Source organism: Vulpes vulpes, chromosome 4 (genome assembly GCF_048418805.1).
Source record: "Vulpes vulpes isolate BD-2025 chromosome 4, VulVul3, whole genome shotgun sequence".
NCBI lineage: Eukaryota > Metazoa > Chordata > Mammalia > Carnivora > Canidae > Vulpes > Vulpes vulpes.
The window spans coordinates 25246623-25318711 of record NC_132783.1 but is presented as its reverse complement, the minus strand read 5'-3'; the positions used below and the strand labels follow the sequence as shown (position 1 = coordinate 25318711).

Here is a 72089-nt window from a genome sequence, read left to right as displayed (position 1 = left end):
GCAGCATATTAATAGGGAAAAGTACAGAACGTAGGCTATTCACGTCAGTTCCACAGTTCTCTAAAGTGAAGCCATTGTAGATGTCACTGAGAGAAGAGGAAGAGCCAAAAACAGGAGGAAGAGAAGGCGTAAAAAATATGAAGCAAGTAAGTAGCAAGTAATGTTGTGAGGTACAAATGCTCTGACTCATTTGTTCTAGTTCCTCCCACAGGAAACATTTTTCAATATTATTAAATGTGCAATTTGTTGGATAAATATCTTCAGGTATTTTGAACCATCATGAACTCTCGTGCCCACTGCCTGGCCTCATGTTAGCTCTCAGGTACCACATCCTCAATTCAGTGAAGCTAAAGTTGTATTTCAAACAATATAATATAGCAGTGGCTTCTTACCTGGTGCCTGCATTGTGTTGTTGAGGATGGGAGGGAACTCAGTAGTGACCATTACTGTGTGCTAGATATGTGTTGAGAGTTTAACTTTTCTATCACTTGATTCCTAATGAGTAATAGAATCACATTAGGGACAGATAAAATGCTAGAAATGCAGAAAATGGGATCCAAAACCTTATTTCTCTGAATTCACAATCTACAGTCTTTCCACTTTACAAGCTACATGGATATGTCTGAAGGATAAAAGTATATTTGCACTTTGCTCAGTTTGGCTGTGATTCTGCAAAAAATCGGGAGAGATGCTTGGTCTATTGGACAGAACTAATTTAGCATTTTATTTGTATGTATTATTTGTGAATTTATCAAAATAACACAAGCAGAGAGTTTGAAATATTCAAATATGCCCAGAGTACATAACAAAACGTATGTTTCTGCTCCTCTTGCATCACCCAGATGCAACCATTATCTACTTTTTAAACTATTATTCTGACTTTTACACACATCTGTATTTTTAAATAAATGCGAAAACAAGTAATGTTTGATTCACCAGTTTGTGATATTATGGTTTGACTTCCTACTTTCATAAATGAGGATTTGATTGTTTGAATAATCTACCTCATTGTTGCTATGCTCCATCCTCCAGTATATTTAGTCAACATTTTTATTAAATCAAAATAGGTTTATATTATTATGTGTGTGCTCCTGCTGTTCATATCTGGGCACTATTTATATGCTGTGCTTATTTTTCATTCTTATGTTTTCTCCTAAAGTTAATAATGAGGCAATTCATTTTCATTTGCTTGATTCTCTTTGTATCTATTGCTAAAGTCCCCCACACTTCCCAGTAAAGCCTTTGTACAATTGTCATCAAGGCCAAACACATGAGGTAATCTGTCAGTTTCATTTTTTTCTTCAAAACATCTCTCCTAAAAATAACCATATATATATTTTTTCTCTCTCTGAGTCCTGCTACATGACTGGCATTCTGGAACTTCTTCTTTTTTTAAACGAAAATTTATTTATTCATGAGAGACACAGATATAGACAGGGGCAGAGACACAGGCAGAGGGAGAAGCAGGCTCCCTGCAGGGAGCCCAACGTGGGACTTGGTCCCCGGGATCACACCCTGAGCCAAAGGCAGATGCTCAACCACTGAGCCATCCAGGGATGATCCCTCTGCAACACTTTTTATTAGCATAATAGAATTCTTTAGCTTTTTTCTGTTGCTGATTTTTTTCTCATGTCTTGCTTTTTCTTAATTTACTCACTTGTTATGGGAAAGAATAGCTTCCAGTACTTTCATTAAATTAAAAGCATTGTATAAAAAAATAAAAATAAAAAATAAATAAATAAATTAATTAATTAAAAGCATGGTGATTAAGTCTTACTGAATTGATCTATTATGCCGGATAAATAGTTGGCGCCCTGGAATCTCATTTGCTTACTATTTTGGAGATTGTCTTGAACTTGTTTCTTGATGAATCTCTAGTTTTCTTGATCTTGTGGTTGCCTTTGATTTGCTTGTACTGCTTAGAGGCCTCTTCCAGTCACTCCCTGTGAAAGAATGTAGTAAAAGCAAAATTTTGAAACTTTGTATGTCTGAAAATACATTATGCTTCTTACATAGTTGGTTGATAGTTTGGCTGAGTAAAAAATTCTAGATTGGAAATAATTTTCATTCAGAAAATTGGAGGTATGTTTCATCGACATTTCCCTTCCAGTGTTGCTATTGAAATAGCCAAAGTTATTTCAAGTCATCTTTTGCAAATAAGGCAATATCTTTTCTAAGATAGTTAGATCTTTTCCAATATACTTACAGCCACTGTGTACCCATACAACCATTCTGTTTTCACTTTATGTGTGGTATTCAATAAATTACATGAGCTACTTAGCACTGCATTATTAAATGGGCTTTATTTTAGCTAACTTTGCCCAACTGTTGTCTGATTCCTTGAGCATGTTTAAAGTGGGCCAGGCTAAGCTGTGATGTTTGGTAGTCTATTCATATTAAATGCATTTTTGACTTACAATATCTTCAGCATATGATGGGTGTATAGGGATGTAATCCCATGGTAAGTCAAAGAGCTCTGCATTCATATAAGATAACTTGGCTTTAGCCTTGTTATAATACAAACTCTCTCAAATGTGCCTGCTGTCTCTTCCCACTCCACATGCACATATCCTCTGTTAAACTCTCTTCAGTGGCTAAAACTCCACACCTTTTCCAGAGTTGGGAGAGTAGCAGTAATCTAGAGATTTCATTGTTCTCAAACTTGTTTAATTCTCTTCTTTATTTTAACAGCTCCTGTTATCCCGCGTTCCAAATGTGCCTAGTAGGCTGATTACTGAGGCTTTGAAGAGTCTAGAGTCTATGTCCATTTGCTCTTAGCTTTCCTGCTTTGGGCTTCAATAATACCCACCGTCTGTCTGCTTCCCAGCTCACAAGGTTTTGTCACTATGTTTCCTCCTCTGGTTTTCCCAGCTTTGGGACTTACAACTTGAAAACATTTGATTTACCATTTTGTTTGTGGGTTTTGGGAAGCAAAATTATATATATCCCAGAACTAAAAAATGATTTTCAATCTCAAAAGCTCTTAGAATCAAAAGAAGTGAATGTTAAGGTATAAAAACATAAAAAGAAAGGCATGAGTTGACTTACCTAATAATAATAATGAGGACAAAAAAAGCTGCTAAGTATATGGTGTTATGGATCAAGTGCACTTTCCATGCTTTATCTCATTTCAACCTCAGAACATCTATTACAGATAAATACTATTAATAGCTCATTTGCAAAAAAGGAAGCTGAAACACAGAGTGTTCAGCTAATTTGCCCTACTTCACAGATCTAGTATAAGGTGGAGCTCAAAATGAAACTCAAAATTCTGGTTCCAGGCTTTTAGCTATTTACCCCTTTGTCATATGTCCTCACCACATTATTATACTGAAAGGACAGAGTTGATTCACTTGGGTCATGATGAACCCTAAATATTTGGATTCTGTAGTTGCTGTGATAAAAGCCAAAATGATTTTGATTCTGATTAAAAATGGAGTCAGTGTAATTTATTACTTACTGATGTCAAAGGGGAGTAGATCATTGCATATTAGGAAGACCAACCTCTATAGTAAATATAGTTACTTAATGCTTCTTAATTTTATAGTATAGTGTAGTGTAGAAAACTGTACCTATGCATTATCAGTAAATTGAAGTATTATCAGTTCTCTGTCAGTTACCTGTGATAGCTATACAGTATTTGGTTTAAAAAGGATCTATTAGAAGAAGAAGAAGAAGAAGAAGAAGAAGAAGAAGAAGAAGAAGAAGAAGAAGAAAAAGAAGAAGTGGAAGAAGAAGAAGAGAAAGAAGAAGAAGAGGAAGAAGAAGAAGAAGAAGAAGAAGAAGAAGAAGAAGAAGAAGAAGAAGAAGAAGAAGAAGAAACAGTAATAATGTTATGCATTATTTTAAGTGCAGCCAAGGTATATGCATTATAAGCCTAGTTAGATATAAACTGCATTTATTAAGATGTGTATGACATTGATTAATAAAATTAATCTACCAGAATAGTTACACCTGTAACCTACAATATTCTGGAAGATTTATTCTCTTCAATGAATTTGTTGGAGCATATACAGTCATTCAGTATTATCCATGATGCTTTGTGCTACAAGCAATTGAAAACCACAATCAAATTTGAAATAAACTGATTCATCATCTCAAATAAAGAAATCAAAGGAAAGATGGTTCCATCTGGTTAGTTCAGCTCAGTATATGTCTGAGCACCCAGACTCTATTTACCCTATCCTGCCGTTCTGTGTGGCATCTTTGCAGATTTGCATGTATCCTGAGGGATCGTGAGGGATCCTGAGGGATCATGAAGTCCAGGTCTTACCAATATATGAAGATGCCCAGGAGTGTATGAGGGGCTATCTATTTCTATTTCTCTTAAGGATTAGAGAATTATCCCATAAAACGCTAGCCCAAAATTGGTTCCCATGGTCACAATGGAGGCACATGACCTTTCCTGACATAAAAATTGATTAAGGTGCTATAAACTACCATGGCCAATTGGAAATATGATGGATATCTAAAAATATGATGGATAAAAGGAGCAATGGATATGCGATTTGCATTGCCTTTTTAAAAATTGAAGTATAACTAACATATAATGTTATAGTGTTTTCAGGTGTACAGTATATTGATTCAACAATTCTGTTACTTAAGGGTTAAGACCATGATAGTATGGTCACCATCTTCCCCGTACAATGTTGTTACAGTATTATTGACTATATTCCTTATGCTGTACTGTTTATCTCTATATTTAGTTATTTTATAACTGGGAGCCTGTACCTTATAATCATTTTTATCTAGTTCACCCATCCTCACCCACCTCCCCTCCAACAACCACCAGTTTGTTTTTTATATATATGTCTGTTTAAAAAAATCTGTTTTAGTTTTCTTCTCTCTTTGTTTCTTTATTTGTTCATTTGTTTCATTTTTAAGGTTCACATATAAGTGAAATTGTATGTTATTTGTCCTTTTCTGATTTATTTCACTTGACATAATACCTTCTAGGTATATCATGTTGTTTTGTTTTTGTGAATCACAAAATCTTTTACAGCTGAAATAATATCTAAATATAAAATTTTTATTATACACACACACACACATACACACACCACATCTTCTTTATCCATTCATATATCAATAGACACTTGAGTTGCTTCCATATTTTTGCTATTGTAAATAATAGTGCAAAGACATAGAGGTCTATATATATTTTTTCAAATTAATGGGTTTTTTTGTTTGGGTAAATACCTAGAAGTAGGATTGCTGGAACATATGGTATTTCTATTTTTAATTTTTGAGGAGGCTTCATACTGTTTTTCACAGTGGATGCACCAATTTACATTCCCACCAACAACGTATGAGGGTTCCTTTTTCTGCCCATCTTCACCAACATTTGTCATTTCTTGTCTCAATTCAGGCCATGCTGACAATGTCAGGTAATAACTTGTTGTGCTTTTGATTTGCATTTCCTTGATGGTAGTGATGTAGAGTACCTTTTCTTGTGTCTGTTGGTGAATTGCCTTTTAAACATTTAATGAAATAAATTCATACAATGAAAATTTTTTAGAATTACTTAAAGTTTCACAAAAAAAATCCTTGTGAAAATATGAGTCATTGTTGATTATATTAAGAAAACTTAAAAAAAATTGTATATTTTTTTTGGAGTTCAGTTTGCCAACATATAGTGTAACACTCAGTGCTCATCCTGCCAAGTCCTCCTCTCAGTGCCTGTCACCCAGTCTCCCCATCCCCACATCCCCCCACCCACCTTCCCCTTCCACTACCTCTTGTTCATTTCCCAGAGTTAGGAGTCTCTCATGTGTTGTCACCCTCTCGGATTTTTTCCACTCATTTTCTCTCCTTTCCCCTTTATTCGCTTTCACTATTTCTTATATTCTCCACATGAGTGAGACCATATAATGATTGTCCTCCAACTGACTTACTTCACTCAGATAATACCCTCCAGTTCCATCCATATCGAAGCAAATGGTGGCTATTTGTCATTTCTAATGGCTGAGGAATATTCCGTAATATATATGGACCACATCTTCTTTATCCATTCATCTTTTGATGGACACCAAGGCTCATTCCACAGTTTGGCTATTGTGGACATTGCTGCTATAAACATTGGAGTGCAGGTGTCCCAGCGTTTCATTCATCTGAATCTTTGGGGTAAATCCCCAGCAGTGCAATTGCTGGGTCGTAGGGCAGGTCTATTTTTAACTCTTTGAGGAACCTCCACACAGTTTTCCAGAGTGGCTGCACCAGGTCACATCCCCACCAACAGTGCAGGAGGGTTCCCCTTTCTCCACATCCTCTCCAACATTTGTTGTTTCCTGCCTTGTTAATTTTCCCCATTCTCACTGGTGTGAGGTGGGATCTCATTGTGTTTTGGATTTGTATTTCCCTGATGGCCAGGGGGGCGGATCATTTTCTCACGTGCTTTTTGGCCATGTCTATGTTTTCCTTTGTGAGATTTCTGTTCATGGCTTTTGCCCATTTCATGATTGGATTGTTTGTTTCTTTGGTGTTGAGTTTAAGAAGTTATTTATAGATCTTGGAAACTAGCCCTTTATCTGATACGTCATTTGCAAATATCTTCTCCCATTCTGTAGATTGTCTTTTAGTTTTGTTGACTGTATCCTTTGCTGTGCAAAAGCTCCTTATCTTGATGAAGTCCCAATAGTTTATTTCTGCTATTGTTTGTTTTGCCTTCTTGGATGTATCTTGCAAGAAGTTACTGTGGCAGAGTTCAAAAAGGGTGTTGCCTATGTTCTCCTCTAGGATTTTGATGGAATCTTCTCTCACATTTAGATCTTTCATCCATTTTGAGTTTATCTTTGTGAATGGTGCAAGAGAATGGTCCAGTTTTATTCTTCTGCACATGGGTGTCCAATTTTCCCAGCACCATTTATTGAAGAGACTGTCGTTTCCCAGGGCACAATCTTTTCTGCTTTGTCGAATATTAGTTGGCCATAAAGTTGAGGGTCCACTTCTGGATTCTCTATTCTGTTCCATTGATCTTTGTGTCTGTTTTTTGTGCCAATACTGTCTTGATCACAGCTTTGTAGTACAACCTGAAATCTGGCATTATGATGTCCCCAGCTCTCGTTTTCTTCAATATTCCCCTGGCTATTTGGGGTCTTTTCTGATTCCATGCAAATCCTAAGATTATTTGTTCCAACTCTCTGAAGAAAATCCATGGTATTTTGATAAGGATTGCATTAAATGTGTAATTTGCCATGGGTAGAAAACTTTTAATTTGATTGTATTATTTTGAAAATCCTTATGATCATAGCATCCATTTTCACATTTAAAGAGAAATACAAGCACTTTTGTACATTAGAAATATATCAAGAAATTGGTGATTAACTATTATGTAACATGCCTTCTCTCTTGGCTCAGATGTCTCTATTCGATACAAATGTAACCTTCAGAGTGGGATGTTTTAAATGTATAGTTTTTCTGGAGTTACTTTCTGTGCCTTCAATCAGAATTATTTAGTTTCTTACAGAAATTTAAGCTGTATTTGGAAACATATTAATACATGTATCCTTTTTCATTTCTTTCTTCTTTTTTTTTCATTTCTTTCTTCTTTTAGTGTAGTTCACTCAGGCTTATGTATCAGTTGAGTGAATAATATTCACTGATGGACATAAATTATTTCATAAGCACTTTATGAAAAATTGCTTAATACAATAGTGCCTTTAGATTTACACGCTCGGCTTTTTATCTGATTTCTTATGTCTTTCTAAATAGATCATTAGATGAATGAAGCTATTATATGGACTTACAAAAGAAGCATGGGTTTAGAACTTAAGGACTTCTGCTAAAATTGCTAGTATTACAGAAAAGTAAGTTAGTAGTGAGGTCTTCTTAAAAGTGATCCTACTAAGTGATCTTATGTACCACTCTTACCTTTTAACAGAATCTTTTATGCTATAATGTTGACCATTTTTGTTGTTGAAATTTTAATGGAGTAAACCAAGTAAGGCTAAATCATATTAATTATCTTAGATCTATATTAATTTACTAAAGTCCTGTGGTTTTGTTTTCACTTATTTCTTTTTGAATGACTGGCTACTATAAACATTTGGAAGAGAAAATATCTAGGATAAAAAATTTCCTTCCAGTAGTTTTCTTCTTTGATTTTTCATTTGTTCTTTTCTTGTTTGAAAAAAAAAATTGCTTAAAGTAACTCTTTTTTAAGATAGGTTTGGTTTGTTTATTTGCCTATTTATTTATTTATTTATTTATGAGAGAGATAGAGAGAATTCAATCTGGGGTAGAGACAGAAAGAAAGAGAGAATCCCCAAGCAGCTCCCTCTGATCGCACAGTCCCACCCAGGGCTTGATCCCAGGAGCCTTAGGTCGTGACCTGAGCCAAAACCAAGAGTCAGACGTTTCACTGAATAAACCACACAGATATCCCTTAAGGTAACTATTATGGATGGTGATGCAGCAAAAAGCAAATACTCGTTGCTCTCATTTCTTCCAATATGTTGCTTTTGTGATATGACCCTATTTACATTTTTATTTACTGTGTGCACAACACTTTTTCTCACTAGACTCTTACAGAGTAATCCTGGATTATGACAATGTAAGCAGTCTTCCCTTCTACTAAAATAATGTTATTAATTATTGAGTCTGAGAGAAGAGATGAATCAAATCCTGAGTCTAAGTATTGCTTTTTAATTACCTCCCAAAGGCTCTGCTTGTGTCTCTTCAAAGACAAAACCAATCTTCAATAAAATTTTACTCTTTGTATAAACAATTACTGAAGTAATAGGGACATTAAAGACTATCATTTACATGTAGAAATTCAGTAAATAGGGCTAAACATTAAAGGAAACATTACTAGATATAAGACAGTCTCAGATTAATACTTGAATGTTTTCATTGTTTCCTTACTTCCCTTCTCCACAACCTCCTTCTTTGTCATTTCTGATCCTATTAGATCTGCTGATACTGCAGAATGGTGAAGAAAACAGGAATGGCCTTCAAGGGGCTTTCATTCCAATTGCATTCCAATTGCCTAAAAAAAATCACTTGAGAATGGTGATGTCTCAGTGATAGGGTCCTGGAATAATTGGTCACTTACTGAGAGACATATTTAGAATATGTTTAATGTGAGAGTTAATATTAAAATAAATTTCAGATTTTTAAAAAATATTAAATACTGAAGTGTGATATCATAAATATCTTAGAAAAAAGTGAATATTTGAATTTTGGATTTCATGATGAAGAATCACCTTAGCTTAAAAATAATAGAAGATTCACGCCAGAACAGATGGACAGATTTGAATACATAAATATGTATTAAACCTATTTTGTATCAAAACATGGATATTTTAATATACACTTGTGTAGAGGACTGAACATATTTAAATCAAAATATTTTAGTAGATATTTTGTTTATATATGATATAAACAATTAAATATATATATATGCATATATATATATAATATCCCTATCCATTTCTATATTTCACATAACTACAATGGCCATGGCTTACCTATATAATAAAAAATTTTTTAAAAAATTCAGTCCTTTTTGAAAGTGTTGTTGATGGCTAAGAATGAGGTCAGGCTACAGTATTTGATAACTAAGCCAAATTAAAATTTTATTTCATATTTTAAGTAGCATATACACAAAAAACAAATTCAACAAATATTGAATCAATAAAAGTAATATTAATTTTCATTTTTTAAATGAACGTAATGGGTTTTAAGACCTATTTTATCCTCCATATTAAAATTTTAAAAATATATAAAGCTAAGTGTAACATTATCAAATCTACTATCTAATCATATTCCATTAGTTCATGTCCTTTTCTTCACTTGATGCGTTGGATGGGAAACACTCAGAAAAAAATATCACTCTAAGTATTCATAATTCCTATATTTAACCAAGCTTATTTATGCATGCGTATATATATATAGTATGTATGTATGTGTCTGCTTCAAGATGTTTTAGAGGGGACGCAGGTTTCCTCCCTTTCCTGTCACAGAAGCACACACCTAACAAAAAGGAAGGAGGATGAGGGACTCATTTATGGAAAGTTCTGCATCATACATAAAAATAACTCATATTAAGTTTTTGGCATGTGAGTCCAGAATAATAATGCTGGATTGTTATATAATCAAAAATGTTAACTTTATGGATGAGCGAGTTATGATGCCAAGGCCCATATATGCATATATTCTTAAAAAGAGTAGAACTACAAAATTTATATTTTGAAATATAAAACTTATAATAGAAAACTTATAAAATCTAAACTAAGTTTAATATATTAAAATTTCATTTTATTGGCATTGTTGTCTAACTGAATTTTCCAATGTGCAAGTGTTATAGAATAGCAAAGTTTAATCAATATTATCTAAAATTCATGTGCAGCTTTTACTGATATTTTGGCAAATAAAGCACTGGATAACATCAAGAAAGTATTAAAGTTTTATGCTTTTGTTCTCGAAAATTAGCAAAAGAATAAAAAAAATCTATAAAAGTTGAATCAGTTGAATATTCTCATCAGTCAATACCTACTCACATGGAAATGTGACTGTAGAATAAGAAGAGAATATTAAAAAATTGCTACCTCTAAATTACTTAGGTATAAAAGGAATTACTATTGCTCATTGCATTCATATAAGTGTCCCCAAATATAGGTACCTCAGAAAAGTTTCGAGGCCTGTGATACAACATCATGGAATACTTCTAATTTTTAAATGCAGATCTACCGTTAAATGTGAAAAATATATATAACATATGATTTGTACTGTGTTGACAATTTACTATTGTTTAAAGTGTTTACTTTTGGGGCGCCTGGGTGGTGTAGCCAGTTAAGCATCCTGCTCTTGGTCTTGGCTCAGTTTGTGATCTCATGGTCCTGAGATCCAGCCCCCATCACTTCATGTTCAGGTAGGGGTGTGCTTGAAACTCTCTCGCTCTCCCTCTGGCCCTCCTGCTCATGCTCGCTCTCTCTCTACAACAAATAAATAAGTCTTAGGAAAAATGTTTACTTCTATGAACACACGGAGTTGATGGATGCCTCCCTCCGTGACAGCTTGCCAGCCCGGATCTGCCGAATGGGAAGACGTGGTTGGCCCATCCATACATGCACTTCCACATCGCATAATTCTTTGTTTACTTGATATTTCTACACTGCTGACTTTACAGTGGTATTTCCATTATTAAATGGTAGCTTGGGAACCCATACCGCAAATGAGTGTGCACTGTTTGCAAGGTTGCGATTCTGAGTGTTTAGAGTACATGCACGCACACTTCTAGTCAGAGTTGGTCGTAGAACAAGGGTTCTGAAACTTCAGTTTGCATGACAATCTCATGGGTCTTGAAAATTCCTGGGCCCTACGACCTCAGTTTCTGAACTCCCTGGAGTGTGTTTAAGATTTGCTCTTCTAGGGGATCCCTGGGTGGCTCAGCGGTTTGGCACCTGCCTTTGGCCCAGGGTGCAATCCTGGAGTCCTGGGATTGAGTCCCGGGTCAGGCTCCCGGCATGGAGCCTGCTTATCCCTCTGCCTGTGTCTCTGCCTCTCTCTCTCTCTCTCTCTCTCTGCCTATAAAAAAAAATCTAAAAAAAAAGATTTGCTCATCTAACAATATTCTAGCTGATGCTGGTGCTGTTAGTTTTGTGGTCCACATTTTGAGAACCAGTGATTTACAGGGGAAAATATTGGGCAGTAACTGGAGGGTCGCAAAGTCTGTTTGATCCATATTGTTTGTTATCTCAGGAGGATTTTTAAAAATTCACATTTAAAAATCATTTATTCTTATAGGACATTGAAAAAATATGGTTGCTCTTTTTTGCTTATTGATAGATCAATTCGGAAGTGGGATGACAACTAGACCAGCGTTTTGCACACTGGAAAATGATTTTCTTTCCATATAGTCATTCCCTTGGCAAGTATTTATTCATCAGAATATCATTAAAATTGTCGTTGGAGTCTCTGGTGGATTAAAACAACCTGACTTAATTTCACACGCATGCACGCACACATTTTATACAGGAAATAAATACTTTGACGTGCCTAGGTTGGAGAAAAATTGTGAAATATTGCCTGTGTGCCTGGCTTTTGAATTGCTGTGAATTTCTGGTCAGTTTTCAATGACATGACTCACATAGTATCTTGGTAAACGTTAAGTGCCTAAGACAAATGACCTCTCTCCAGTGAAGCTCCTGAAAGATGATGAAGATTACAACTTCTCATGATTGAAATGGATTGAAAATTATTGCCTTCCACTGAGAAAAAATCCCAAGCTATTCTTTCTGATCTGTGCACATTCTATGAAAAAAAAAAATGGCAAGAACAGGGATGAATTTTTTTCCTTCAGTGTGCACCAAATTTAGAAATTGGACATTTTCAAATTTTAAAAATTTCTAAATCTGTAGTACCTTTTGAAATATTAACGGGTATTAAGTCTTGAAACAAGATAGTTTCAATGTATGTATTGTTAGCTCTTGAAGATTAAGTGATAGACTTGACGACCTTTGCACTTTTCCTCTAGGCTTTATTATATGATATTGAGAAAAATTAAAATCAGTATCTAAGAATTAAACATTATACATTTATAGAAGTATATTTGAGGCAACAAATGCCTATTAAAATATTACCTTATGTTCTGTTCACAACTAGAAAGTCATAAGAGTGTTGGAGTAAATCTTTCACTTTATGGATTTGTAAACTCTAAATAGAACTAGGCATAAGGTATTAAATGATGCTGAGCAAAGCACTAGGGAAAAGTCAATTAAATGAAGTGGAGAAATAATCCAAGTTACAAGGTAGACCTGCTCCATAGCTATATTCTCTCATTTATTATAATGAGGCCAAGTGGATGATATCAAACAGCTAAAAGAATACATACAACAACATAAAATGTTCTAATAACAGTAAATATAATTTTTGAGTACTTTTGAATACTTTGATAACCTTTGAGACCGATTTTTAACTTTAAAATGGAAATTAAAGTTTGTGAGACATAAAACAAAATTTTAATGTGGCATGTATGTAAAAAAGCTATAAAATGAATAACGACTCGGATTTAACTTTCATGCTTTTAAAATAACATAGGAATAGAAAAATAACAGCAAACAAAAGTTAAATGGAGAGACCAGGTCATTAATATCTACACTTCGTGCCACCTCTTCTCTCCACCAAATATCTTGGTTTTTTCTTTAGGGAAATTTAAATCCAAAGTCTACAAGCCATCAAAGTTATAAGGCCAGGTAAACAAAGGTAGCATGCCCTGGGGTCTTGACTTTTTTATGTTAATAGATCTTATTTTGATGTAGATAATAGATTGTTTTTAAATTTAGCTATCTAAGGATTCGGATGTATTTTGAGTAAGTGTAACTACTTATCTCACAGTTTTAAACAGGTATAAGAATTTTAAATGCGGCTATATTGAGAGGGCATGGACTCCTGTGAGTGACCCCATAAAACATCTGTTAGGAATCCTCTTGTAGGGTCCATGGCAGGTCTTATCTTGAAGCTAAGGAAAAACAAAACAAAACACAACTCAAATTCTTGATTTTGTTAACAACAGGTTAACATTCTGTTAACATCCCAACTAACATAAAATAATTCCTTGAGTAAAAATAGAATAGAATTGACTTCCCTTTTCTCAAATCAGGCAGCCCTAGCAGTGAATTTAAACCATGGTAGTCAGACTGTCCTTAAACACACAACTGTTAATATGCCGTGAAAGCCATTGCATCCTGGATCATTTCCAATGCTCTGTAACAAATTACCTGGAACTTAGGGGTATAAAACAATACAGATGTATTATGTTGCATTTCTAGAAGAAAAAGTCTGAAATGGTTTTGTAAGGTTAAAATCAAGGACTGTGTTTTATCCGGATGCTGTAGGGAACATTCCGTCCCTTGCCTTTTCCTGGTTCCGGAGGCTGCCTTCCATCCTTGGTGTGTGCACCTGCCGCCCTGTCCTCAGCCGTGTAGCCACATCCTCCTTCACTCTGACCTTCCTGCTTCCCTCTTACACTGGTTCTTCTGGTCATATTGGGTTTCCTGGAAAATCCGGGACAATCTTCCCATCTCAGAATCCTTAACCCAATCACTTCTGCAGAAGCCTGTTTGCATGGCGATATGATATGTTCCAAGGGTTACAATGTGGGCATCTTTCAGGGGCCAATATTTCTCTTACCTGAGACAGGAGCACAGTTTTTATGTAATAATAATGTGTAGTTTCTGTGGAGTGTCAAATGGTGTTCCCCCTGAAGGTATACCCACGTCAAATTTCTGGAAACAGGACACGTCCGTCACCTTATTTGGAAGAAAGGATCTTTGCAGATGTTAGGTCAAAGATCTTGAGAAGAAGCTGCTTACACCCTCCCCTGTCCTGGAATTGTGCCTGCAAACTACTATTCACATGTCGGCAGCCCTTTTGGGGATGCAGTCTGATGAGAGTGAGGTGTTCTTGAGACAATGAAGATGTTGTTGAGAGCAAATAACTAAACCAAGTTAAGTCCTCTGTATAAACTTTTTTTTTAATATGCACAGAGCCTGATGTGGGGCTCGATCTCACAACCCTGAGATCATGACCTGACATGAAATCAAGAGTCTAATGCTTCATGGACTGAGCCACCCAGGAGCCCCTAAACTGTTAAGGTCCAGTGTGTGGGTGGGTGTGGGAATCTCCTTGTCTTGGGGCCACTTAGGATAAGCCTCATATTCCCTTGTTTATTAAAACAGCCACCTGCCAATCTGGAATCCTCTGCTGCTTTCTCTGGGCTCTCCAAGCCCCCTGTGTGTGGGGGCCACATTCAGATTTCACCTGGGGAGCCCTCAAGGTTGCAAACCAACAATACAGCCCGTCACAGGAAAATGACATAGTCCCTAAATGTGAAAATGCCTGAAAGGCATATTTCGAGTTCTAGAAATTTTTCAAAGATTAAAAATAACTTTAATAATCATAGTATTCATATGCTGTACATTTATAATCTTAAAGATTTTCATATTTTTAAGAAAGATCTTATTTATTTATTCATGAGAGACCCAGACAGACAGGCAGAGACACAGGCAGAGGGAGAAGCAGGCTCCATGTAGGGTGCCCAATGTGGGACTCGATCCCAGGACCCTGGTGTCATGCCCTGAGCCAAAGGCAGATGCTGAACCCCTGAGCCACCTAGGTGCCCAGATTTTAGTATGTTAAGACACATCTTTAAAGACTGTGTAGAGGTGTCGCCTGGCTGGCACAGCTGGTTAAACATCCAAGTCTTGCTTTAGGCTCAAGTCGTGATCTCAGGGTCTTGAGATCAAGCCTCACATTGGGCTCTGTACTAAGTGTATAGTCTGCTTGAGATTCTCTGTCTCCTGCTCATTCTCTCTCTAAAATAAATAAATCATAAAAAACTGTATAGAAATATCATACCTAGAGATATACCCAAGAGGGGTTTCTTGTTTGTGATAACTGAAAGATAAATACATAGCTCTGCTATGAACTCTTGTTTCAGGAGTTGAGTAAAATTTTACAGAATTGAAAATGATGAATTAAGCAAAACAAACCTATAAATCCCTTTCCTTCATACTGGTGGACTAAAAATGGTTTGTAAGAAAAAGAAAAGATTATATATAACATTGTTACTCTGGGTACCAAATATAAACTTGTAAATAAATTCACAATATGATGAGTCTTTAAGAGGATAGTTGATAGAGTGAGTCATTCTTTATTGGTGCCATTATTTATGTTTTTCATTTCCTACAAGTTTTCTTGGCGAGAGCTAGATGGAAAAATAAATTTCAAATATTACAACACCTGCACTTCAGTAAAATTTTCTAAGAAGAAACTTTATGCTAACAACTGTACTAAATATTCTAGGAATACAAATTGCAGATGATCTTTCTTAGTTTTTGAGATTAATAGAACTTTGTGGGCTCTTTTTTGTTATTTTTTATTTTTTCATTTGAATGCACATATCATTTTTTACCTAAGCCTGAATAATGTCTACTTGTTACAACCTGGGATAGTCATATAGTGTAAAGAAGTGCATGAACCATAGGCAAAATGTTTAAAACAGGATGGCCTGTCATTATCAGAGGAGTTAGTGTCATAGAACTATTATCTAAACTACTTCTGATATTCATGCCATGGTTTAGAATGATCTTGTGTTTGGTTTGATTCCTTTGTTTTTATTTATTTTTTTAAAAAACTTTAATTTTCAATGTATTGGAGAAAAAGCAAGTCTGTTGCCACAAACCATGAAGGTACATGGCTCTATCTCTCAACATGAGATCCTGTGCAAGTCTGTGTGCGTGTGTGTGCATGTAATTGATTCATAGCATTTGCAAAATACTCTGGGTCTTAGGATCATTCAAATGACATACATTTACAATATAGACTCCATTTGAGGTTGGTTGCTTTTTGTCTGTCATTAGTACCAGAATCTCAAAATTGTGCATGGCAACAGTGTATTTGCCTTAGTGACTGTACGTATCAATGACATCTATAACCTGTTTATTAGTAACATTCCTGTCTGTACTTAAAACATTTTTAAAATACAGATTAAATTTTACTATTTGAAACTATATGGGGATCTAAAATTTCCTGATGACATATTTATAATGCAGTATGCTAATTCAATCATATTCTGTAAATCATATTTTTATTGACTGTAAGACATACTGATTTTAAATAGCTTTTTTTAATAATAAAAATATTTTTTATGGGTGTTCAATTTGCCAACATACAGCATAACACCCAGTGCTCATCACCTCAAGTGCCCCCCTCAGTGCCCATCACCCATTCACCCCCACCCCCGGCCCTCCTCCCCTTCCACCACCCCTAGTTCATTTCCCAGAGTTAGGAGTCTTTATGTTCTATCTCCCTTTCTGATATTTCCTACCCATTTCTTCTCCTTTGCCTTCTACTCTCTTTCACTATTATTTATATTCCCCAAAAGAATGAGGACATATAATTTTTGTCCTTCTCTGATTGACTTATTTCACTCAGCATAATACCCTTCAGTTCCATCCATGTTGAAGCAAATGGTGGGTATTTGTCATTTATAATGGCTAATATTCCTTTGTATACATAGACCACATCTTCTTTATCCATTCGTTTTTCAATGGACACCGAGGCTCCATCCACAGTTTGGCTATTGTGGACATTGCTGCTAGAAACATCGGGGTGCAGGTGTCCCGGCGTTTCACTGCATCTGCATCTTTGGGGTAAATCCCCAGCAGTGCAATTGCTGGGTCGTAGGGCAGATCAATTTTTAACTCTTTGAGGGACCTCCACAGAGTTTTCCAGAGTGGCTCCCCGTTCACATTCCCACCAACAGTGTAAGAGGGTTCCCCTTTCTCTGCATCCTCTCCAACATTTGTGGTTTCCTGCCTTGTTAATTTTCCCCATTCTCACTGGTGTGAGGTGGTATCTCATTGTGGTTTTGATTTGTATTTCCCTGATGGCAAGTGATGCAGAGCATTGTCTCATGTCCATGTTGGCCATGTCCATGTCTTCCTCTGTGAGATTTCTCTTCATGTCTTTTGCCCATTTCATGATTGGATTGTTTGTTTCTACGGTGTTGAGTTTAATAAGTTCTTTATAGATCTTGGAAACTAGCCCTTTATCTGATACGTCATTTGCAAATATCTTCTCCCATTCTGTAGGTTGTCTTTTAGTTTTGTTGACTGTATCCTTTGCTGTGCAAAAGCTCCTTATCTTGATGAAGTCCCAATAGTTCATTTTTGCTTTTGTTTCTTTTGCCTTTGTGGATGTATCTTGCAAGAAGTTACTGTGGCCGACTTCAAAAAGGGTGTTGCCTGTGTTCTCCTCTAGGATTTTGATTAAAATTCCCCTGGCTATTCGGCTTTTCTGACTCCACACAAATCTTAAAATAATTTGTTCTAACTCTCTGAAGAAAGTCTGTGGTATTTTGATAGGGATTGCATTAAACGTGTAAATTGCCCTGCATAGCATTGATATTTTCACAATACTAATTCTGCCAATCCATGAGCATGGAATAGTTTTCCATCTCTTTGTGTCTTCCTCAATTTCTTTCAGAAGTGTTCTATAGTTTTTAGGGTATAGATCCTTTACCTCTTTGGTTAGGTTTCTTCCTAGATATCTTATGCTTTTGGGTGCAATTGTAAATGGGTTTGACTCCTTAATTTCTCTTTCTTCAGTCTCATTGTTAGTGTATAGAAATGCCACTGACTTCTGGGCACTGATTTTGTATCCTGCCACACTGCCAAATTGTTGTATGAGTGCAAGCAATCTTGGGGTGGAGGCTTTGGGGTTTTCTATGTAGAGTATCATGTCATCGGTGAGGAGGGAGAGTTTGACTTCTTTTTTGCCAATTTGAATGCCGTTAATGTCTATTTCTTGTCTGATTGCTGAGGCGAGGACATCCAGTACTATGTTGAATAGCAGTGGTGAGAGTGGACATCCCTGTCTTGTTCCTGATCTTAGGGGAAAGGCTCCCAGTGCTTCCCCATTGAGAATGATATTTGCTGTGGGCTTTTCGTAGATGTCTTTTAAGATGTTGAGGAATGTTCCCTCTATCCCGACACTCTGAAGAGATTTGATCAGGAATGGGTGCTCTATTTTGTGAAATGCTTTCTCTGAGTCTATTGAGAGGATCGTATGGTTCTTGTTTTTTCACTTGCTGATATGATGAATCACATTGATTGTTTTATGAGTGTTGAACCACCCTTGAATCCCGGGAATAAATCCTACTTGATCATGGTGAATAATCCTCTTAATGTACTGTTCTATCCTATTGGTTAGTATCTTGTTGAGAATTTTTGCATCCATGTTCATCAGGGATATTGGTCTATAATTCTCCTTTTTGTTTGGGGTCTTTTTCTGATTTTGGAATTAAGGTGATGCTGGCCTCATAGAACGAATTTGGAAGTACTCCATCTCTTTCTATCTTTCCAAACAGCTTTAGTAGAATAGGTATGGTTTCTTTTTTAAACGTTTGATAGAATTTCCCAGGGAAGCCATCTGGCCCTGGACTCTTGTTTCTTGGGATGTTTTGATGACTGCATCAATTTCCTCCCGGTTATTGGCCTGTACAGATTTGCTATTTCTTCCTGTCCAGTTCTGGTAGTTTATGGCTTTCCATGCAGGGATCCCAATGTGGGACTCGATCTTGGGTCTCCACGATCAGGCCCTGGCCAAAGGCAGATGCTAAACTGCTGAGCCACACAGGGTGCCCTATTCATTTGTTTCTAATAGTGATTAAGAAAAAATCATTTTAAGATACATTGAGTACCACGTGCCAATTCAAAGTTACTATTGATGTTTTTTTGTTTTATTTTTTTTACATTTCCAACTGATCTAGATACTGAAAAAGGAATCTGACAATATTCAGTTACCTGGCAAATAAAATACATATACATAAAATTTACATAAAATATATATTACAAATAGAGACAGTCATATATATCAAAGGAAAGGCTAATTATCTAACTTTCTAAAAGTGAATTCCACATCATCAATTTGCCCAATGCAGTAACATCTTGTGGAGGCCTGTAAATGCAGCAAAAAGAAGTTTATTAAGTAATGGTGTCATTTCTGCATCTAGAGAACAATATGCTATCGGTGATCTAATTATGATTAATATTAAATTTAAACTAGAATATTAAAATTAAGCTAGAACTTTCGTGTTATAAGACAGGGAACTACAAACAAACCTTAAAAGAATTTCCAAAACCCTGGTCCAGAATGAGAAAAAAGAACAGGCACCTGAGAGGTTCAAAGAATTTACTGAATCATCATGTGTACCTAAATTCCACTTAAATGACAGGAGAGCAGAAAATAAGTTCCATTAGCAACATATGAAAAATTTTTAGAAATGTCTCAAAGATTAGAAATCAGGGTTGAAATGATAGATAACCACTGCAGAAGAAATCTCAACTCATAACAGACACAAGAAAAATGTTACAAAGAACCTGCTTCCCAAGGAAACCCCAGAGAAACTTCACACTTGGAATGAACTGGCACACAAAACCCCTCTGGGCCTTTGGCCAATCACCAGGGAGGGCAGAACTGGGGCTGCATAGCTTGCTGTCCCCAGGAGAAACACCCAGAACTGCTGTCTTTTACGTAGTTGAGGATTTGTTCTGGGAGTTGACTGCTGAGGATAAAGAGAAGCAAAGCATGGCCTGAATTTTTTAATCTTGGTGGTGCCCCTTGGTAGCAAGGGGAGGAAAGGACCAGGACAGTAAGCTCCACTAAGGAGTGAGATTCAATAAGGGAGAGAACACAGAACAAAGCCTTCTCTCCCTTGGCATTATCACCACACTCCACACTCCTGTGAAGGAGGAGACAGAGGAGGGGGAAGAGGTTACGTGAGTGGGAGAAGGGAGAGGGGAGGAAGAGGAACTTATAGTGTGTGTGTGTGTGTGTGTGTGTGTGTGTACACAAGCAGAATCCTTGTGAAAAGTTGTAAAAATATGAATCAGACTGTTAACAGTTATCATTTGGAGGTGGGGAGAAAAAGTAGCCTATATTCAATACAGTTTTAGGGTTTTTTGTTTTGGTTTTTACAATGAACAGAATCGTTGTAATTTTTAAAACAATATATATTAGAAAATTCCAGGAAGAGACAGACATGATGATCATAGTCATCATTTCTGGGCAAGAAAGGGTTGATGCAAAAGTTCAAAGCACTGAAGCAAATCTAACCATCAGCTACAGTTAATTAAAGGATGTTCCTGTAACAGTTAAAGCATCCTTGGAAGTGTTTTAATTCCAAACCTCCAGAAACTATAAAGTTATTTGTAATTAAGAACATAATTAACTTCTATACAAATGTTACTTTTTTATGCAACAAAAATAAACAAAAAACAACACACTCGGCAAAAGAGAAGACTCTTTCTAAATTAACTCAAAGTGGTAATTTCCAGGGTTTGGAAACCACTTACTAAGAGTTACCCAAAGCAACAAAGGATTCACCTAATGAAAATTTCAGAAGACAATCATAAATCTTAATACTTACCTGATCAATACCCAAGAAATTTAATTGAAATGTCTTTCCAGAATATTAATCATTAGTTTCATGATGGCCTTCATAGCAGCAAGAAAAGATAATAAGTTTTAATTTTAAAACATGGTAACATTAACTTAAACTGCAATCATAAGACAGACACAGCATGCCTATTTAGGGGCTCCATAACAAAAGAAAATTTTAACGTACCCGTTAAAATCTCAACTTAGAGTAATAAGAGCATTATAGCCACCAAGGACCAACCACATGTTTTGTCTGTTTGCCAAGATATGGTAAGAAGAGAAATGTCATTACAGGTATTTCTCCAATCTATTTATTTAATAGAAATCTCTAGGTACCTTTCTAAATATAATTCCTACAACTGCCCCAAATCCCCCCCTTCATTCACTACCACAATAGTTTTCAGAAATATCCCTAAACTTCTCTAATTTAATCACATAACTCTTCATTATATTGTTCTCCTTCAAAATTTCCCATTGTCAGAACCTGCCAGATTCCTAATCCCTGGAGCTCTTTTGAGCCCTTGGGGCAATATTCCTCACCTGTAGACTCACCTCCAGGCCTAATTCTGTGCCCTTTGGCAAGGATTTAAAGGGTGTTGACCCAGGGATCCCTGGGTGGCTCCGTGGTCTGGCACCTGCCTTTGGCCCAGGGCACGATCCTAGAGTCCCAGGATCGAGTTCCGCTTCAGGCTCCTGGCATGGAGCCTGCTTCTCCCTCTGCCTGTGTCTCTGCCTCTCTCTCTTTCTCTCTCTGTCTTGCTCTCTTTCTCTCTCTGTGTCTAAAATAAATAAATAAATAAATAAATAAATAAATAAATAAATAAATCTTAAAAAAAATAAAGGGTATTGACCCAACATCCTGGGAACTCAGCAACTCCCCATTGCCATTAGCCTGGCTCTGCCCTGGTATTCCAGCTTTGGGGACTACTTTCGTATTCTCATCCTGACCCCCTCCTAAACTCTGCCTGGAGTCTGGGGTCCTGCTTATGGTTCCTGTTATGGGCTCCAGGTGATTTTGTTGAAAATGCTTGAGCTGGGGGCACCCAAGGTGGCTCAGTCAGTTGAACATCAGACTCTTGGTTTGCACTCAGGTTACAATCGCAGGGTCGTGAGATTAGGTTCTCCTGTCAAGCTCTGTGCTCAGCAGAGTCAGCCTGACCCCCTCCCCCGTTCTGCTCCTCCCCCTGCTTAATCTCTCTCTCTCAAATAAATAACACCTTCTTAAAAAAGGCCTTAGCTGGGACGCCTGGGTGGTCAGTGGTTGAGCATTTGCCTTTGGCTCAGGGCGTGATCCCGGAGTTCCAGGATCGAGTTCCACATCCGGCTCCCTGCAAGGAGCCTGCTTCTCCCTCTGCCTGTGTCTCTGCCTCTCTCTCTGTGTCTCTCACGAATAAATATATAAAATCTTTAAGAAAAAAAAATAAAAATGCCTTAGCTGAAAGAAGGCTGTTCAACATGATCTTTCAAAAAGCAAATATTCTTTTATTAAAAAGTTATTTATTTTAGAGGGAGAGAGAGACAGCGAGCATGAGTGGGAGTCAGAAGTAGAGGGCAGAAGGAGAGAGCATCTTCAAGCAGCCTCCCCACTGAGCTAGCAGCACCACAGGAGGGGGTGCCAATCTCAAGACCCTGAGATCATGACTTGAGCCAATACCAAGAGTCCCATGCTTTATGGAATGAGCCGCCCAGGCACCCGAAAAGCAAATATTCTTCAACCAGTGGTTTTCATTGTGTTGGTAATCAGAATACAACATAGAACAAATGGTTTTATGTTATCCATCTCTTGCATTATATCATCCATCATTCTGAATTTTTTGTTTTTTAGTCTATTTTAAAAGATTTGATTTATTTATTCACGATAGACATTGAGAGGCAGAGACACAGGCAGAGGGAGAAGCAGGTTCCATGCAGGGAGCCTGACGTGGGACTCGATCCCAGGATTTCAGGATTGCACCCTGGGCCAAAGGCAGGTGCGCTAAACTGCTGAGCCACCCAGGGATCCCCTGTTTTTTAGTCTTAATTCATTTTGCTTTATTTATATATCATTTTCAGCTAATTACTTTTTACTGTAAGCAGTTTGGAATATCAAAAAGCTGCAGTGGGGCAGCCCCAGTGGCGCAGTGGTTTGGCGCCTCCTGCAGCCTGGGGTGTGATCCTGGAGACCCGGGATCCAGTCCCACATCAGGCTTCCTGCATGGAGCCTGCTTCTCCCTCTGCCTGTGTCTCTGCCTTTCTCTCTCTCTCTCTCTCTCTCTCTCTCTCTGAGTAAATAAATAAATCTTAAAAAAAAAAAAACAAAAAGCTGCAGTAGTCTAAATGTCCAACAAGAGAAGTTGCAATAAATTAAATGCCTAAAAAATGGTTTTAAAAAGTATCAAATATAATTTTTTTGGGGGGGGCATACACTTGCATTATTTTATTTTGCTTTTCCAGTCTGAAGCTACTATCAGGGGCATTTAGTTATACAAATCACACAAAAAATAAAAGACCAAGACACCCAGAGTGAGATGCATGGCAGAGATGAACTGGTAGCGGGGGCTGGCAGGGGCCGGGCTGGGAGCCAGGGGCCTGCGGTTTCCCGATGGGGCTCTAGGTGGAGGGCGACGCCCAGCTTCATCCCACCCCGAGAACCGAGGAGTCCGGTCGGACAGGGAGCACCCATCACACTGGGGGTTCTGGCTGAGGCGGCGAGGGAGCTCAGCACCACCAGATGGGGAGAGAGGCCTAGGCACACAGGAAGGAGGGGGCCAGCGAGAGCCTCCTGGGGAGGTAGGGGCAGGTTCTGGATTCAGGGGAGCATCCTGCCCCCTCCCCCCAACTAGCAGACAAGGAGAGCACCGACTCCTAGAGATGCTGCTTCAAGATTCCCCCACAGGACCCCTTGAAAATCATTCACGGCTACCACAAGGCTTGCCTAGGTGCTTCCAGCAATAATGCTTCATATAAAAAAAAAAAAAGATACTGATTTGGTCATTTTCTGATTCCAGTCAGGCCAGGATGAAGGGAGAGAGAACAGGGCCCCAGGCCAGAGCGGGATGTGCGGAGGGTGAGCCTGCTTGGTGCACAGGAGCAAGCAGCAGGCGCACACTGGTTGCACCGCCTCCTTCCCGCGGCCTTCCCCAGACACAGGGAAAGTGCATGGGGCGGGGGGCGGGGGGCGATGGCCCAGTTCATGGGAAGTCGGGGGTAGAGGCTCTCACACGGGGACGTACTGGACGCTGACAGCCACGGTGGGCGTGCAACCCACCGCCTCCACCAAGAACGCCAGCTGCTATTTTGACATCGAGTGGTGTGATGGGCGGATCACACTGCGCGTGTCCGTGCAAGTGTGTGACAGCCAGGAAGAACGGCAGCTGGCTGCCTTGGTGGAGACAGCAGGGGACTCGGAGCTTTTCTTCATGAAGCTCATCAACCGTCCCATCTTCGTGTTCCGTGGAGAGCATGGCTTGCACCCTGGGCCAAAGGCAGGTGCGCCGTCACGGGCACCCCAGATGCCAACCGATCCAGCTACGATGTCTTCCAGCTGGAGTTCAATGATGGTGCCTACAACATCAAAGACTCCACAGGCAAGTGACTCGTCGGTCACCACCGGCAGCGACACCCCCGTGGACTTCTTCTTCAAATTCTGTGACTACAACAACGTAGCCATCAAGGTTAGCGGCGCTACCTGAAGGGGGACCATGCAGGGGTCCTGAAGGCCTGCGCTGAGGCCATCGAGCCAGCCAGCTCTGAGAGTACTAGCCCGCTGCCCAGCGACCCATCCCCTAATAACTCTCTTCTCCAGGCGGGCTGTGGCCTGGTGGTGAGCCCCTTGCCCTTCAAACTGGAAACCCAGCAAAACTGGTGCCCCTACCCATTGGCCCACGCCTGGCCCTCAGAGGGATCTCAGATCCTTCTGTCCTCTCTTCTCTGCTGTGGGCGAGGCTGGCACCCCTTTCTTCTGACCTCAGACGACTCTGAGCCTTATTTTCCCAAAATGGCCAAGAAGAGTGGGGGGCTGGTGGCCTGGCGGGTGTGTAACTGGAATCTCCTGCCCCCTCCGACAGCTTTAAATGTAATTTTAGAGGAAAAAATATGTATGTATGTCATGTATATCATTGTGCTACATATGTATCATTGTGCTATATACATACATATATATCTCAATAAATATAGACACATATATCAGTGTGCTCCCAAAAGAAAAAGATATCAAACAGGTTAGCAGACCTTGTTTATTTGTTTTTATTGAAGTTCGATTTGCCGACATACAGTATAACACCCAGTGCTCATCCCATCACGTGCCCTCCTCAGTGCCCGTCACCCAGTTACCCCAGCCTCCTCCCCGCCTCCCCTTCCACAACCCTTTGTTCATTTCCCAGAGTTAGGAGTCTCTCATGGTTTGTCTCCCTCTCTAAATTTTCCCAGTCAGGTCCCATCCTTTCCCTTATAATCCCTTTCATCATTTCTGATATTCCTCCTATGAGTGAAACCATATAATGGTTTTCCTCCTCCGATTGACTTACTTCACTCAGCATAATACCCTCCAGTGTTATCCACATCGAAGCAAATGGTGGGTATTTGTCCTTTCTGATGGCGGAGCAATATTCCCTATATATATATACATCTTCTTTATCCATTCATCTGTCGAAGGACACCATGGCTCCTTCCACAGTTTGGCTACTGTGGATATTCCTGCTATCAACATTGGGGTGCAGGTGTCCCAGCATTTCACTGCATCTGTATTTTTGGGATAAATACCCAGTAGTGCAATTGCTGGGTCATAGGGTAGCTCTATTTTTAACTTTTTGAGGAACCTCCACACTGTTTTCCAGAGTGGCTGTACCAGCTTGCATTCCCACCAACAGTGTAAGAGGATTCCCCTTTCGGGGATGTCTGGGTGGGTCAGTGGTTGAGCGTCTGCTTTTGGCTCAGGGCATGATCCTGACGTCCTGGGATGAGTCCCATATCAGGCTCCCTGCATGGAGCCTATTTCTCCCTCTGCTTACATCTCTGCCTCTTTCTGTGTCTCCCATGAACAAAGAAATAAAATTTTTAAAAAAGAGAGGATTCCCCTTTTTCCACATCCGCTCCAACATTTGTTTTTTCCTGCCTTGTTAATTTTCACCATTCTCACTGGTGTGAGGTGGTATCTCATTGTGCTTTTGATTTGTATTTCCCTGATGGCAAATGATGGGTAGCATTTTCTCATGTGCTTTTTGGCCATGTGTATGTCTTCTTTGGTGAAATTTCTGTTCATGTCTTCTACCCATTTCATGATTGGATTTTTTGTTTCTTGGGTGTTGAGTTTAATAAGTTATTCATAGATCTTAGATACTAGTCCTTTATCTGATATGTCATTTGCAAATAGCAGAGCCTATTTCTAAGTAGAAGGAGTTGTACATATTTTACCATGTTCTTCTGCTAGTCCATATGTTATAATTTTTCTAGAATTAACGTGTTATTTTCGCAGTAAAAAAATAATAAGTAATAAACAGACCTTGATAAATAAATAAACTTGATGCCAAGCAGTGGTACCACTTAGTGACTAAACAGCACAGGCGTTGGGCGGGCTAGGGTTCAATGTCTCTTTCTATGATTAATTGGCTGTGTAACTGCAAACAGCTTCATCGCTCAAACCACCAGTTTCTTCATTTGCAAGATGGAGAAAATAACAGTGCTTATCTCATAGACTGATTTTAAGGAATAAGGTGCTTGGCACATGATGAGCATTTGTGAATGGTAGTCGCTATTATTATTATTTTTATTTTTATTATTATTATTTTTATTAATTATTATGATGTAAAGCTTGAAAGCCTGTGGTTAAAATATTCATTTTATTTTCAAATTTATTTCAACCCAACTGTCAAATAAAGTTGCTCTGACAATGCTGCTTTTTACTAAATTTCATTTGGCCAAGTTGATCTCAGCCAAAATATAATTCAATTCCACTGACTGCCTCCCAGAGCTCTGAATTGCTTTGGATTTCTGCTGCCACGCACTGTTCGCTTGTTAACATACTAATGCATCACTCTGGGATCACTCTGATCCCAACCACTTGTCTGAACTATATCTCAAGTGACCAGCCATCTGCTTTGTCTGCAACTGAAGAGTTTCCCAGATCATGGGGCTTTCAGAGCTAAAACTAAGAAGAGTTCTGAGCAAAACATAGCTTTTGGTCACCCTAATTATACCCATCATGTTCTCCAAATCCACATTCTTTACTTACAATTTCCTACCAATAATATTTATTGGGTCCATCCCCCAATCTCTAGTCTCACCTCAAGACTCTCAATAGACAGAACCAGCCATAACCCAAATATGGCTTCAACAGCATATCCAATAGACTCCCATAATCTGAACTCAGTTTGTCCTCTCATCTTCAAATATCCTTCAAACGAACCTGCCTCCTATTTTTCAGTCCAATTGGTATACTTCCTCTCAAAAACACTGGACTCATTCCTGCCTTAGTACAACTGCAAAGATGCCACCTGGCCTCTCTTACAACGCTTCATCATCATCATCTGAGGCACAGGTCATTTTTATCCTTCTCCATCTCTAATCTACTAAATGCATGTAGGTTCCAGGAGTTTTTCTATATAAAGTGTCTTAATTTTATGGGTCACTTATAATCCATTTCAGTATTTTTTGTCACTTAATTCATATGATCAGTGAAATTCTAATATGTGTTGATATCATCTTCCCAAATATAATTTCCTCAAGGCAACAAACAAGAATTACCATGTGTTGCCCACAGCATTAGCTGTACTCATTACAGTTGCTCAACATTTGACAAATAATGAATAGTAAAAAAAAAAAAAGCATATTAAGATGCTTGTGTCTATAGAAGAAAAACACTTATTAATAAAAGTTTACTAAAATAAATAAGTAAATAATAAATAAATAAATAAAAGTTTACTGATATTTTCCTTTATTTGACTTTGGTAATAGGCTATTACAATAAGCCAGGTCACAGATAGTGATGACTTGGGAATATTATGACAGGGGAATAGTGGAGATGGGGAGAAGTAATCAGTATGATCTGAAGAGAAAGCAGATGCTATTTCCTGACAGAATGTACATGCAGTATGAGAGTAAAAGGTTTAAGGATGAGTCCAGGGTACTACGGTTTTCCCTCAAGCATTCACAGATGTTACTCTATTTAATGATAATTCTTGGGATGCCTGGGTGGCTCAGCAGTGGTTGAGTGTCTGTCTTTAGCTTAGGGCATGATCCTGGAGTCCTGGGATTGACTCCTGCATTGGGCTCCCTGCATGGAGCCGGTTTCTCCCTCTGCCTATGTCTCTGTGTGTCTCTCATGAATAAGTAAGTAAAATCTTTAAAAAAAATTGAAAGGAAAATTTCCTATTGAAAAATAATAATAATTCTTCTTAATGTTCAAAATAAAACACTAACTACAGATTTTTGCTTTGAATCAATATCTTCTCTGTATATTTCAACATATTTTCACGTGTTCCTTCACTCATGTGCCAAAGAATATTAATCAACTCATTTTTAAAAAAACATTTTATTTATTTATTTGAGATAGAAAGAACAAGATAGAACAAGCATGAGCTGGGGGTCAGCAGAGGGAGAAGGAGAAGCAGATTCCCTGTTGAGCAGAGAACTCATGTGTTGTTTGATGCCAGGACCTTGGGATCTTGACCTGAGTCGAAGGCAGAAGCTTAACCAAATGAGCCACCCGGATAACCCAAATTCAGCCATTTTTAAAGTTAACTACTATTCTTCAACAAATCTACACAGAGTCATTTATAATTCCCAACCAAAAAATAAATCATTTTAGTAACAAACTACTTGCAAAGCTCTTCCTTTGGACTGATAATCTATTCTAGTAAGTAAAGTACAGGAGAATGTTGATCTGTTTCTCTGAATGACACACAAAAATCATGGTGGCTTACAGTTTTATTAGATTCATCATTTTGGTAGTAACATCTCATAGAGAATTCAGATTTACAGGCAAATTTGCACATACAAGAGCTTCTCTGAATGTCCTAGTTGTTAGGGTTTTTTAAACAAACTTAGGAAATGAAGATTAAACAAGCCCAGAAAAATGTAGTAAGTAACCTGGCTGGAATGATTCAACAGGAAAACTGGAGATAGTGCCTTATGGTAGAGCTGCTACAGAGTATTCTCTTGAGGCGGGTGCTCTGCCAAAATCCTAATGCACCACAATGACCGTTTCTGAATTCATAAAGTATGGAAGGGTCGCCATATAGTGTTATATCCAACTATCATGAAGTTTGAAAGATTACCTGTATGCATATAGTCTTTAAAAAATACTATCATCGATGTCATTACCTCTTTCCATACTAGTAACCTACTCTTACCTCGCTAGAGTGTCTTAGCTGATTGGGAAGTTCCAACACAGTACATAGTGATGGAATCAGCCCCTATGCCAGAATAAAAACTCAGGTCTAGAGAGGAATAAGGAGAAAGACTGGACGATTGGCTTTAGAACTAGACTAGGAACTGACACTACTCTCCTACTTTCTGCCTATGTAGATATCCTTCCTTATCCCATGGGCCTCAATTTCCTCATCCATAAAGCAGAAAATAGAAAACTTATTTATGCCTTGGATCGTACTGCTATTTTCCAATAAGTGGCTAAGAACACATAAAAGAAACAACAATACCTCACATCGATAAAGCACTTGGCAATTGTCTAAAAATATCACGTACTTTATCAGGTTTTCACCTTCTGAGAGATGGATGAAAAAGTCAAGTGCATTTCCAAGTACACTGGGTGGAGAGACTCTGCCTTGGAATCAGATAGACCTGACTTGGGATTCTGGTATACAACTTATTAGCAATGTATCCTCAGGAAAGGTTATCTTAACTTCATTTATTACCTTATCTACAAAATAGGATCAATAGCACCTACCTAAAAGAGTAATTCTGGATTAAAAAATTCAAAAAATATCAGGAAGGGAGACAGAACATAAAGACTCCTAACTCTGGGAAACGAACTAGGGGTGGTGGAAGGGGAGGAGGGCGGGGGGTGGGGGGAAATGGGTGACGGGCACTGAGGGGGACACTTGACGGGATGAGCACTGGGTGTTTTTCTGTATGTTGGTAAATTGAACACCAATAAAAATTAATTTATTAAAAAAATTTCAAAAAAATCTGGGTCCATCTCCCAGAAGAACACCTCCAAGCTGTGCACATTTTACCAATGGGAGAGTTGAGACTAAGTGATGATAAACAATTGTAAAGCTCACACTTAGCAAATCCTAGAGCCAGCCTATAACTAGAACCATGAGAAGAACAGGCGTAGTGAACTCAGGAGTGAAATAGAATGAGTTAATCTATATATAGCTTTCAATTTTCCTGGATAAAACATTTCTTAAAGGAGGCTAAAACAACCCAATGCGTTTGACAGCTAAATGGAATTTGTCCTCATATATTTCTTTTATTTCTTATGCTTACTTTTCAATGACTCACAAAACAATTTCCTTTCTTTGGCCAGACACCTATTATTAACTATGCTACCTCAATGTTATGTGCAGGAAGAAAACTTATATTCTGTTATGTACATCTGATATTAATATACTCATGAAATAGCCACTTATATGTCATATACAAAGTAAGAACACTTAATTAGGAGACAAGATTGTTCTTCTGGCTTTGGCTTTCCCATTTGGGCCCTTTCACCTTGGGCGAGTCTCATCATCTTTGAAACTCTTTCACTTAATCTGTAAAATGGTGTAGGTAGACTTTGTAATCTCATCCCTTTCAGAACTAGATTCAATCACAGGTGAAATAACATCTTTCCCAAGAGCTTTAATGACGTTAAAGAGAAATGCATATACAGGATGATGTGATCATTGCTGCCCCTCTCAGACCTCACCCTTTGAAAAGGATAGTTGGTATGGAATTAAGAAACACACTTAAGTGGGATATGACAGTGAAAAACTGGAATACACAATCTTGGAAGATTGGGGGAGGGGACTTCTCTGAAATTACACAGGATAATGTAAGCCACCATTTGATAAGCTTTTACCAATGGAACTGCTTCTGTATTGTGGCAATAGCTAGGACCAAATAAACTCACAATGCCTTCCAGTCTAATTCTTTCTGATTCCATCACTATCACAAAACATTTACTCCTGGATATCTAGATGTATCTACTTTTCAAACTTCCTATCTCCTTCCAACATCCAGCATCACTCACAAATCTCCAATTTCTCTGACAACTTGCCCACTGTCCCTTTTCAAGTACCATACCCCACTAAGATTTCATGTTCTCATGCATTTGAGGTTCAGTTCTGCTATTTCAAAACAGCAAATGTAACTATCTCTTGTTTTGTAAGGAAATATAGTCCCCACTGTGCACAAGTAAATATAACTCTAGAAAAGGCCATGCGTGATTTGGTATTTCAGCTGCACCTGTCTGTGACTTAACTTGGTTTCTCTTTACTTGCTGGGAGACTGTTGTCCACATGTGGATGCTGTTAAAAAAAAAAAAACAAAACATGACTATGAAATTGGCAAAGGCATAATTTAGTGTATTGAAATGGTAGTAGATAGCGTCAGATTATCCAGCCAAATTGACTAATGACTAATCAATACAATAGGAAATAATCTTCAAAATTCCTAAAGTTACAAACTGAAACTATACCAGTATGGACGAAAAAAGTTTGAACTCCCGCTCAATTATCAATAGAAGTAGGAGACAAGTGATAAAGGTGGAGAAAATAAAATATAATGAAGTAGGAAGTAAGAATTCCATATGTAATATCCTTTCACTTAATTCTTCCTTACAAAGATCCTAATTCAATCTCAACCTGTATATTAACATCAGTTCTACAGAGTTCAAAATATAAAGCTGAAAAATATCAGGAAAAAATTATTTCCACAGTAAAATTCACAAAATATATCCTTAATACTCCTCTAACAAAACAAAAAATCTTTAAAATGAACACTGGGTGTTTTCTGTATGTTGGCAAATTGAACACCAATGAAAAATAAATTTATTATTAAAACCTAAAAAAAGACCTGACTGTAACAGAGCATTGCATTCCTATTTATTTACTCCCATCCCAGGAGGGGGCACTGTACCAAGTTGTGATCTAGCCCAGAGTGGTGTGTGTGTATGAGGTGTGTACTGTATCAGGCTTGACCAAATGACTTGTACTGACACATGAAATGTGACTGGAAGCAAAGTGAATCATGTCCAAGAGAATGCTTTAAGAGTCGTCATGTTTGGGGGACTGTTCTTTCCCTTCTGCCAGAAAAATGCATGTCTCTTGTAAGTGTTGTTCCCTTACACATCAAGTGGAAACAAATGCTGGAAAGAGTCACAGGCTCCTGTACCCCACACTTGCATGGACAAGAGCTAAATCTTTGTTGCTTGAAACCGCTAAGACTTTAAGGTTATTTGTTTGAGCAGTCTTCTTGGCAAAAGTTGACTGATACAATGACTTAAGCAAAATAATACTTTTTAAATTATTCCCTTGGTAAAAATGAAGCATCTTTTAATCAAGGAAATTTATGTGAAGCAGAAAAATGACAGGTGTATTCAAAAGAGTGAACTGTGCAAAATAAGTTAATTTCATATTTACGGCACACTCATCGGGTCCTATTAAAAAGTGAAGTTTCAAACAAATGTAAATGTTTCTTTTCTTTTCTTTTCTTTTAAAAAAGATTTATTTATTTATTTGTGAGAGAGAAAACAATGGAGGGGAAGAGGGAGAGCAAGAAGGAGAGAAGCAGATTCCCTGCTGAGTGTGGAATCCTACTCAGGGCTGGATCCCACAATCCATGAGATCATGACCCGAGGTGAAATCAGGAGTCAAATGCTTCACCAACTGAGCCATCCAGGTGACACTAATATGGTCTCTGATGGTTTCTAATCACAGCTAATAATCAGCCACACAGCAAGGAAACATTTTAATAGGATTCCTAGGAATGGGATACTATATTAGACAAAAAAACTAAGTCCATAAATAAAAAACAACAACCACAAATCACTAACATATATGCTATGTTTCTCTGAGGGGCTCAGGCAAAGACAGTAATCTTTAAAGTATCTTACAAAAAAAAAATCTGACATGGAAAAAAAGTCAACAGAAAAGACAAGAAGAATAAAAAGAAAAATCTGTTACACAGAAAACATGTGATCTGATCCTAGGAAACAGGTACTCTTCACAGGAAAAAAAGGTATACCTCAACTATTTTACTTAGATAAATTACCAATCTCGACAGGCCAAGAAACTTTAGAATAAGATTATGTCACAGAGAACAGAGTGGCTATTTTATAGACAAGCAATTAGAGAGCATATTGTGTTCCCAGAGCATTTTTGCTCTATTTTACATCAGAAGTTTTTTAACTGACCTCCACTTAACTCATTCCCAGATTTACCTGACACGGCATCAAGTCAGCTGAATGACGTCCAAAGCAAAGTCTTCTCAGTTGGCAGCCTGCTCTCTGCTTTACGGGCACACCTCTGTCCTCAGCCCTTGACTAGCATGCTTGTGTCGCGAGAGTCCCTTGTGTGTGTTCCCACATATGTTTATGACACTTGTACAAGATATTTTAATCGATAACTTAACCAAATATTACATAAACCAAAGATATACGAGTAAGAAAAAAATTCATTTGTTTCTAAGAAAATCAGCTGTATATTTTTAAAAAACACTCAAAGGTAAATCTGTAAAAAGAATTGTCAAGTTACAGAATGAAAAAAAAGAGGAAAAAAACAAAAAAAGTTACAGAACGAAAGCAATTATAAAAGATGGGGGAAAATCATAATCTGGAAGGAGTTTATACTCCACTTGCTTTACAAGAAGGAGGCTTTACTCATATTACTTTAAAAATATCAAAACTAAAAAAAATAAAAAATAAAAAAAATAAAAATAGCAAAACTGAATACTATAAGGAGTGGTTATAAAAAATATATATGGTTGCAAACTCTAGTGAGAAAACCTATGCTCAGAATCATGAAGGCTTTGGTCATAAATTTTATTTTTTTTAAAAGATTTTGTTTATTTATTCATGAGATAGAGACAGAGACAGAGACACAGGCAGAGGGAGAAGTAGGCTCCATGCAGGGAGCCCGACGTAGGACTGGATCCCGGGTCTCCACTATCACGCCCTGGGCAGAAGGTGGCACTAAACTGCTGAGCCACCCAGGCTGCCCATAGTTTTAAAAATTAAAGAATCAATGTGTTCTCATTCATTTAGGGAATATAAATAATAGTGAAAGGGAATATAAGGGAAGGGAGAAGTAATGTGTGGGAAATATCAGAAAGGGAGACAGAACATAAAGACTCCTAACTCTGGGAAATGAACTAGGGGTGATGGAAGGGAAGGAGGGTGGGGGGTGGGGGTGAATGGGTGACGGGCACTGAGGGGGGCACTTGACGGCATGAGCACTGGGTGTTATTCTGTATGTTGTTAAATTGAACACCAATAAAAAATAAATTTATTATTTTAAAAAAGAATCAATGTATACTTACAAAACTTAAACTAAAATTAAATGGTTGAAATATCAGTTCTATTTTCCCTGCTAGCACAAACTTTTTCTATTACCTGACCACGTACCGGTCCATATCACATCAGAAAAGAGAATTTCAACCAAACTATTATATAACCAAGTTTGAGCAACAGATTCCCCACACATGCCTCCCTAACCAACTTTGCTATCCCTATCAAAGTATTTCCCACCCTGATCTGTATTTATTTAGATGCATCCCCCAACTGGGCTGCAAACTCCATGGGGGAAGGGGTTATATCCTCAAATTACATATAAATTATCATTCCCCAAATATATATTATTCTAAATGGCAGGAGACTTCACTAAACACAGATTTCTCCTTCCCCTTGCCTCCTCCCTTCCCCAAAGATTCCTTGCTCCCAGAGGGCACGCACTACATCATATTCATCTATGTAGAAATCTCAGTACCTGACACAAAACCTTGCTCACTGAGGGCCAGACACAAAGAACCCAATGGACTAAAAACTAAGAAAAATAACTGGCATTTTCCTGTAAATTAATAAGATGATAAAGGCAAGAATGTCATTCAGGAAAGTGGAACTTGCTAGAAAAAGGATTGAGGAATCAAGTTCGCATTCCCAACAAATTCTTAAGAAATCAAAAGTTAACCAATAATTGAAAGTATTTTAACCGACTGGAAATAAGAGGACAGAGTAGATAAGCAGATGTGCTTCCTGGAAAGAGAACCAGAATCAGGCCAAGCACACTCCACTCACATACCAAAAGTCAATTCAAAAACCTATGAGAGAAACTGAGTGTTCATTCAATGCATTTATTGTAGCACATCATGTGCACCATCCTGCAGGACCCCCCCACCCCCCACCACTCACAAGAAAGTCAATACCAGTTTCTGCTCTGTAGGACTTGACATGCTTTTGGTGGAAACAGAATAGGAACTGGTTAAATTACCATAAAAAGTAAAAGGGGCCAAGACAATTGCATGGAGAGCAGCAGCTATGGAAGTCTCAGAGGCAGTTTCACAACAGTGTTTGAGATTCACTCTGAACTTTGAAAACTAGGAAAGTTTGGGACAAGACAAGATTGAGAGGGAGTGGGTTTATTAAAATAGGGCAAACAATGTCAGCAAAGTCACAGTATTACCAAGCGTAGCTTAGATTATGGTAAGCAACAAACCTAGCGAGAACACTGGGTATTGCAGACAAGTTGTAGAAAAGGAGACTGAAAGAGCAGCTTCGACGTGTGGAGTGACTGAAAAGTCAGGCACAGATTCAACATGCCCTGCCTTTGGCTCAGCTCGTGATCCTGGAGTCCGGGGATCCAGCCCTGCATCAGGTTCTTTGCTCAGTAGGGAGCTTGCTTCTCCCTCGGCCTTTACCTGCCTTCATGTTCTCTCTCTCTTGCTGTTTCTAATAAATAAAAAAAATCTTTTAAAAAAATCTAAATATGCCTTGTCAATTGCAGCATTTGAAGAAAATTATAAGGCAACCACCTCACCCTAATGAAATAGAAAAAAAAAAGACTAAAAAGTAGAAATCTATAATAAATTTTGTTCATTTGATCAATATGATGGTATATTTTATGTATCAACCTGACTGAATCATAGGGTGTCAGATATCTGGTCAAACATTATTCTGAGTGTATCCATGAGAATATATTCAAATGAGATTAATATGTGAATTCATTGACTGACTATAGGAACTTGCTAGCCACAACATGGGTGGGCCTCATCCAATCAGCTCAAGGCCCAAACAGAACAAAAGACTAACCCTCCCCTGAGAATTCCTCCTGCCTGACTGCCTCCAAACTGGGACATTAGCTTTCTTCTGCCTTTGGACCTAAGTTGAAACACTGGTTGTGTCTCGAGCTTGAGAGTCTTTGACCTGAGCTATACCCTCAGTTCTCCTGGTTCTTAGGCCTTCAGACTCAAACTAGTACAGCACCAGCTCCCTTTGGTCTCCAGCTTGCTGGCTTACCCTGCGGATCTCAGAACTTGTCAGCCTCCATAACCACCTTAGCCAATTCTTACAGTGAGATATATATATATATACACACACACACACACACACACACACACACACACACACATCCTATTGATTCTGCTTTTCCGGAGAGCCCAGACTAATACAATCAAACTTGAAATTTCAGATGTCTGTTATATTGCTACAAAAGAATCTATCTGATAAAAAACTAAAGGACTCTTGATACACCTTCTAGTCAATGAAAACATGTTAACCTTGACCAAAATGTAACATTAAATAGCCTTCAGATAAGTTCAGAGCAATAGTCATTCAATATCAACCATTTTTAATTTTACTTCTTTTTATTTTAATGAAGAAAGAAATACTTCTTATATAGACAAACAATTCTTTTGAGAAAAAAAAATTGAGCCTGTATGTGCAAGAGTAATGCTAGGACTAAGTATAACACAGTGAAATAAATAAAGCAGGCACAGTACCCAACCTCAAAGAGCTTACAGACTAGGTAGGGATAAGCCATTAATCAACCACCAAAGAAATGGAAAATAACCTGATGAATGCAAGGACAATGATGAACATGGTGCTACTGGAGTATATAATGGAGAGAGCTAATCTCATCTGGAGTTCAAGGATGGTTTCTTGGCCCTGTGATGACTGAACAGAGGAATCTAGCAAAGGAAAAAGAGAAAATGCAAATATAGAGCAAGTGGAAGGCACTCAGACATTTAATAGCTGGGTAAAAAGCGTATAAGCTGCAAAAAAATAGAACAAAAAAATGAGTGGCTAGGAGATGGTTTCAGTGAAGTCAAGGAAGAGAGTGCTTTAAGAGGGAGGTATCTGTCATCTGTCAACAACCCCTAATGCCACTGGGCAGATCAGCAGAAGGAGCTCCAAAAAGCCTGCAGTGCTTTAGTGACACAAAGTGCATGGTGGCCTGAGAGAGTCACTAGAAAGCTCAGGGCAGAAGCCATCTCAGTGCGGGCAGAGGAGCACATTGGAGGTGAGAAAACTGGAGACCTAGAATATCCAAGCAAAGAGGGGATCCCTGACGAAAGGGGATGTAGAATCAAGAGGGAACAATTTTGAAAAGAAAAAGTCTGAATATTTAATATCAATGACAATGATCATCAGTGTCAGAGGGTGAATATCAAATGAAGAGAGGGGATGCTCTACGTCCTAAGTGTTCATCAGAGGGGGTACACAGGCTTGTTCTTCAGAAAGAGGAGGGGACAGACACTTCTCTATGCCGGGAGGACGAAAACAGAACGAGTGCGCCGATGAGTGAGTGTGAGTGTGTGCTGTCAGGAGCTGATGTGTCAGTGTTATTTACATTATCTTTCCAGTTGTTTACTGACATTCTAGGGTTAAAATTACCATAGGGTTTCCTATGGGATTCAGATGGTGTCAACAGAATTAAAAATCTTACGTGTGGCAAGGTACAAAGTATTTCAAGGGATTATTAAATGTCACTTTTGTGTACAATATGGCATTGGTCCTACCATGAATTGAAACAAAGCAAAATATATTTATAAAAGTTTAATATAGCATATAAATACCCAATAATGTGCATTTAAATTTAATAGAGAAAAAAATGAAGAAAGATCAGGATAGCTGTTTACAAGCACACTACATTCCAAAGTCTACAAATGGGCCCATGGAACTAAGTCGCGGAGGGAAAGCTCTCCAAAGCCTGCTTGGTTCCATGCTGTTGCTAGAGGAAGAGTCAGGGAAACTGTCAGCAAGAATGACCATGCTCCTTTTTCTTTGCTTTTCCTTTCTGAAAAACAAAAAGAATGGGAGGGAGGGAGGGAGAGAGGAAGGGAGGAAGGAAGGAAGGAAGGAAGGAAGGAAGGAAGGAAGGAAGGAGAAAGAAAGAAGGAAAGCAAACCGATAGACAGACAGACATGTAACCCACCCCTAAATGTGCACAGCCATACCTCACAGGACTTAGTTCACCAAAGGGAAAGACACAAGGAAATGTCACTGTCATCTCTGCCCACTGAGATGAATTAAATCAATCGCCCATTCAATCCCGCCTGAAGGAGGCAGCTGAGCTGGGGCGGGACCCTGAGGCTGCGTGTCCTGCCCCTGAACAAGGGGCCTGGGACGCGGCCTGGGCGCTGCTGCTCCTGCTGGCGCTTCTCCAGGCGCCTGTGGACAGCGCGCGCCTGCACGGATCTCTGCATGCAGAGAATTCGATGCCTCAGGAAACCACCAACAGGGAATGTCACCTCTGTGACCTCCAGCTCTAGGAGCCAGGCCACCAGCAGCTCCGGGAACCCGCTGACCAACCGCCATCTCCATCTCCAAGACGCGTGGCTACAGCCAGAATCCCAGCAGCTGGGGGCTGGGCCAACAGGATCTCCAGCAGCTCAGGGTCCCAGAACACAACCCAGGCGACACTGGCCTCGGAGACCATCCCCATGACAGTTCAGCCGTGGCCTTTTCTTATCAGTCACAATCACACCAGCTATTAGCTCTAAAAGAAATCCAGGATCCAGAGTGGATACTGGCAGCTCTCTGGGCGGTATTGTGCTGACACTGGGTGTCCCGTCGGTTCCTTACATCGGAGGCAGAAGGTATTATTCCAGAAGAGGCGTTCGATCACGAACCATTGGTGAACATGATGCCATCATCTAAGGAGGTCCAGGACCAGTGGAAGAAGACGGATACAGCCCTGTCAGATCATTTCGGTGATTCGGCCATGCACATAATATACAATGTGCTATATAAACATGTGGAGCGTCCTCCTGGTTCCTAAAGGGAAAACGGGTTTGGTTTGGGTTTTCTAAAGGAGTATTTGGAACATAGAGTTAATGCAATGGTTATAGTCACTTTTAAGAAATACACAGTAAGACAAGGCCTGCCCTTTCCTTGTATGGCACTGGTCACAGCAGGGGAGTGATCGGCAGACATGGTCCCCCATGGGTGCTGTGCCCTCCCCACATACAAATAAGGCCCTCAGGATGCTGACAGAAACACCACACAGCAAAAATTATAGGAGTTCACCAGCTCGCAAGCATAACTTTAAAGCGTTGTGCCGGGTGCACTGCCCCCAGGGCCCAGTCAAACTAGCAATGATATCTGGGCTTTGCCCTGCTAGGGAGAGCCTGAACTTTCAATGAGAGGTAATCTAAGTATTTTTTTTCCTCTGTGTATTTCACTAAATTGGAACACTGAACAGTGTTTTAAAGATTTGGTTAGGTTATTGCTGATGTGAGACTAGTGTCACTACCAGAAATCGCTCTATTTCATATGGAACAGTTATTTTCTGTTTAGTGAATATTTTTAAGAGGTGTAAAGCTTTCTGCTCCTAGAATCGCTGAATGTCCTGTAAACTTCCCTAACCTAAGTTCCTCCTGTGATTTCCAAACCCACCCCACAAGCTAAGGCTGTGCCAGTCCTTCCAGGGGCCCTAGGGCAGCACTACCTACACAACCCCTCAGGCTCCCACCTACATACCAAATGCTGCATTTTTGTGCACTGTTGATTTTACTCAGATTGGGGACATAGCATTTTTATACTACAAAAGCTTTGGAGTACATTTTTAAGGCTTTTAAAGATAAGCTTTTATTATTCTTCAGGCCACTGGTCTCCTGGGGGCGGGCACATGGCTGTATTATGGTATTAGAGAAAGCCCCATGTTGTAGGGACCCCAGGGCTAGTCAATGTAGTTCCTGTTACAAGCAGCCAAAACTCGTTCATGTTTGGTGAAAAAATGGTACTTAATCTGACTATATGACCATCCGACAGAGTGTTGCTATCTTAGTAAATTTCTGCTAATCCAGAAATGCACTAATATGTCCTAATGTCCCTCGTCTGCACTGCAAAGGATTTAAATGTGACTTGTGATCAGCTTTTGTGTTTCAGAGGATGCTAGGAATTTCTATGTAAAAGCATCACGTCTACGCACTGTGCATTAAGGCCTAGTCTGCTGAGGACCAGGTAACGCCGCAGGCCTGAGATGTGTATTGTAGAAGGAATCCAAGAAAGCCTGGGTGGGCAGAGTTGGTAACAGACCACATACTTGCCTGGTAGGAACCCCCACCGTTTCCATTTCTTTGTAAAATGAGGATGCGGGTGGGGGGTGTTTTCAATTTTACCTTTTTCATCTCTTGTGTTCTTTGTGCTTCCCGGCTTGAGGTCCATTAGAACCCCAGAGGCAGGGGATCCCTGGGTGGCGCATCGGTTTGGCGCCTGCCTTTGGCCCAGGGCGCGATCCTGGAGACCCGGGATCGAATCCCACGTCGGGCTCCCGGTGCATGGAGCCTGCTTCTCCCTCTGCCTGTGTCTCTGCCTCTCTCTCTATCTCTCTGTGACTATCATAAATAAATAAAAATTAAAAGAAAAAAGAACCCCGTAGGCAGCCGGATTCTGAGCACTCTGAGGATAGGGAACCACTTCATGTCCCTGAATACCTTTCCGGTGGCCTGAGGCCTGTCTTCTCCGTGTGGAAGCTGCATCGCTCACTTCCCAGGCCAACCACTGCTCCCCTAGTGCACATTTCACGGGCATAAACTCATTACCTAGTCCTGTTCACTGCGGCAAATACTCGCTTCCGCTCCCGCTGAGAAATGTATTCACTTGAAGATGCGTGAGAATCCAATCCAGGACTTTAGATAATCCAAAACATGAATCACTCCCATTCAGGTAAATGAGAGTTGACAATATATTCGTGAGAATTTTGTATTTTTAAGGAGAAAAATTTAAAGCAAATTCCTTTAACTCTTTTTTCCTTTTATTATAATGACCAGGTTTTGGTATTTAATTGTCACTGAGAACTATTTTTAGAATAAAATTTTGTTCTTCATCTAAAAATTAAAAAAAATAAAAAAGTAAATACCAACCTAAGAAATAATAGACACATCAGTCAGTTGATTATGCATTTAATTAAGAATAATAGTGTGTATAGTTTTGACATAAGTCAGCCATGATAATAATATATTTAATTACTTTTTAGACTCTTGTTAAACAAAATCCCGGGATCCCTGGGTGGCGCAGCGGTTTAGCGCCTGCCTTTGGCCCAGGGCGGGATCCTGGAGACCCAGGATCGAATCCCACGTCGGGCTCCCAGTGCATGGAGCCTGCTTCTCCCTCTGCCTCTCTCTCTCTCTCTCTCTCTCTGTGACTATCATAAATAAATTAAAATAAAATAAAGTTTAAAAAAAAGAAAAAAAAAACAAACTCGAAAAAAGGGAAGGCTACATTTTAGAACTCCTCTCCTTTTTTTAAATTTATTTTTTTATTGGTGTTTAATTTGTAAACATACAGAATAACACCCAGACTCATCCTGTCAAGTGCTCACCTCAGTGCCTGCCACTCAGTCACCCCCACCCCACGCCCACCTCCCCTTCCACCACCCCTAGTTCGTTTCCCAGAGTTAGGAGTTAGAACTCCTCTTCTATTCAACTCTGTACCCTCTTGATGCAATAAAGCACCACAAACAGTGGCCTACAACTCAGTAACTTATCTTCCTTTTTCTTTTCTCCAAGCAGTCTTTTTTTTTTTTTTTTTTTTTTTTTTTTAGGCACAGGATTTCTTTTATTTTTGATTTTTTTAATAATAAATTTATTTTTTATTGGTGTTGAATTTGCCAACATACAGAATAACACCCAGTCCTCATCCCATCAAGTGCCCCCCTCAGTGCCCAGCACCCAGTCACCGCCCCCCCCCCCCCCCGCCCACCTCCCCTTCCACCACCCCTAGTTCATTTCCCAGAGTTAGGAGTCTTCATGTTCTGTCTCCCTTCCTGAGCAGTCTTTTTTGGATCATGTGAGATTTCCAAAGAGGGCTAAGGCACAATGAAGGATGACTAAAGTTCTAGGAAACATTTTTCCTAAGGTTCTAAGAAACATTTTTCTTAAGGTTCTGTGAGCTTGTTTCTCAAATTCTCATAATTTAATATACTTAGCTGAATACATCTTTATTGTGCAGGTTACATTCACTGAATTATATAAACTATAAATATAAATCATAAAAATTTATATTACAAGACAAATTTTAAACCGTCTTTTGAATATTTTATTAATTCAATGATGCAATGTAGAACTTCACATTTTATTTTGTATGGCTAAGTAGTGGCTGAATCTTTTATGAGTATCCACTCATGTTACTAGATGGAATACATTTTTCTTGAATAAAAATCTCCCTAGAAACACAACTTTCCTTCATAAAGAACTAAATCTAGCTAATTCAAGTGTTTTATGTTATGTGCATTAAATTAACTTCACTTTGCAGCTTATTGACTATTTTTATACCAATCATTAAAAAATAATCTAATACTCATCATAAAATATATCCCCAATTAAAAAAAAAAAGGCATTTTCTTCTTTATCTTCCTACACAAAGAAATCCTGTCTGGAAACGCAATATGTATGTTTAATTTTAGTTGTCTAGATATTAGATTTAACACTTAAAAGTGTTATATTCTTTTAATTTCCTCTTCTGATAAGTGATGTATTCATGTTATTTGCCTTACTGAATCTAACTCGAATGCCTCTTCTTTTCATCATAGTTTTTAGCAACAAAAGATTGTAAACTTTCTCCTTTTTAGTTTTTACCATATCTCTTCTTAAACCTGTGTATTTAATGCAATGTGGATTAATTTTAGAATACTAAACTTTCATTATTACATTTGTTAAGCATAATTTGAAAGAACCCTGCAGCAAATACCATCTTCCCATGAACCTTAGTCATTTCACTGCTCTATATCCAGGTTTCTGAGTAGTCCAGACAGGACTGCCAGGTTCTTAGTCAATGGGGTATCTTAATCGAAGGCTCTGATTATCTGTGGTAACAACCATAAAAAGATCTATGACCTAACAACAAGATGCTGTTGGCCACACAGTTATGTGGCTCAGAGATAAGCTACTTACACAGTAGACCAAAATGTGTACACACATACCAGTACATACTCAGCAATCCCAGGGTAAAAATGTAACACTTTGCCAGACCAAATACTTCCATGCACATGAACAGCAGACCAGAGTCTGCTGGAAGTGGAAGAATTTGCTTTCTGTGACTTCCAAGGAAAGAGACATAAGCTTTCTTCCGAATTGAAAAGGCACACTGGACAAGGTGTACTGCATCAGGAGAGAAACGAAAGGGAACAGAGGAGGCCAGATCACCCAGCATTCACTGAGCCCCAACTGCCAGGGTGGGCAGTGAGAAAATAAACATAGCTGTTCTGTGTTCCTCAGTTCAGTTCTTGAGGAACTCAGTTCAGTGACAAAAACACATATATAAGTAAATCATTTCTCTAAGTGGGCCCATGGATATATTACTCTAGATTTCTATTCTAGAGGTATTGGGAAAATCTTAAACAATTCTGCTTCAAATTCACTTAAAATGTTAAATTAGAAATTAAATAGAATTTAATTTTCAATTAGTAATAATAATAACTTTAAATATAAAATCGAAGACTCAGCACTTTTCCTCCCAAAGAAGAATTTCACAGAATTCCTTTTTTAAATTCTATTTCATACTTTCAGTATCACCAATCCTGTTAACAAAGGCCGCAGCGCAGTTAGGAAACAAACACTCTAGCTTCTCCTTGGTTGATGCCTCAGCGGTAGGCTTTACTGCCCTACAAATTATGAAGGTGTAGGCTCACTGAAATGATTTCTAAAGACCCTACCTACTAACATCCAGCATTCCCCATTCGGAAAGGTAGCTGACTGCAGGCACAAGGTTGACTAAGAAACAATCAGCTGGCACAAAACCTGCTTCTCTTAAAAAGCTGAAAGTGGTTTAGCATAATAATAATGATCTTAAACCTATCTCTGAAGCTGCCAAACCACCATATCTAATAAAGGTCTCTGCACAGCACAACAAGATATCTTCCCTACAGGACATTTCTTACATTTATAAAGTCCTAGCAACCTTTCCAAAGAGAAGACAGGCCACCCAGCCATAGCCAGTACGATGGCCCCGGTAAACAATATTCAAGTGGCCTAAGTGAACACATGCTTCCCTGTGCATCCAACTGAGGAGCCCAGGAACAGGGCACTAGGCTGCTGCTGTCTTCATTGGGAGTAGGCCCGTTAGGACTGTCATCCACATAGCACGTTGTTCCTTGAGTGGTGATTATTTACTTAAACGTCTTTGGCATGCTTGGGATTTATACCAGCTACCTTGAGATGTTAGAGAAATAAAACAGACTTTGCTCTGTTTTATATAGAAACAAAACTACAGAGACAAAAACTATACACATGGCAGAGTGGTGATAAAAATACTTGCTAACTTATATGGCACACATAGGGGCCAGGTGTTTTGCTTATGTTATCTTATTTAACTTAATCTTCACAAAATCCAATGAGGTAGGTATTATCATCATTAATTCACAACAGAAACAAGAGTTCCAAGATTATTTTTACCACTATGGAAACAGTGACTAGATTATCTTTTGAACTATAACATGTCCAGTGTTCTGTACAGGCCCTGGCCCACAGCAGATGCTCGAGGGCTATCAGTTGAATGAATGCATCAAGTGTAGTGTTCAGCCAACAAGGGTCAGAAATTAGGCATTTATTGCCTTTCTTAACAGAATCCAAACTGGGCTCAGTTTTGTACAGGCCCTGGCCCACAGCAGATGCTCGAGGGCTATCAGTTGAATGAATGCATCAAGTGAAGTGTTCAGCCAACAAGGGTCAGGGCCAGAAATTAGGCCTTTAAATTGCCTTTCTTAACAGAATCCAAACTGGGCTCAGTTCTGCATTCTTTCTACTTCTATATCAAGTGTTTGTTTTGTCCACTGACTCTAACTTTTCCTCATCCTCCAACAAAGCTAATTTCCCTCACCAAAGGGAAAAAGAGGCTAAAACACATATTGCCTACGCATGACTTTTGTATAAAAGAAAAGAAGGTGCAATGCCTTTGAATGAATTCAGGATGTTTTGAGAACTTAAAAATATCAAGGAACATGAGTTCTAAATAACTCTAAACTATGTATATTCTTAAATGAAACTGTTTGCAAATGTTCAGTAGTTTCAAAACTATCTAAATAGTAAATTCAGAAGCATGGAAGGCTTTTAAAATCTGTGTTTACTCTTTTGCAAATTAACTCTAAGGTATTAGAGCACAGAGGTTTACACGGTGGACAGGGAAGACAAATTACCTGGACTCAGTTCCTATCCAGCTACTCAATGGCTGTGTGGCTCAGGCAAGTTACTTAGATTCTGTATCAGCAACCTCACCTGACAGAGGAGGGGACAATTCTAGTGCCTTCCTCACATATTCATGGTACATATTAAGGTTCTAATACACATGACCACTTATAGGCACATAGTACCTATTCTGTGCTAGCTGCCATCACCATCATCATTATTAAGGATTAAATGATGTATTTCAAAGTTATCAATCTATACAGCTTAAGGATATTTCTAAAAATAGTCGTTTGACTTGCGGATAATCTCCAATTGAATTAAAATAATATATTTATAAGTAATATAATAATTTAACTTCCTATAGTAATATGTAGCCACAGTAGGGCTAGTACTTAAAATTTCATAAGACCTACTGCTTCTAATTGTACTTATTTTAAACTTTTAACTAAGGAAAGACAAATATGTACTTTACTATAAAATAATCCATTAAAAGATCTCCAAGATATTTAACTGATATTATTATGGTATTACTAAAGAAATCATTAGATAGCTGCTCCCTAATATTCTGTAACAGAGTCTAGAAAAATTATTAAAAAAACATTTATATAAATCTGATTTAAAAAAACAGAAAAGAAACTGAATTAGAGAAAAGTCTTTATAATTTTTGGTATAAATGAAAAATCCAGTTGATTTTTTTTTTTTTTTGGTTGCTAGGTTGGTGCCCCTGCGATCTGAATGCTGCATCAACAACATTTAATAAGCCCATGGATCTCAATGTCTTCATGACAATGGAGAAAGTCTTGTCTGTGCTTTAGAAACAATCAAGTTGCTTCTCTCACAGGAATCCACATTTGATCTCTTGGCTTGACCATTTTGAAATATCATGTGTCACCAGAAGACTCCAAGATAAACTGCCTAAGACTACCCATCCTTGCACAAGGCAGAGAAAGGAGAGAAAATAATATGTAATAAAATAGCTCTCCTGCTAATGGGAAAACGAAACTGACATCAGAATTGGGACAAAGCTTTGTTGACATCACAAGTTTGGCTCAATACCTAGTGCTCTCTCAACATATTCAGTCAATCCCCACAACCTGACATCCCTCATGAGGTGTTCCAAAAACCCAGGTTTTCCATATGCTCCTTTTTCTTATAACACCAAGCCACCTTTTCATTTATGTTGATATTATGCTGCAAAAAAGTCCCAGGAAGGGATGCCTGGAACTATGTCTTTAAGAACATGAGATGTAGCACTATATCTAAAATATTCCAAGAATTCAAAGTCTTGACTTTAAATGATGTAATTCTGTACATAAATAATTTTCTATGAAAAGATCAGAAATTTTTAAAAGCCTGTAAAATCTGAGTAGGTCAAATATTTCTTCCAATATTACATTTTTCCTTTGGTGTAAAGAAATTAATACTTAGTCATAAGAATCACCCATTTTTTATGGAGCCTAAGAATTCTTTTGGTTCATTTTAAGCCACATCTTTCACACTTAGAATTTTCTGGTTCAGTTGGAAATACTTTTCAGAAGTCTGAACATACAGTTCAATGAATTGTTCTGAAATGTGTGCATGTGGGAAGAATTTTTTGCTTATGAGATCCTTCAATAATTCATATATTTAAATCATCATTTCCAAAGCAAATCTTCCAAAATCAAATAAATTGCAAAACTACCAGTGAACTAAGTCTCCAAAAAGGAGTTCCAATTCTCTGCCAAAACAGACTTCAAATTCTTAATCCCTTGTCCAAAAAAATTGGACCAACTATTGATGTTTTCCACCAAGCAAGCCACATAGCCACAAATGTTTCTCATTTACTCCAATCCTGGGACATACAGCTCAAACAAGAAATTTCCTGAATACCCCAAATTTCAGATACAATTTGGAATGTAAGTGATTCATAATGTTAAGCAGGAAACATTATGGTCTTCTCCTACCAGCTCGATGTTTCTGGAATGCAACCCTCAGGAGATTATTCCACCGAATCAGAAGGCTGACATCACTGTCAGCCTTGTGACCCATTATAGCTGGGTCCTCTGCTCCCAGCTCAGATGTGATTCTGAACCCTGAACAGTCTGCTACTCCAGCTAGCATTCAAGGAAAACAGACGTTCCGCCAAGGGAGCGACAAAGATCCATACTGTGCTCTGTGGCAAGGAACACAGAGTGCACTCGATCCCACTCTAAGGAAAAGCCAAGATAATGTTAAAAGGAATTAAAGACACTGTCATCACTTGTGCACCAAAAGGCTCTCACACTGGCCTCTGAACAGATTCTAATTAATTTGAATATGAAACTTCACAGATCTTCTAGTTTATGAATCCTCTTCCAGTCCCACCCCCACTTCACCTCCTCTTAAATTGAACAATAATTTCTGAGAGTATCAAAGTTGCCAACAGTCATCTTCTGTAGATTCCTACTCTATTTCAAGGAAGGAAGCGCACCTGACATAGCAGAAGACAGGTACGACACTGAATGACCGAATGACCGGGAGAACTGTGTGAGTCTTTGCAACACCGGCTACTAAACAAGAGAGACGTGCAGGTGGTTCCCTTATAAAGAAATACATAAGTAGGGCCTAGAGGAGTGATGTGGGTAAAAGGTGGAGATAAACACTTACCGACATAGTATTCCATTACCTAAAGGGATCATTGCAAGCAAAATATACAGTTAAAGGGAACTCAAAGCTGAGCAGCCAATCCTTTGGGAGTCTGGGCAAACGTAGAGTGTTATCGATGATACAGACATAACCACCAATAGGAAGAAAGGTCACAAACAAAAGGCAGCTGAGCAAAGGTTAGAGTTACTATTTAAGCATAAGGAAAAAATGTAGATTAAACAGAATAACATTCTCTAAAACACAGAATAAAGAAAGAACACAAAACAGTGGATTTGCCTAAAGTAAATTCCATGAGTCTACATGTAGGCTTTTTGATATCAGTAACATTCACAAGGAGACACTTGAACTGAGTTTGTAAATTAAAATTGTGAGGTCATGCTGGAGGTGCTGGAAGAGGACTGCATCAGGAAGCCATAAAAAATACAAAATGCTTGGAAAAAATTAATGTATGCACATTTAAAAATATCAGTTGAAATTTGTGGTTGGATCAACGTATATCATGAATAACCTAAAAAGTGGCTTGAATATCTCCAGCTGCCAAAAAGATTCTATTTTCCAGCCCAATCTAGCCTTTTGTAAGAGGCATCTCTCATTTATCCAGACAAAAAAAGACAGTAATTACATTGGTTATCCAATGCTTATCTGTATGGAGAAAATATGGTTAGCTAATAACATCAGGAAATGGAATATTCTAGATGACTATCCTTTCTGGTTACTTTAAAAACTAATTCTGTGCATTTTCCCTCTTCTGACTGTGGACTTTACACTCAGAATGGAGTGAAATCAGCATAACTCTCAGCAAATTATTAAATTTACAGTCTTTCGGATCACAGTAAATGACATGATGTACAATGAAGCTTCTAGAACAATAAACATGGTAAATTCTTTGTTTTTAAAGATTATTAATTTATTTATTAGAGAGAGAGAGAGAGAGAGAGAGAGAGAGGCAGACGGAGAAGCAGGCTCCATGCAGGGAGTTTGACATGGGTCTTGATCCCGGGTCCCCAGGATCACGCCCTGGGCAGAAAGCAGTGCTAAACCGCTAAGCCACTGGGCCTGCCCGCACATGGTAAATTCTTAAAAAAATATTAGTTTCCTTATTCTTTCCCTTCTCTCTTACTTCTGCCAACCATAGCTTTGCTTTTTTTTTGCAGCTTAGGTACCAGGAGCTGTGCTTTCACATGCAATCAACCAATTTCCCAGTGAATTGCAATGTTTCTTCATTCTGTTAACCATCTGATAAAGGAGTTTTAATTAGAGGACTCCTCTAAAAACTTATTGCTTAACTTTTTCTCATCTTGGCGGAATTTCTGCTGAGGAATCGGCTATGTTCAACTCACAGTTTCTGTCAGAGCCCAATGTAATGTGCAGCACTAGGCAAGGATACAGGGATATGGAATTCAATAAAATACGGTTCCTACTGAGGATGGTTAATTTTATGTATTAACTTGACTGGGCCACAGGATCACCAGATAGTTGTTCAAACATCATTCTGGGTGTTTCTGTGAGGGTGTTCTGGCATGCGATTAACATTTAAATAGATGGACTTGACTAATGCAAATTGTCCTCCAGTGTGGGTGAGCCTCATCCTATCAGTTGAAGACCTGAACAGAACAACAGGGTGATCCTCCTCCACATAAGAGGATTCTCCTGCTTGATGATCTTCAAACTAGAATATCTGCTCTTCCAGCCTAACGGTGTGTAAAGTGGGACACTGGTTCTTCTACGTCAGCCTGTGGCCTCTAGATTCAAAGTGGGACACTTGTTCTGCATATTCTGGACTTGGCCAGCCTCCATAACCACGTGAGCCAATTCCCTGGAATGAATCTTTCGATAGATAGAGATATATATAAATAGATAGACAGAAAGACAGATATCTAGATCCTATCAGTTCTATTTCTCTGGGAAACACTGGCTAATACACTATCCTTGAGAAGCTCAAAATCTAGTCATGAGGATATACCCAAATAAAATTTCTCCATGAAGCCTTTCCCAAGTAATAACACAGAATATTGCACTATGAGCCAAATAAACCATCAAGTAAAGAAACTATCAATAAATGTTCACTGAATGAATCAAAAGTACTTGAAAACAAGATCTGCTAAGGACATTATCAGAGCATGTAATTCATTCCCTCAAGAATTCTCATAAAGAGAATGATCTGGTGTCAATTTACAACTAGATTTAACCCTTTTCTGCATATGCTGAATACATGAGATTTCTCTGCTTTAAGAGTTAGTTACTGTTATTTGAAGCAGGTCATTGGGAATAAATTTAAAACAGGGAGTGCAGTTATAAATTGGTTCATTCCTCTCACAGTACATAGTACAAATAAGAAGCAAATAAGCTTCCTTGAATGGCAGCCAAGTTTTTCTGCTCCTGAGATGGTGCCTCATGAACAAAGCGAAGCCAGTTGGAGTGTCGAGGGTTGGTAGCATCCAAAATGTATAGTACTTCTCCCTTACTCCCACGAACCTGAAACATAAAAAGCTGCTGAGTTTGGACATGAAGTTAGTATTAGTCATACTAAACATATCAAGAGTAGGATATGATATTTTCTCATAAGGATACACATTTCTTATTGACAGATGTTGAATAGATGCTGGATTAACATCCATTCTCCCCCTTAAACATACGTACAAATAGAACTTACTATTTTATTTGGCAGATGTCTAGACGACTCACAATTGCAGCAACTCTCAGAGTTGATAGCTCTTTTCTGGTTCAAATTATTTGTTAGTTGGTATATTTTAATAGACGTGTTGCAACTGCAACCACCCAGGGGACAACCATAATTGCAACCTGTCCCCCTTTTCCCACTGAAAAGGGGATACTGCTTGGTTCCCACTTGAGGGGGGCAGAGCTGGAGCAATCCTTTCAATTTCACTCTCCACCTGTTTCCTGAATCTTTTCCATATGAGGAGAACTTGCCAATGAAACCAGTAGAATCTGACATCCACTGAGCCACATTTTCACATTTCTAAATAGTAGATAAATAAAATAGGTTCCATTTTGTCTTTTCATGGCCTGCTCATGGCTTGTTGAGGTCAGTGCGCCCTCTGTCTTTTGTTTCATGCCATAAGGCTTCCTGGTCAGACCCACTCAACATTCAGTTGGAGGGAGAGAGGTAACTGCCAAAGGAGTGGGTAGCTCATTTTACATTCTGGAAACCAAGTTGCTTCAAATCAAGCTTCTCCAAGGCCCCCACGCTGTAGGTTATCAGGCGGTGCTCAGTTTAATAATGGAAAAATCAATCTCCATCCAACTCACTGTGTGTTTAAATTCCAGTGGAATCCAGGGGAGGAGGAAAGGAGTGAGTGATCAGCACTTCAGATCTCTAATACCAAGTAACACAAATATAAGAATATAAATTCACCTTTGCAGACTTGGGGTGGGGATAAACAAATTCTACATCTCCAAAACTTCATTTAATAAAATAAAGCACCACGAGCCTAATAATGTCTGAATTTCCCAATGATCCATTTGGACAATCATGCATTCACTGGACATAATTCACTGAGTCCCTACCATGTGCCAGGTACAACTTAAGGCACTATGAATCTTTCAGTGAACAAGACAGCTGGAACTGGACATCGTTGCAGCACTTAAGAACAAACAAGCATAGGATATCACTTCAGGGAAAGGTAAGAGCTGTGAAGACAACTCAAGCAGAGCAGAAGGAGGCAGAGTGAGGGGAGCTGAGCAATCTCAGAAGAGATGATACAGCCTCTCTGACCTGAGAGGAGCTCTAAAGAAGGTAGGGACTGGCCAGTGGCCAGTGGAGGGCTGGAGACAGAGTGCTCCTACCCAGAGAGAACAGCACATAGAAGGCAATTAGAAAGGCCCCGGGAGTGGCACAGAAGCAACCAAGAAAATGAGGGGCAGGGACATCAAACAAACTGCACAGGTCCAGCCACATACTGATGTACAGACTAGGAAGCCATCTGCAGAGGTCAAGTTACCTCCAAAAGACTGTTACATCAAAACATCTGCTACATGAGCTCCAAACACTGATATGTCAAGATTTTAGCATATATTGTCCAGAAAAAATGCAGTTTTCCTGTTCTGTCTTTATACCATTCTACCATTCACTGCCATGTGTCTCAAACAATTCCTGTTTTCTTAAATGCCAAAGGATCCTCAATAATCATTTAAAAATCTTGCTGACAAAATGCGAGACCTCCATGAGAAGCAGAAATTTAATTTTTGATATTGTAACTGCTAAAAGAAGAACTCAGGACTATAAACACCTACTATTTATATCTCATATGTTTAGGTGAGAAGCCATGGGAATTTGTAACTTCTCACTAGGAAAGCTCATACTGAGATCTCCTTTGGGAGGCACTTGAAAACTGTGCTATGTTGCTGCTTACCCCTCACTGCCCATTGGGTAACGTCAGAAGTGTCCAGAAAGACTGCTGGGATACATAGAAAGAACTCTCCATGCCCCTCCTCAAAGAGGACATCAACTCACTGTTCTTTAAGGACAGTGAATAAATCATTAAATAAGTCATGTTAGATAATTGGGTATGAAGTCTCCTTTCCCGGTTCCTCTGTAGCTACAGTAACAAAACTGTTTACCTTGACAAAGAGCTAAATGAAGCAGAATGAGCAGCAATGCCATTAGATTCTTGAAACAAAAATTTTCTTAGAATCAGATTTTAAAATCTGCGACTGTTTTGCAGAAGGGAGACTGAAGCAGTGGAAGGAACACCCTAAGGCACGGTCCCCAGTCTTTAAAGGGAAATGATGGGGAGAGGAGCAGAGGCAAGGCTGGTGATAAATAAGCTACACATTAAAATCCTGGGAAGAGGCATGCCTGGGTGGCGCAGCGGTTTGGCGCCTGCCTTTGGCCCAGGGCGCGATCCTGGAGACCCGGGATCGAATCCCACATCAGGCTCCCGGTGCATGGAGCCTGCTTCTCCCTCTGCCTATGTCTCTGCCTCTCTCTCTATCTCTGTGACTATCATAAATAAATAAAAATTAAAAAAAAAAATCCTGGGGAGACAATGGCCTCCTTTGTAGTTTCTAAGACCTTGGGGTGGGCAGATCAAATGCCTCAGGTGTAGAACATGCTCTCTCCCCTTCCACCCCTACCCCAAGGTAACCCCTAGACTCATTATAATGTATTTGCATAATGGCTACAACACTCTATCCCCCCCCCCCACGGAGAAGGCTGCCAAACCTCAGAGGGTCAAACTCTTACTCCCAACTTGTGGGAGGAGTTTCCCAAATGACTGGAGGCAGCCTCCATTAAGAGACCACCTCACTGCAGATCACAGCTCCTCCCAGCCCAGAGAGGCCCAGTAATACCCAATTCCAGAACAACCTAGGGGCCGGTTCCACCTCTCAGAACCTGCCTATTCTTCCACCTTGAAAGTGCACTTTTTTTGCTTTAACGAACCGCTTTGCATTTACTACATTCTTTCTGGCTATCTTTATTGGAGTGCAGATCCCCACATAAATCTTCTGGGGAATCCAAGGACTGAGACCTCCATTTACACAAACAGACACTCTCTTCCAGAACACCATTACTGTTGGAATCCACACAATCCAACTTTTTTTTTTATGTAGGGAAACCCCAATGGCTCTGTCAGGGACATATCTCCATTGGAGAGGACAGCACTACTCACAGAAACTACCTCTGAGTCATACATTGGCTGCCCAGTAGGAAGTACAATATACATCAGATGTGTCTGACATTTGGAATTCTTTCTTCAAAGATGTGAAATGTAACAAAGATTTCTCTGTGACTTATTAGAGTAAGGACACTCGGCCAGGGGCATCGTTGGCTCTTTGTATATTTCAGCTTTTTCCCAGGCCCTTTGCCTCCAACCAGGTCCAAGTATTCAGTATTAGTGACTTATTTCCGGTCCATTAGATGTATTCACTCTGGTTGTCTGTAACCATCTCACACCACATCACAGCTTAGGAGACAAGCACCATTTAATTTTATATTAAACTTCTGATGAAACCTGTCCCTTTCAATACATCCATTTTACATATCGATTCAGGATTACTTATATTCTCATAGCAACAAGATCATAGACAGCAGTGTACTGTAGAGTTGCTTACATATTCATAGCTGAGATACTTCTTTTTGTTCATTAACAGAACCACTATTTATTTTATTCAAAACACCCTGAACCAAATGACTTCTGAGTTCCTCTCTGCAGGCTACCTGTTCCCTCCAACTCTGAAGTGCCTTGTTCCCCTTCCCAGTCTTAACACTTCCCTGAAGCTGTAAGATCATCTGCTCATGTGATTTGTATCTTCCCACCCTACCCACAGCATTCCCCTCTTGAAATATCTAAGAGACATTCAAAGATAATCTAAGCCATCCTTCCTCTCTCCAGACAAACCAAATAAAAACTCTCCAGACAGATGGCTACTATTAAAGTCTCCATTTATCTATTTTTAATTTGATACCAAACCCTGAGGTAATAAATTGAACATTTTTAAAGTCTAAGGAATAAGGAAGATATTCCTCTTAGTATCATTTTCCTGCATCTAACTAACCTTTGCAGCCAAAATATAATTTTTTCCTGTCAAAACTTGTCTTCCAAATAGCATCATCTTTTATTTGAATTTTCATGAAGATGAAGTGTATTGGTTACTGTCCTACTGAAGATCATCTCCCACATGTCTGGGGGCCTGTAATGAGTGAATATTCTCATCTTGCAGTAAAAACCATCTCGATCCCAAACCCTGTTTGATTTGCACAGACCTCCTAAGCCAGTTACATAAAAAAAAAAATGTAGCTAAGGTGGGGAAGGAAAAGAAAAGAAAAAGAAGCTAGTTTTAAGCACTAATATTTAAGGTAGGGATATCTTTGGAGAATCAGATGGCACCATATGTTTATATTAAATTACAGGCATTTTTTCCTTTGTTTTTAACTGAAGTAAGGCCAGATGCTCTGCCTTCAGTGTCCAATTAAACAGATCTCAGGATATCCTTAGAAGCACAAAGGAAAAAAAAGTCTGTTCATGTAATCAATTCTGACAGCACACCGTTCTCAGATTTAAACCCAAGAGAGACACATTTTTAGAAATCAACAAAGATCGTCACTAGGACAGTAGAGATTTACAGTTTTTCAGCAAAGGGCACAGGGCTTTTTCTATTGATTTCTCACAGGATTCTTTTTTTTTTTAATAATAAATTTATTTTTTATTGGTGTTGAATTTGCCAACATACAGAATAACACCCAGTGCTCATCCCGTCAAGTGCCCCCCTCAGTGCCCGTCACCCAATCACCCCCACCCCCTCGCTCCTCCCCTTTCACCACCCCTAGTGATTTTTCACAGGATTCTGTTAAAAATTCTTGCTGTTTTGGGCTTATACACACGTATACACATGTCACCGAGGCCTACCTGTTTATATCTTCTCCAGGGGTATTATCCAATAACCCCGACCCATGGAATCCCCTATCTCCAGATTGAAAAGCAGATAGAAAACACATATTTTTACAGATCGCAGTCTGTTTAACTGAACAGCATTCAGAATACAGTACACAGGAAGTTAAATAACTTAAAAGGGTTGATGTGAAAAATTAAGTCAGTTTTTCATTACAAGTAATTAGTGCCCTAAATATGTGTAGCTGAAGAATGTCAGAAAAGTATTCTGGGCAAGATGGTGGAAGAGTAGGGTTCCCAAGTCACCTCTCCCCACCAAATTACCAAGATAACCTTCAAATAATCCTCAAAATCTACCAATTTGGCCTGAGATTTAAAGAGAGAACAGCTGGAACGCTACAGTGAGAAGACTTCATGCATCTATCAAGGTAGGAGGATGGGGAAAAAGAAATAAAGAAACAAAAAGCATCCAAGGGGAAGGGGCCCCATGTGGAGCGGCTAAGGCTGGGGACGGTGTCCCCAGGACAGAAAAGCCCCGTCCCGGAGAAGCAGGAGCTTCACCAATCTTCCCAGATGGAAAGGGGCTCACAGGAAGTTGGAGCAGGACCCAGGAGGGTGGGGATGCCCTCAGGCTCCCAGAGGCACTAACAGACACCTGCGCCCCGGGGACAGCACGCCACACCCCAGAGCCGAGCTGCCTAAAGGGCTGCAGTGCACTTGGCTAGACCGGGGAGTAGCTCGGAGGGGCTCCGGCTGCGGCTCCGCGTGAAGGGGGTTGCGTGGCAGGAGCAGGATTCCAACAGCACAGGCCTGGGAGCCCAGGGCGCCGGGGACACAGCCCAGTATCTGGCCTCCTTCGCTGACAGGTAGAAGCCGCGAGGGCCAAGGACAACAAGGAGGCTCCTGCCACAAGCTGAGCAGATGAGTGCCCCCGCCCCGGAGTCTCCAGGCCCCTGCAGACTGAGAGCTCCCAAGTTACTGCGGGAGCTGACTGTAGGGCTGGAGAGCTGGCTGCCACTACTCTGGTTGCTCCTCCTGGGGCCTCAAGGGGTAAACAACCCCCACTGAGCCTCACAGTGGCCTCACCTGATAAACAGTTTAAACATCTTTCACTGAGCCTTGCAGCAGGCAGGGGACTGAGCAGTTCCCCCAAGTGCTAACACCTGAAAATCAGCACAGCAGGCCCTTCCCCCAGGAGACCAGCTAGGGGGACAGGGGAAAAACAAATTATTCACCAAGCAGCACTGGAAAGTTCCAGGGGGGGTCGAGGGATTTACAGTACACAGAATCAGAGGGTACTCCCCCTTGTTTTTTTTGTTTTTTGATTTGTTTCTGACCCCCCACCCGTTTTTTTCTTTTCTTTTTTTCTCTTTCTTTTATTTTATTCTCTTTCTCTTTCTTCTCTTCTCTTCTCTTCTCTTTTCTTTTCTTTTCTTTTGCAAGAGAAACACAAGCAAAAATGAACTATTGGGACTTGATCAAGATAAGAAGCTTTTGCACAGCAAAGGATACAGTCAACAAAAGTAAAAGACAACCTACAGAATGGGAGAAGGTATTTGCAAATGACGTCTCAGATAAAGGGCTAGTTTCCAAGATCTATAAAGAACTATTAAACCCAACAGCAAAGAAACTAACAATCCAATCAGGAAATGGGCAAAAGACATGAACAGAAATCTCACAGAAGAAGACATAGACATGGCCAACACGCACATGAGAAAATGCTCTGCATCACTTGCCATCATGGAAATACAAATCAAAACCACAATGAGATACCACCTCACACCAGTGAGAATGGGGAAATTAACGCAGCAGGAAGCCACAAATGTTGGAGAGGATGCGGAGAAAGGGGAACCCACCTGCACTGTTAGTGGGAATATGAACTGCAGTTAGGGGATTCCAGGGTGCAGCCACTCTGGAAAACTGTGTGGAGGTTCCTCAGAGTTAAAAATATATCTGCCCTAGACCCAGCAATTGCACTGCTGGGGATTTACCCCAAAGATACAGATGCAATGAAACGCCGGGACACCTGCACCCTGATGTTTCTAGCAGCAATGTCCACAATAGCCAAACTGTGGATGGAGCCTCAGTGTCCATTGAAAGATGAATGGATAAAGAAGATGTGGTCTATGTATACAATGGAATGTTACTCAGCCATTAGAAACGACAAATACCCACCATTTGCTTCGACGTGGATGGAACTGGAGGGTATTATGCTGAGTGAGATTAGTCAATCAGAGAAGGACAAACATTGTATGGTCTCATTCATTTGGGGAATATAAAAAATAGTGAAAGGGAATAAAGGGAAAAGGAGAAAAATAATTGGGAAATATCTGAAAGGGAGACAGAACATGAGAGACTCCTAACTCTGGGAAACGAACTAGGGGTGGTGGAAGGGGTAGTGGGCGGGGGGTAGGGGTGACTGAGTGACAGGCACTGAGGTGGGCTCTTGACGGGGTGAGCAGTGGGTGTTATTCTATATGTTGGCAAATTAAACACCAATAAAAAATAGATTCATGAAAATAAAAAAGCCACAAAATGTAAAGTAGAATAAATAAATAAATAAATATTTTTTAAAAATTTAAGGAAATGAGACATATAATGTGACAGCATAGAGTCTCAGACAAACCTTATGCCTAATACAGTCTTTAATACATGATAGATATTACTTTTCAGTTAATCAAACATTATTAAATGGGGTATACCTTCAAAATTGATTTCTTGTAAAAATAAAAATTATTCAAGAGGCTTGTACAGAACAACTAGATGTTAGCCACTGCTGCTTCTTAGGCTCCTGTTTTAAAAGCACTAATATCTGTACAGAAACACTTAAAGGAATAAAATGGTCTTTTCAATGCTTGTTTTCTCTCAATTTAGTAGTGAAAAACCATTAAGACTCCCTAGACTAATAATAACTACACTATATATGATGTAATTTTCTGAATAATTTATAAAAATAAAGAGCTGAATATTTAGTTGAGAAAAATAAATATAAGAACATATCTTGTTTTCCCATTACTATCAAAAACTTAATTTTTTTTTGCAGAAATAAGTTATAGATTTGGGGCACCTTTTTTCAAAATATCAAAGATAAAACTCACAACAAATGTGAGAAAATAAATAACTATAATGAAAACAATTGCAATATTTCACAATAATCATAATTCTAAATCGCAGAATGGTTTTTAGTACTAGATAACATAATACTTTAACACTCTGATACAGATTTGGAAACTAAAGTTGGTCTGTTATAGCTCCTACCGAAGGGGCTCAATTGAGGAAATTCTCTAAGTATGCTGAAGCTTGGGCCTCCAGGAGGGCTATGCACCAGGTTTTTGAGCAGTAATATTTGGGGAGATTTGCAGGATGCTTCAGACAAGTAGATTAAAAAGTTGCAGGACCTGAGTAATCCACAAAACACAACATATTCCCAAGTTTTGAAGATTACTATTAAAGTGTCATCCCTTTTTCTTTCTGTCCAGTGCTTTTTTCCATAAGTCATGTGAATTAATCACTTTAAAACCAGAATTACAAAAATTATACTAATTATTTGTCTGGAAAGGGATGGTTAAACACCTATAAGGAAATCTGCTAAAATGATCTGTAGGAAAACCACAAAAATAACTCACAAAAATAAATATAACATTAGATATTTTTCCTGCCCTTCAATCCTAATTTTACAGTTTGAGTTACACTGTTTGAATGATTTGACCTGCATCCACTACTCATATATTTGGAAAGTAGTTAAAGAAGAAAACTATTGAATCTGAGAATCTGACACTCTGCTCTCCTTGTGAGAATCAAGAATGCTTAGTGCTGGGGCACCTGGTGGCTTAGTCGGTTAAGCATCTGCCTCTGGCTCAAGTCATGATCTCAGGGTCCTGGGATAGAGCAAGGAACCATGGGCATCAGGCTCCCTGCTCAGGGGAGAGTCAGCTTCTCCCTCCTCCTTCTGCAGCTCCCCCTGCTTGTATTCTTTTGTTTGTGTGCATGCTCTCTCTCTTGCTCTCTCAAATAAGCCTAAAAAAAGAATGCTTAGAGCAGAGATTTTTTTATTCATAATTTTTTTTTTATTGGTGTTCAATTTGCCAACATATAGAATAACACCCAGGGCTCATCCTTTCAAGTGCCCTCCTGAGTGTCTGTCACCCAGTCACCTTCACCCCCCGCCCACCTTCCCTTCCACCACCCCTAGTTCTTTTCCCTGAGTTAGGAGACCTGAAAGAGATTTTTAAGCTCACTAATGAATGTCTCTGCTTTGATTCCCTACCCTCTCTCACTTTAAAGCTGAGGGTTATTAATTTGGGCCAATTCCAATGCTGGGGACAGCACTGGGAGGTCTGAGCTCCCCTTCCACTTCCTTTTCCAGTACCTCACAGAATTCACAAATGGTTCTGTTCAAATCATTAATTAACATTCATGTGAAAAATAAGGACTCTTAAAATCTATAAAATCACCATTCATTTGTTCTAATTCCCACTTGCCAGAATAAAGCAATGACTGTCTGTGATTATATTTAAGGTGCTGATGATTCTCAAGATAAAGATAAAAGAGTAAACTACTGAAATTCATTCTAGGAGAGAGAAGAAAATATACATTATTTCCTTTAAATTTCTTAAAAACCCTACAAAGTAAATGCTATCCCCATTTTACAGAGGAGGCAAATGAAGCACCTAAGGTCATACTCTTTGAAAGAGATAGCTCCAGGGTTTGAAGCTAAGATTTGTCCTATCTGGGGCCCTTACACAGTATTCATCAGTAGAAATCAATATGAAAGAGTTTGGAACAATGGCTTCTAACCAAGTAGTATGTACGTAATAGTATGTCCTTGGGGGCATTTGGAAATGTGGGTCAGTATGATGGGGGCACTCTGGCAATTAGTGTCTGGGGCCTTGGGATGTTAAATATCCTGCAATGTGTTGTACAGTGTCTCAAAACAACATAAAAAAGCCACCATCGAACTCCAATAGCATCCCTCACCTTTTCTTTTTGAGAGGGGGAGAGAGAGAAGCTGGGGAGGGAAAAAAGTGAGAGGGAGAGAGAGAGAATCTTAAGCAGGGTCCATGCCCAGGATGGAGTCCAAGGTGGGGCTTGATCTCACAACCCTCAGGTCATGACCAGAGCCAAAATCAAGAGCTGGACACTTAACCAACTAGACCACCTAGGTACCCCCACAGCATCCCCTTTGAGGAGTACTGCTTTAGATAAAGAAAAGATGACTACACTATAATAGGCTATTATATGAAGCTGGGGAGATTCGGAGCACCTCCAAGTGATATCCTCAAATAACCTCTACTCCGATATTACAGTGATTAGTTCTCTTGGATCTGGCATGGAAAGGACATGAACGCTCTGCCTGAAGTTATCTAGTATTTCCAAGTTTTCTCCAGCTATGAAAACATCTGAGAAGCTAACTGGGACCCGATACAAATTAAATGCATAACTGCTTCATGTGGTTTTACATTCACACTTGACTGAGAGTTGAAAGAGATGTGTTCTGTAAATTTCCGTGCACTCACAAACACATGTGTGAAAAATATTCCTTAAAGGAAATCCTACTTATCTCTGAAAGAAAACATAGTCACTGACGTCTATGCTGTAAATATGTAAACTGATTTGTTTTGCAGCTGAGATATGGGAAAGACTGTGCTGGTTTGGCACTTGGGGGCACCTCCAATTGGAGGGACCCCAAACAAGTGTGTTGTGGAGATCTGTAATTTTTCTATGAAAGTGTCTTAAATTTTGTGTTTCCACACTGATGATAATAATAATAATAAGAAGAAGAAGAAGAAGAAGAAGGAGGAGGAGGAGGAGGAGGAGGAGGAGGAGGAGGAGGAGGAGGAGGAGAGAAAGAAGGTGAAAGAAGTATACTTTAAAATACTGGGATGACCACCTTGGAATCAAGCACTGTCCTGCAATTTTGGCAGTCAGGTATATATTTGTGTTCACAATCACACTGCAGTTTAGTGGTCGCAGAACAAAGGGAAATCTTGAAAAGAGACCACCTTGATATGCAAATATGCTTTCAGACCAAGGAAAACCCAAAGTTGGTATGCTGTGCTATTGGAATAAAAGCTTCCTGACTGAGCAGACCCAGGGGAAGAAGTCAATCATCATTAAGGCAACTGTAGTAAAGGTGAGCTGACCTCAGCAGACCCTTTACTGGGCAGGCAGGGCCAGATTCACTCTAAAAAGGTGATTTAATAAATGCTGTCAACTTGTATCTGGCTGGGGTTGTACCATTTTAGTTCGTAATTAACTCACAAATTTATTTTGGTATTACAATTGGAAAAATGCTGTAATTATGGCAGCATTATACCAGCTCTTAAGAATTCCACGTTTAACTAACATTAAATAAAAGGAAGCCCGGCACTAGATGGTAGGTATCTGGAACTTCTTGCTGTGTCTACATCGCTTTCTTTTAGGAAATTCCCTCTCCCCCAAAGGCATTTCAGATTGTGGCTTATCCACCCCTTGGATAAACCTATTCTTCTGGACACAGTGATTGGTCCAGAGCTGGCACATGACCCAAGCAGGGCCAGAGTAATTTTGAGAGGACTGACACAAATAACAAGGTATTTCTCTAGTTTCAGAATATTAAGAGCCACCGAAAGTTGCACCAAAAAGGCTTCCAGCCTATAAAGAAAACGTACAGAATAAAGCCAACACAGCATAAGACCAAAAAATGGAAGGGTAGATGGACAGAAGGAAAGAAAGAAGGAAGAAGAGGTGAATGGATGGACTGAAGGAAGGACAAACAGATTAAACAGACATACAGACAAACAGAATCTTGACGGGTATTTGATCAGCTCAATTTCATAACCAAACCAATCTCCAGGCACTTAATCATGTAAGTCAATTTTATATGCATCCAAGTAGGGTTTATGTTACTTATGACCAAATGCTTTCTAATATGCTAGAGATGAATAAGACTGTCTTTAGCAGGGGAACACTACTTAAGTCTGAGAAACACCGGATTTCATGATCCTCTCTAACTCTAAAGTGCAAAAATTCTGTGTGTGTGTGTGTGTGTGTGTGTGTGTGTGTGTGTTTTAATTATTTCATCAGCTTAAGAGATCCGGATCTTTTCTTATACCTCGGTATATGTACAGAGAGCAGAAATAAGGATGGCTATTTTTTATAGTTATCACTAGAGATATGATACTAGAAGAGTATCTTTTCAGTCCCAAGTTTAGTTTTAATAAAATTATTCAGAAAATGTAATTTCCAAAAGGTTGACTTTACAATTCAGAATCAGAGGAAAAGTCTCGAGGAAAACAGAAGCTACCAATGGCACATAACACTTTAAATAGCATGTTCAGTACAAACTACAAACCAGAGAAATAAATAGATATCCTTAAGAGCTTCTTAAAAGGTTTTTAGAATACTTAGCAAAATGACTCTTAAGAACTCAAGTTCTTAACTAATTCAGCACAGTTTTGCAGTGTCAAAACTTAAGCCAAGTGAGTACTTGGCTTTACCTGCCTTAAACATTTGCTTGGCAGTAAGCGTAAATTTCTACCAGTTAGAGAAAATGAATAAAGCACTTACATCGTAAAAAATATATATATAGTTCAAGTTAAGTGGGAATACCAAGTCGGTAAATAAGATTACAGAGCTAAATATCAAATGAATGACTCCTATATTGGAAAGCCTTCCTTCATTTTTTATTCCTAGGTATGTAGCTCACAGGCGCTTTTTACTCAGAGCCTGATATAACAGATATCACCACGACCACATCAATCAGCTGTAAACACTGGTCAACTGAATCCGCATCTATCCAGCTAAACTAATTTCATAGGAAGTCCTGCAAAGTCAGTAACTAGACTGCATCCTAAATTCAGAAATTAGTCGTTTTGAACCCTCCACGATCAATCAACTCAGTGATTTGTTTAATTGCCCAGTGGTCCTTATGGAAGACTTTCCTCCTAGGAAGAGGCTGTCATCCTACAATCAGCTCTGAGAACAAAGAACACATCTAATTCGACATAACAGTTACAGGTTTAATAAAATATTAGGTTGAAAAATGTTTGGGGGATAAACTAATAAACACCAAACAGTTCTGTGTAGCCTTTTCAACTACAGAAGAAATCTTTCTTAAGCATTCTTAAAATGCAGTAGGAAGTTCAAGCAAAGTCCTAAGTTATTTTGTGTTTCAAACCTTAGGAAACCTTCTCTGTATTCAGATAAGGATGAAGGTACAAATTCTACCTTTGAAACTTAAAAGCCAGTTTCGGATATTTTAAATATTTAGGTGGAATTACTAAAAAGAAAATTTTGTTGCACAACATATTCAAAATACTAAAAACTGCACATCTTGAGGTGAGTACTAAAGAGCAGCTTAAAGCTGGCTATATGAACGCTGTTTATAAACCATACAAGAGAAGGACAAGCAGTGTATGTTCTCATTCATTTGGGGAATATAAATAATAGTGAAAGGGAATATAAAGGAAGGGAGAAGAAATGTTGGGAAATATCAGGAAGGGAGACAGAACATAAAGACTCCTAACTCGGGGAAACGAACTAGGGGTGGTGGAAGGGGGGAGGAGGGCGGGTGTTGGAGGGGAATGGGTGACGGGCACTGAGGTGGACACTTGACGGGATGAGCACTGGGTGTTTTTCTGTATGTTGGTAAATTGAACACCAATAAAAATTAATTAAAAAAAAATAAAAGGCACAAATCTTAATTAAAAAAAAAAAAACATACAAAAAGAAAAGGTCATCACCGCATCAGAATTACCACCATAAAATTATTATAAATAAGACCGAAGTCAGACTGAGTCAATAACCATAGAGTTTTATTATCTTCAACACTAGTGACAACTTAATAACATATGCCTCACAAATCATTTATCTGATAATTGGAATTATATTCCTATATATTCACAGAAACAGTATCTTTTGAAAAAGTGGATGGCAATATTTATTTGATATCTATCATCTGATTTTATTTCACTTGAATTTTTTATAATACATTTATCTTTTATTGGTGTTAAATTTATTTCATCTGATTTTAATAGAACTATTTTGCAAATAAGAATATTACAGCTTTTAGAGATGAGAAAATTATGACAGAAACAAAGAAAGAGAGAAGAAAAGAAAAGAAGTGAAAAAAATCCTAGACACAGGACCAGGAATGTGAACTAATTCAGCACAGTTTTGCAGTGTCAAATAAAAAGTCTATCGCTGAAAGCTACACGGAAGTGTAAGACTTCTGTTTCTGGACTTTGATCCAAGCGGTCATAAAAACTTGTCCTCACTTAGTAATTCCTATTTCCATTAAATGCCAAATATTCTGAATATTCTCTTTGCCTCGTACAAAACAAAGCAATAAAAAGTCAACCATGCTACTCCTACAATACTAAATGATGTAAAACATCACCCTCCTTGGCAGAGAAGTTTAGTAAATAATGAAAGGTAACATTATTTTAGTATGATGGCAAGAAGAAGAGCTGTTAAAGTGGCACTGGCACCAGAAGCCTTCATTTGCAAATGCATGAAGATTAGAGCCCTTAGTTCACAGGGTATGTACACAGGCAGGTAGAACAGTGAGGGTGGGATTTTCCATACGTTGTAGTTTGCAAGTCTCAAAATAATTTTTCTGCCTATAGATTATGTTATGAATTCTTCAATTGACACTCAAATTCACATAAAGAGGCTGCGATTCCTTTTTTTTTTCTTTGAGGCTGCGATTCCTAAAAAGCATCTATGCCCCAAGCTTGTAGCTTTCTTTAAACTAGGTGCTTAGCTCTGTGTTTGAAGATAAGTTATAACAATCAATGTAATATAGCAGCAGAACTCCTTTCAAGGTCAACCAATTTTCACAGGTATTTTTTAAATTTTATTTATTTACTCATGACCGGGGGGGGGGGTGTGCAGAGACACAGGCAGAGGGAGAAGCAGGCTCCATGCAGGGAGCCTGACGTGGGACTCCATTCTAGGTCTCCAGGATCATGCCCTGGGCAGAAGGCAGGCACTGAACTCTGAGCCACCCAGGGATCCCCTTCACAGGTATATAAATAAGAATTTAGGAATGCCAGAAACCTTCATCCTGTTCAGGGACTACTTGTGAGGACAGATCATTCAGTCTGGGGATAGGATAAAAAAGCACGCATGAATGTCAAATGACAACAATTAAATCAAATAAGGTAGAAATATTCCATCAACATGCCTGTTTACAGGCACGGATGCCCAATCTAAGTGAATCCAAATTTATTTTAAATTTAAAAAATGTTAAATGTTTCTACAGAACGATCTGTTTCATGGGGTTCTGAATCACAGACTCATTTTACACTTACAGCGTGTAACAAAAGGGAAAAAAGCAAAGTAATGTGAGCTTCTAGTTAAAAAAACAATCCTAGCCCTAAAGTGAAAATGTCTGCAATAAGTTTTTACCACAACCATATGAATCACGCTGGGTTTAGAAATTTGGAATTTTTATAATCAACAACTGAGTAATCTCTTAAATACCCAGTTAATGCCACCAAATATCAGCCCAAACCAGAACCCCTGACTACACACAAGCTCTTAGATTATATTCTTTAAACTGACAGCTTTTGGTGCTTTTTAACTCTTACAATTAATGGTCTGTGCTACTCTTTAAATATTTTACACTTTCCTTTTCTGACTTTTACTCAACATGAACTCTTACAGATAGTATATAAGAATATATACACACATACGTTTTAATAACCATAGCTTTAAAAAAAGTCTTTTTTTAAAGACTTTACAAGGACGGGGAGTAACGAAACCCTGGAGATCAGAGTTGCCCGAAGAGGTCGGCTCTGTCCCCAAACCCCAACAGGGATGACAGGGACACCAAAGCTTTAGGAGAAACAGCCTTTTGTGAAAAAACAAACAAACAGAAAAACAAGAGCCGCTTCTGAGGTCCCTAAGTAGGACTACACGAAGAGAATGAAGGCAGAGAACCCTATCAGTCCGCTTCCAGGGGAGCACCCCCGCCCCCGGCTGACCCCGACGCCCCCACCCCGCACCCAGCCCCGCGCCCCCAAGGGAAGTGGGAGGGGGGATGCTCGGGAAGTACCTTGTTTGGTCCCCAAAGGGCACCTGCCCTCCGCCGCCGCCGCCCTCCCCAGCGCCGCCCTGGGCGCAGCCAGAGAGTGGAAGGAAGCGCGGAGCCCGGGAGGGACTGCGGGGGCGGAGGCGACCCCACTCACTCCGGGAGGACTCCGGCATGGTGCTGCCTTAGGGCTCCCCGCGCTCTCCCCCGCCGGCTTCCCGCCCCCCCTGAGGGCCGGCGAGGGGCCTGGGGTGGAGCGGAGCCGCTGCGACCAGGCTGGAAATGGTGCTCCCGGAGGAGCTGCAGGGAAGGGCTCCAACACGGTTTGAGGGGCGCTAAGATTTAGGGGGCCCCGGAGGCTAGAGGGGGGGGAGGCCTCTGAGCGGGGTGTCTGAACAATCTTGCCCTGGGGATGCCAGGGCAGGGGGTGGGGGGCGGGTCGAGGGAGGGGGTCCAGCCTGTGCACTGTTGCATCTAACTTTGTGAGAAAGTTGCATCGAACCCCACGCCTGGCGTCTGGGCTGTACCTGCCGCGGAGTCGAGATCTCTATGGCCCAGCGGGACCAAAGCCCTCCTTGGAAAGCAAAGGGCCTGGGAACAGAGCTCCTTTAAGGGTGAAGGAAGGGGGGAGGTTCAGGAAGGGGGCGAGCTGAGCCCCAGGCCACTCAGCGCCCCGCGCGTCCTCCGGGGGTCCCCTCCTTACCTGGTGGCTTTCCTAACAAAGTAAGAGAAGGTGAAGTCCCGGTGATCACCAGCCACGCTTCCACGGAGGCCTGTTCCCGCTGCAGCTGCCCCCCCCACCCCCGCTCCAGGACCCCGCGGCCTCCGGGCAGCTGCCTGGTGCTGCTGTGCCCCCCCGCTGGGGGCCCTCCCCCGCGGAGGAGAGCTCTGCCCCCGCCGCTCCCCCTCCGCTGGGCTCCAGGCCCGGGCTGTGGGCGGCGCTGCTCCTGCCCCAGGCCAGCTGCTGGCCGCGCCCCGCCTCTCCGGGCCTCCCCGCTCCCAGGGGTGGCGGGTGGGGCAGGCACAGCGGCTGCGTCCTCCCTGTGTCCCACGGACACCAGGGCTCGCAGTCCCCTGGGGCCCCAGATTCCCAGGCGGCGACGGAGGCAACTGGGAGCTTGCAGGAAGCTCAGTGGCCGCCATTGGGGTGCGCTGGGCGCTGCAAGGGCTGCAGGGGGGCGCGCAGAGGTGATTGGGGGTGGGGGGGCGCGGAGTGCCTCACTTAAGAGAGGGACTGTCGCGATGAGTGCGCACACCCCCAGGTCCTGAAAGCCAGAGCGAGGGGCAGTTTCCACCAAAAATAAGAAGTGCTGCTACCCTGGGCACTTTGCCCCCACCCTGGGTGAACCACGACCGCCCAGCGCCCTGGGCTTGGGTCTGGAAGGAGCCAAATCAACCTGTCTGGAGCCCAGCCAGCCTGGGTGTGGGCCACAGGTTTGTGGGTCCTGGTGGGTGACCTCCAGCAGAGGCATTCCCCTACGTAGTATGTCCATGATAAGGACAATGTTAACTATGAATTAGGCTTCTTTGCAGCAAACACTCCCTTTGCATGACTCCAAACAGGATGTTCTGGGAAAAGGAGAAGGTAAACTGAAATAATCCTGATGGTTTGGGGATGAAGTCAGGGAACAAGGGCACCTCTGCGCAATCAGGTTAACTTGAGAGCAAAGGCATCACCTGGATGCAGTGCAGAGCAGGCCGGTTAGCCCACGTTTAAATTAATTCGTCATCTATATTTAGGTGGGATTAACACACTTTTAAAATTAGTATGTCATCTGACCGTATCTCAATCATTTATCAAGATGAGATATTGTTTCATTTGTTTCTTCTGACCTAAGATGTGGTGAGTAAACAACAAATTTCCGACCTAATTTCCGACCTAATTTCCGATGGAACCTGTCTCAGGGAACAAATATTTTGGGAAGAAAACGATGAAGTCTAGATGTGGGTAAACCAGCTATCTCCTCTGGAGATGGAAGACAGTCACATTTGGCAGGGAATGCTCAGTCAACTGATAGATCAGCCAATTTTTTTTTTATTCATGATAGTCACAGAGAGAGAGAGAGAGAGAGAGAGAGAGAGAGAGAGAGGCAGAGACACAGGCAGAGGGAGAAGCAGGCTCCATGCACCTGGAGCCCGACGTGGGATTCGATCCCGGGTCTCCAGGATCCCTGGGCCAAAGGCAGGCGCTAAACCGCTGGGCACCCAGGGATCCCAGATCAGGCAATTGACAAAGCAGGGAAAGTGCATCTGGTGCGTTATTAAGTATCAAGATGATGAACATAGGTCATAATTAAGCTTGTACTTAACAGCTCATTGACTTGAGTAATAATAACAATGACTTTATAAAAGCACCCTCCTAACTTTTTTCTCATTGTCCTCGCAAAGAAATTTAACAATGTCTGTGTTGTCATTATCAGGAAAATATGTCAGCCTTCTCCTTCATTAAAGCCTTCCCTGTAGTCTTCACATTAAAATGTTTATGTTTTCCATTTAAAAAAATTATTTCACTTCCTCTTTGGAGACAAATCACTGTATAAATCCCCACATACAAACAAATAAGTCAACCTATTACATGTTGTAAGACAGTCACTTCATTTATCTATCTCTGTACATAAGAGGCAAAAGAATTATTAGAGAAGTTTCAGATGAACGCTATATTTTGATGGATGGAAACACTAAAATGAATTATGTAATAGAAATAACATACACAGTATTCTGTAAAACTGTATTACATCGTCATATATCTTTGCATGAAGATTGAGTGATTGTGTGTCTCACCTGTCAGATGAAAGAAGAGAGTGGAATGTACTAACCGATAATTAGAAATAATATTTTACAAGATTGGTATGTCCTAATTTATTAAAAGAGAGGGTAAGATTTGAGTTAAGGTTAAATAGTAAGGAATTAGAATTCCATATTCAATGGAAATAAAATGTGTAAGTCTGATTAAATAAGAAACCAATCAATATACATTAGAAAAAAAATAGCTGACAGAGGGTGATTTTAATATGGCAATTAGTCCCTGACCAAATGGACAATAAAAAAATTGCGTTCTGTGAATTTCCCTGTATGTAAATTTCACATGATTTTTCGAGGAAAAGTTTTTTTTTAAGATTTATTTATTTATTCATGAGAGACAGAGAGAGAGAGAGAGAGAGAGAGAGAGAGAAGCAGAGACACAGGCAGAGGGAGAAGCAGGCTCCATGCAGGGAGCCCAACATGGGACTCCATCCCAGGTCTCCAGGATCATGCCCTGGGCAGAAGGCAGGCGCTAAGTGCCTAAGTTTACAGTGTTTGAATGAAACACTCACATCATCTACAAAGGAAGTAAGAAAGGCTGCTCTGGAAAAAACAGAAGAAATAAATGAGCAGATTAGAAAAGAGAAAGAGGAAGGTGAGGCTCGAATGCGACAAGCATCCAAGAATGCAGAGAAATGAACTGGTGGAAGTGGAAATGGCAGTAAAAACTGGTCAGAAGATGATTTGCAATTACTAATTAAAGCTGTGAACCTCTTCCTTGCTGGAACAAATTCAAGATGGCAAGTTATCGCTAATGATAAGACTATACACTCTTCTTCTGGAGTCAAGAGAACTGCCAAAGATGTTATTGGCAAAACAAAGAGTCTTCAAAAACTTGACCCTCTTCAAAAAGATGACATAAACAAAAGGGCTTTTGATAAATTTAAAAAAGAGCATGGAGTGGTGCCTCAAGCCAACAATGCAACACCTTCAGAACGATTTGAAGGCCCGTGCACAGATTTCACCCCTTGGACAACAGAAGAACAGAAGCTTTTGGAACAGGATTTAAAAACGTACCCAGTAAATACACCTGAAAGGTGGGAAAAAATAGCAGAAGCAGTGCCTGGCAGGACAAAGAAGGACTGCATGAAGCGATATAAGGAACTTGTCGAGATGGGAAAAGCAAAGAAAGCTGCTCAAGAGCAAGTGCTGAATGCAAGTAGAGCCAAGAAATGACTTATGACAATCTTTGTTGTGTGGGCATTTTTATAATAAAACTGAAAATTTTGTACAAAAAAAAAACCACCCAGGGATCCCCCAGGAAAATGTTTTTAAAAGATTTTATTTACTTATTTGACACAGAGACAGCGCACAAATTGGTGGAGTGGTAAGCAGGGAGACTGAGAAATAGGTTCCCCACTGAGCAGAGAGCCTGATGGGCTCCATCCCACGGTCTTGGGATCATGACCTGAGCCAAAGGCAGATGCTTAACCAACTGAGCCACCCAAGGAAAAGTTTTTGATCTATACCACAAATCAAGCATTGGACAGCAGACACATCAGTTGTGGACCTCACATTTCTGAACAATTTAGAAAGCCCACAAATCCATAGTTATTAATATTGTTATTTTTTGCCATTATCGTTGTTATTGCTTAGTTGAAATTCCATTATAACTGCACCTTCTGTAGTCAAGTAATTTATTTGTCTGGAACAATGCCAGTCTAGTGAAGCATATGATGCACATTAAGATCTACTTCTCTGATTATCCCTAGTCCTCATACAGTGAGAGCAGGTGTTGGGAAGAGTAGCAGTTTTACTCGCTCTAGAGTCTCTATCTTCACCAAGATTCAAGAGAGCTGTTAAGAGAAATGCATTTGTCTAGACAGAGAGGGAAAACTATTCTCTATCATTTCCATTTCTAACTTCTTTTGAATAAAAAAAAACAAAAAAAAAAAAACCTCCACCATTGTAGGAAAATTTTACTGATAGGTAAAAGAAGCCCCAGAAGATCCTCACAAATCTGAAATGGGGCCTTTTCATTTAAGTATAATGGACTTGGATGAAGATATGAATGCGAAGGGTGAAGCTTGAATATTCTTCTGTCTCACAACATTTATATCTGCTATCCACAGCATCTTCTTGTCTAGGTATATGATACAGGTTAAGAGCAAGGACTTTGGGAAAAGGTCTGCATTTGAATCAAAGCCCAGGGCCAGATGGCTTCACAGGCAAATTCTATCAAACATTTAAAGAGTTAATACCTGTTCTTCTCAAACTGTTCCAAAAAAGAGAGGAAGAAAAGCTTCCAAGTTCATTTTATGAGGCCAGTATTACCCTACTACCAAAACCAGATGAAGACACTACCAAAAAGAAAAAAGGAAAGAAAGAAAGAAAGAAGAAGAAGAAAGAAAGAAAGAAAGAAAGAAAGAAAAGAAAGAGAAAGAAAAAGAAAGAGAACTACAGGCAATTCATTGTTTCTGATGAATATAGATGCAAAAATCCTTAACAAAATATTAGCAAACAGAATCCAACAGTACATTAAAAAATCATTCACCATAATCAAGTAAGATATTATTCCAGGGAGGCTGGTGGTTTAATATTCACATATCAATCAATATCATACATCACATCAATAAAAGAAAGGATGAAACCCATGTAAAAATTTCAGTAGAGGGCAGCCTGGGTGGCTCAGCAGTTTAGCGCTGCCTTCAGCCCAGGGCATGATCCTGGAGACCTGGGGTCAAGTCCCATGTCAGGCTCCTTGCATAGAGCCTGCATCTTCCTCTGCCTGTGCCTCTGCCTCTATCTGTGTGCGTGTGTCTCTCATGAATAAATAAATAAATAATCTTTAAAAAATAATAATAGGGCAGCCC

At 39.6% G+C, this 72089-nt stretch overlaps 1 long non-coding RNA gene across 1 annotated transcript; it reads right to left on the bottom strand.

Annotated features, from left to right (window-relative positions):
- Positions 1 to 30703: 30703 nt before the first annotated feature.
- LOC140598552 (uncharacterized) lies at positions 30704 to 67328 on the bottom strand. Its single transcript, XR_012000990.1, has 3 exons — positions 67178 to 67328; positions 37996 to 39133; positions 30704 to 31391 (listed from the first exon to the last, which is right to left on the bottom strand). It is a non-coding gene; the product is annotated as an uncharacterized lncRNA (long non-coding RNA).
- Positions 67329 to 72089: the final 4761 nt, after the last annotated feature.